General features: G+C 38.5%; 2 protein-coding genes across 3 annotated transcripts in view; one reads left to right on the forward strand and one right to left on the reverse strand.

Moving 5' to 3' along the window:
* The first annotated feature begins 8,039 nt into the window (after positions 1-8,039).
* LOC128686621 (uncharacterized) lies at positions 8,040-52,645 on the forward strand. 2 transcript variants are annotated; one of them, XM_070084282.1, is made up of 10 exons: positions 8,040-8,153; positions 21,487-21,667; positions 22,727-22,866; positions 30,971-31,116; positions 31,932-32,552; positions 40,839-41,739; positions 43,579-43,760; positions 47,249-47,392; positions 50,530-50,691; positions 51,168-52,645. In XM_070084282.1, the coding sequence occupies exons 2-10, from the start codon at positions 21,510-21,512 to the stop codon at positions 51,396-51,398; spliced, it is 2,685 nt and encodes an 894-aa protein (XP_069940383.1). In that variant the 5' UTR covers positions 8,040-8,153; positions 21,487-21,509; the 3' UTR covers positions 51,399-52,645. The 2 variants fall into 2 exon arrangements, with proteins under 2 accessions (XP_069940383.1, XP_069940384.1); XM_070084283.1 differs by lacking the exon at positions 8,040-8,153 and adding an exon at positions 8,262-8,401 and having other exon boundaries at positions 51,168-51,543.
* An 11,521-nt stretch (positions 52,646-64,166) lies between these two features.
* The window catches only part of LOC128686619 (uncharacterized), a gene marked incomplete at its 5' end in the record, with an annotated part of 113,103 nt that continues 105,180 nt past the window's right edge, over positions 64,167-72,089 (reverse strand). Inside the window, 3 exon segments of the mRNA XM_070084280.1 lie at positions 64,167-64,850; positions 65,095-65,238; positions 66,495-66,625. Coding sequence (XP_069940381.1) covers positions 64,734-64,850; positions 65,095-65,238; positions 66,495-66,625 — 392 coding nt within the window.

Consider the following 72,089-nt stretch of genomic DNA (forward strand, 5'->3'; position numbering starts at 1 on the left):
ACGCAACCCGACGTACGAACCACAGACAGGCTGGTCAGGCACTGACTTCAGGTGGCTGTCCAGTGCTTTCTTGAAGACAGCCAGGGGTCTATTGGTAATCCCCCTTGTGTATGCTGGGAGGCAGTTGAACAGTCTTGGGCCTCTGACACTTACTGTGTTGTCTCTTATCGTGCTAGTGGCACCCCTGCTTTTCATTGTATCGTCTGTAGAGTCTTTTGATTTCATGGGGAGTGATTTTAGTGTGCAAGTTTGGTACTTATCCCTCTAGGATTTTCCAAGTGTATATAATCATGTATCTCTCCTGCCTGCATTCTAGGGAGTAGAGGTTTAGGAACTTCAAGCATTCCCAGTAATTGAGGTGTTTTATCGCAGTTATGTGTGCCATGAAGGTTCTGTATACACTTTCTAGGTCAGCAATTTCACCTGCCTTGAAAGGTGCTGGTAGTGTGCAGCAATATTCCAGTCTAAATAGAACAAGTGACCTGGGCTTGGCATCCCTAGTTTTGAAGGTTCTCATTACCCATCCTGTTATTTTTCTAGCAGATGCGACTGATACAATGTTATGGTCTTTGAAGGTGAGGACCCAAATGGAAATAAATCACTGTCTCAATTTTTTGGGATATCCTGGGTTCTTTACACATATGCTGCTTATGGAAAATTAAAATTACCTGGATGAATCTCATTAGATACATACTAGTAATTTTATAAAAGTAACAAAGATAATTATTCTTTATCAAGGTTACAAAGCCATGTACGAATTTTAGGACATCCTAGGTCGCAAAAAATGTCCTCCTTCGATACCTACTCCACTCAAATCTCCATAAGTTACTCTGGACCCATATTAATTTCAAATGAAATATACATCACCAGGAATTCTGGTACAACATTAATATAAATATGTGGACTGTATGTTAAATTTAATAAATGACTACATATACACTGAAGGAGAATTTATAATAATAACACTCACCAATTTGTCTGGAGATTACTTGGTGTGTGATACACAAATCCCTGCCTAAAATATGAAGAAAATACTGGCCAGAATTTCAACATAAATATAGACATCACTCAACTGGGGTAATTTTATCCTGTTTCCATCTAATTACGGAGTCCTGTCCAGTCGCCTAATTCTCACGTTCTGCAGGACTGCAAATCCAACAATTTCGGCTCCTACTGGAGAGGTTTTAAACACAATTTAACCTCTAGGGCGACGAAAATTCTTCTGATTTCCATTAACTTTCTCTTGCCCAGTTCAAAAAACAATGGCGACCCCCCCTTCCCCCAACGACGCTCACCACTCTCGCTGGTTCTTTATTTATTTACAAATTAATTTTTATTAACTGCAATATATTCCATCAATTTACATACAAAATACGCTTTATTTTCGGAAAATATACAGTATTTTCCAGACTGCTATGTATGATAATCTATGTAACTGTATTTGTGTGTACCTGAATAAACTTACTTGCTAATCACTCCCAGGACTTTTACATTAATATTTCGCTCTATTGTGTGCTTGGAATTTGTTTTACACTCCAATATTGGTTTAATGGGAGTAGTAATATCTGGGCCTCTGACACTTACTGTGTTGTCTCTTATCGTGCTAGTGGCACCCCTGCTTTTTGTTGTATCGTCTGTAGAGTCTTTTGATTTCATGGGGAGTGATTTTAGTGTGCAAGTTTGGTACTTATCCCTCTAGGATTTTCCAAGTGTATATAATCATGTATCTCTCCTGCCTGCATTCTAGGGAGTAGAGGTTTAGGAACTTCAAGCATACAAAATCAGGAACGTGACAGTAAGCTGTCCAATATACAAAAAGAGTTAGAAACAGAAATACAAATAGCTAGAGCTTCATTTAAGGTTATTAATATAATATTCAAGAGGTTGCTAGTAGAATTGCAGTAAATCAACCATTCAAATCATTATGAAGCTGTGTGTAGTCTGTGGTCAGTCAAACAAACGGGCTTCCACATGGATAAATTGTCATTTTTGTGGAAATTGGTGTCACGCCCCTTGTGCAGATATCCCAGAACTAGCTACAAGCAGTATTAAAACAGAGAAGTGTTTCTGTGTATGCCCAAATGAGGAAAATCTGTGGACTAAAATCACAAGGGTATTAAAAGAGGACAACATCAAAGCTGCTTTCATAGAAAACCTGGAAGCTTTCTACAACAGATGGGAACATAAAAAGTCTGGGCTGAATGGTACTGCCCTTGATACTGGCCATGTAGTCACAAACTTTAAGGCTGGAGGTGATGTCCTGGGAGACAGTAATAGTAAAGCTGGAGGTGCTGTCCTGGGAGACAGTAATGGTGAAGCTGGAGGTGCTGTCCTGGGAGACAGAAATGGTGAAGCTGGAGATACTGTCCTGGGAGACAGTAATGGTGAAGCTGGAGATTTTGTCCAGGTAGTCGGGAATTATACGCAGGAAGGAATACATATAAATGACCTCATAGGGAACAGGAGCCATAGTAGGGAAACAAGTGTAGTCAAAGATAAGATAAAACCAATATTGCAAACTAGAAATACCGCAGGAAATAGCAAACAAGAGGACTCCAATAGCAATAGTGAGGATAAATTACCAAAAACAACTGGTGGGAGCTCCATTGTTGGTGCTAGGGAGGATAGAAGTAAGACAGGGAAACATGCACCAACAGGGAATACAGTCACAGAAACCCAAGGCAAGCGGAAACCAAGCCTGTGCACATACTATGCACTTGGTATCTGCTGGCATGGGAAATCTGGAAAAACAGATGGGACGTGCAACTATGACCACCCTAGAAAATGCCATGCCCATATGACAACAGGAAAATGCAAACTCCCTTCCTGTAAGCTTTTTCACCCTGAAATGTGTACCTCTTCAGTACAGGAAAGACTGTGCTATAACTTAAATTGCCAGGCATACCATCTAAAGGGGACAAAAAGATACAAAACATCCAGGCCATGGGAAAACCTGGGTAGCCACAGCCACTCAAGAGGGAGAGGTTTTTTAGTGCCAGGAAGGAAAAAAAACTGGCAGGAAATGGCAGAAATCGTACACCAAATCCAGTCATTCCTGGAGTGGAACCACAGTCGACGGCCTCCACTCCAAACCAACAGATACAGATACTAATGCCGGAAAAAAAATCCCCCCCAGTACCAACAATACCACCAGTCCGATAACATTCTTCTTTGCAAATATACAGGGTCTAAAGCCAGCAACAAACAACAAAATACCTTTCATCCGTGGACTGCTTGCAGAGGCAAAGGCAATGTTCGCGGCTTTCACTGAGACCCACATAAAGGATCACTTGGACAATGAAATATGGATCCCAGGTTACAACCTATACAGATGTGACAGAGTGAACAGGCAAAAGGGGGGGGTTGGCCTGTACATTGCAGAGTCACTTGTTTGCACAGAACTGCTTAATGCCTCAAATGACGTAGTGGAAGTTTTAGCAGTAAAGGTCGAGAACCAAAACCTAGTCATTGTGGTAGTCTACAAGCCTCCGGATGCAACATCCCAGCAATTCCAGGAACAGCTGTTAAAAATTGACCACTGTCTGGAAAATCTTCCAGCTCCTGCACCCAACATCTTTCTCCTGGGGGATTTCAACTTAAGGCACCTAAAATGGAGGAATATAGCAAATAATATTGTTGCAGTAATAACACCAGGAGGCAGCTCTGATGAAAACTCACACTCACACGAGCTTTTAAATCTCTGCACAAAATTCAATTTAAACCAGCAAATAATAGAGCCTACTAGACTGGAGAATACACTAGACCTCATATTCACTAACAATGATGATCTGATAAGAAATGTCACCATATCAAAAACAATATACTCAGATCACAACATAATTGAGGTTCAGACATGTATGCGAGGAGCCCCAGACCGACAAAATGAGACTAGTCACGAGGGAGCATTCACCAAATTCAACTTCAATAACAAAAACATAAAGTGGGACCAAGTAAACCAAGTCCTAACCGATATAAGCTGGGAAGATATACTAAGCAACACAGACCCAAACTTATGCCTAGAACAGATTAACTCGGTGGCACTCGATGTATGCACAAGGCTTATTCCTCTAAGAAAAAGGAGGAGTAGATGTAAAATAGAAAGAGACAGGCGCTCCCTTTATAGGCGACGGAAAAGAATAACAGAGCGGCTAAAAGAGGTCAATATATCTGAAATGCGCAGGGAGACACTGGTCAGAGAAATAGCAAGCATCGAACTTAAGCTAAAAGAATCCTTTAGGAGTCAGGAATCGCGGGAAGAACTAAAAGCTATAAATGAAATCGAAAGAAACCCAAAGTATTTCTTCTCCTATGCCAAATCAAAATCGAGAACAACGCCCAGTATTGGGCCCCTACTTAAACAAGATGGGTCCTACACAGATGACAGCAAGGAAATGAGTGAGCTACTCAAGTCCCAATATGACTCAGTTTTTAGCAAGCCGCTAACCAGACTGAGAGTCGAAGATCAAAATGAATTTTTTATGAGAGAGCCACAAAATTTGATTAACACAAGCCTATCCGATGTTATCCTGACGCCAAATGACTTCGAACAGGCGATAAATGACATGCCCATGCACTCTGCCCCAGGGCCAGACTCATGGAACTCTGTGTTCATCAAGAACTGCAAGAAGCCCCTATCACGAGCATTTTCCATCCTATGGAGAGGGAGCATGGACACGGGGGTCGTCCCTCAGTTACTAAAAACAACAGACATAGCCCCACTCCACAAAGGGGGCAGTAAAGCAACAGCAAAGAACTACAGACCAATAGCACTAACATCCCATATCATAAAAATCTTTGAAAGGGTCCTAAGAAGCAAGATCACCACCCATCTAGAAACCCATCAGTTACACAACCCAGGGCAACATGGGTTTAGAACAGGTCGCTCCTGTCTGTCTCAACTACTGGATCACTACGACAAGGTCCTAAATGCACTAGAAGACAAAAAGAATGCAGATGTAATATATACAGACTTTGCAAAAGCCTTCGACAAGTGTGACCATGGCGTAATAGCGCACAAAATGCGTGCTAAAGGAATAACAGGAAAAGTCGGTCGATGGATCTATAATTTCCTCACTAACAGAACACAGAGAGTAGTCGTCAACAGAGTAAAGTCCGAGGCAGCTACGGTGAAAAGCTCTGTTCCACAAGGCACAGTACTAGCTCCCATCTTGTTCCTCATCCTCATATCCGACACAGACAAGGATGTCAGCCACAGCACCGTGTCTTCCTTTGCAGATGACACCCGAATCTGCATGACAGTGTCTTCCATTGCAGACACTGCAAGGCTCCAGGCGGACATCAACCAAATCTTTCAGTGGGCTGCAGAAAACAATATGAAGTTCAACGATGAGAAATTTCAATTACTCAGATATGGTAAACATGAGGAAATTAAATCTTCATCAGAGTACAAAACAAATTCTGGCCACGAAATAGAGCGAAACACCAACGTCAAAGACCTGGGAGTGATTATGTCGGAGGATCTCACCTTCAAGGACCATAACATTGTATCAATCGCATCTGCTAGAAAAATGACAGGATGGATAATGAGAACCTTCAAAACTAGGGAGGCCAAGCCCATGATGACACTCTTCAGGTCACTTGTTCTATCTAGGCTGGAATATTGCTGCACTCTAACAGCACCTTTCAAGGCAGGTGAAATTGCCGACCTAGAAAATGTACAGAGAACTTTCACAGCGCGCATAACGGAGATAAAACACCTCAATTACTGGGAGCGCTTGAGGTTTCTAAACCTGTATTCCCTGGAACGCAGGAGGGAGAGATACATGATTATATACACCTGGAAAATCCTAGAGGGACTAGTACCGAACTTGCACACGAAAATCACTCACTACGAAAGCAAAAGACTTGGCAGACGATGCACCATCCCCCCAATGAAAAGCAGGGGTGTCACTAGCACGTTAAGAGACCATACAATAAGTGTCAGGGGCCCGAGACTGTTCAACTGCCTCCCAGCACACATAAGGGGGATTACCAACAGACCCCTGGCAGTCTTCAAGCTGGCACTGGACAAGCACCTAAAGTCAGTTCCTGATCAGCCGGGCTGTGGCTCGTACGTTGGTTTGCGTGCAGCCAGCAGCAACAGCCTGGTTGATCAGGCGCTGATCCACCAGGAGGCCTGGTCACAGACCGGGCCGCGGGGGCGTTGACCCCCGAAACTCTCTCCAGGTAAACTCCAGGATATCTCCTTCAAGGATCACAACAGTGCCACTCTCATATCTGCGAGGAAACTGATAGGATGGATAACGAGAACATTCAAGACAAGATATGCCAAGCCAATGATGATCCTTTTTAAATCACTTGTTCTCTCTAGGCTGGAATACTGCTGTACATTAACATTTCCATTCAAGGCAGGTGAAATTGCAGAGCTAGAGAATGTACAGAGAACCTTTATTTCACATATAAGTTTCATCAAACACCTTGATACCTGGGGACGCTTGAAAGCACTTGATTTGTACTCACTGGAGCACAGGCGAGAGAGATACATCATAATATACACCTGGAAGATTCTGAGGGACTGGTTCCTAATCTTCACACAAAAATCACTCCGTACGAAAGCAAAAGACTTGGCAGGCGATGCAACATACCCCAAGTGAAAAGTAGGGGCGTCACTGGTACACTAAGAGAAAACACAATAAGTGTCATGGGCCCAAGATTGTTCAACAGTCTCCCACCAGCCATTAAGGGAATTACCAATATACCCCTGGTTGTCTTCAAGAGGGAGCTGGACAGATACCTAAAGTCGGTGTCGGATCAGCCGGGCTGTGGTTCGTACGTTAGACTACGTGCGGCCAGCGGTAACAGCCTGGTTGATCAGGCCCTGATCCACCAGAAGGTCTGGTCATGGACTGGGCCGCGGGGGCGTTGATCCCTGGAATACCCTCCAGGTAGATGTCACTGTCTAATTTACCGTCGCTATAATAACAATAATGCTCTATTTCTACAATTACATGACACAATTAGTTAAGTTTATTTAGGCACAGGTACACATAAGTACAATTATTTTCATAGTGCAAATTACCTAAGATAACCTAATTATGTCAGTGACTTCCACTGAGATCCTTGGTACAGACCTAGCTGACATTGGCATACCATATAGAAAGCCCCTGGTTATGCAGAATTTCTGGCAAGTTAGGTTAATCTTGTCCCTCAAGATGCGACCCACAACATGTACCTATTTACTGCTAGGTGAACAGAGACAGCAGTTAGTTTAGTTTAATATGTTTATTATGCACCCCATACCCATCCTGTGGGCGGTAGTCAAAAGATTACAGAGGTACATAATTGGTCCAGGGACTGGACTCCAAAGTACAGCAGGTGTAAGGAAACTTGTCCAACGTTTCACCCAAAAGTAAACTATTTGAACGGATATATACCGTCATTCTAGCAGCACGTTCACTTACAGGCTAAGTGACGGTGTCCAATAAACTCTCCCCTAGGGGCAAAATCTAAAAAAATAATAATAATGATAAATTCAGGTTTATCAGTTTAATATCTTTATTATGCACCCCATACCCACCCCGTAGGCGGTAGTCAAAGGAATACAGAGGTACATAATGGGTCCAGGGACTGGACCCCAAAGTTTTGATAGCTGAACAAGGTACAAAGGTAATAAACTCACAAGTTACAAAGGTAATGAATCATGTAAGTAAGTTTACTTATCATACTCGCAATATCTGTTATCTCCTCAGTATTATGACGTCATTTATTCGGCATTCTTGTAATAGACATCACAATAATTTGTGGGTAGCTGAAAAAAATAAAATTATTCATGTTTCACAGCCTTTCCAAGCAGCAATATTATTATCTTATATTTTGAGAGCGGATATTAAAACCCTTTAGATCCTCTTTCTTACTAGTGGTTATATCATTTATATATTTATGATTTCTAGCAGGATGCATTATTGAATATATGCAGTGTTGCTACATTTTCCTTTTCTTCATCTAAATATTATAAAAAGACAAATAAACAACACTAAAGAGTTCTCTGCACAACAAATAATATATTGTTACAGAGAGAAAGAGAGAGTAATATGAGAGTGTGGCAGCGCTGGTGGCACCAACAAGGCGCACACTCAGTCCTCTGTCTCGCCTGTTTAAATCTCTGCCCCTCACTACCAAACTTGTTAACACAGGTGAACACTCCCAGTTTTATCTGACTCATTTTATAGGTGGTAGTTGATGAGCAGTATTTGGAGAGTGTATAAGTGGAGGCGATTTAATGAGTTGTGGTGATGACTGAGTTGTCTCAGCTGATAGTGACAGGTGGCTGGCTCCTCTGCCCATTAATATACATCTTAGCCAGTTACAAATATTGTTTCACATTTTCAACAGCTCGCTCAGCTTTCCATAGCATTCCTCGACCATCTTGATCAGCGGCAGAGTGAGTGACAACTTTGATTTAGTGCAATAATGACTTACAGATGTCGTAGTTGCTGACCCAGATATCCCAGTGGCTGATGGAATTACAACGATCCCTTTCAACAATAAACCTGATTTTTTCCCATTTCCTAGGTGTTTTATAACTCCTATTAAATATTAAACAATATCGACTTAGTTATACTAAATATAATGGATTTATTGACAGGGTAGAAAAAAAATTCACTTAATATTGAGTTTAGGGGCTTGAGCCCCTTGATGCTGGTGAGGGGCTCTTGATTTAAGGAATTGGATCTGTGCTCCAGTTCCCTGAATGCCTTCCAGCCACCCTCCACAGGTGCTGTATAATCCTTTGGGTTTAGTGCTCCCCCATGATATAATAATTAGGGGCTTGAGTTTTTTTTATTATATTCTCCAATATTAAGTGGGTATTGCAGTTGAGAGGGTTATACTTGGGCCTAACTACATCCTCTTGATCGACTACATCCATTTATCCCCTCAAGGAAGATTCCTTGATGTTGGTGAGGGGCTCTTGATTTAGGGAATTGGATCTGTGCTCCAGTTCCCCGAATTAAGCCTGAATGCTTTTCACATCCCCCCCCCCCCAGGTGCTGTATAATCCTCCGGGTTTAGCGCATCCCCCTTGATTATAATAATAATAATACATCCATTTATTTACTGTGTGAATGAAAACTGTAGTCTTGTGTGTCATCTAATCTTACATGTCCTTTTATAACTTTAAATGTGACTGTGAGTTCTTCTTTAAGTCAGCTTGCCTTGGTGGATGACTGCCATGAAATTAAGAAATAAAAAGTGGTCTCCTCCCATCTATTGATAAAAAAATGTCTATATGAAAAACAATTCAGACAGTATAACAAAAGAACTAACTAAACGATAAACCTCAATACTTACTAATCTAATACCAAAGTCCAAACAAATGTATTATGTAAACAGATTTAATGAAATAAAAGTTGATGCGAAAAAGATCTGGAAAACTCTCACTGAAATTTTGTGCCCTAAAATAAACTGGAAACCGAGATTAACTTAGCAAAACCAGGTGAACCACACATACAGCCTATAGACACTGCCAACAAGCTTAATGTCTTTTCTACTATAGAATCAGAACTAGAAAGCAAATACTCAGCCACAAGACTACCTCACTGGTAATTGTATACATACTCTATATATAGCACCAACAAATCCTACTGAAGTGTCACTAATAATTAAATCATTAAAAAACAAGGCAGGAGACCTAAATAACTTGCTACCAATCATGTATAAAAAAGCAGCTCATGTGCTGTCCCCCATTATTGCAATACTATTTAACAAAAATGTTGAATCTTCAACAATCCCATCCATACTCAAGACAGCAAGGGTCACCCCGACTCTCAAAGGAGGTGTTCCTACAGAATTAAATAACTACAGACCAATATCTAACTTGCCTTTGCTCTCTAAAATCTTTGAAAAAATAATACATAAATCTATTCCTACCTCCTATCCCATAACATGCTGAACCCCTGTCAGTTTGGGTTTATGCTGAAAACATGAATGATGCAGTTATTCAGCTGCTTGAATTACTATATACAGCAATTGAAAAAAATGAATATCCTCTGGAGCTCTTCATAGACCTCCCCTCAAGGAAGGTTCCTTGATGTTGGTGAGGGGCTCTTGATTTAGGGAATTGGATCTGTGCTCCAGTTCCCCGAATTAAGCCTGAATGCCTTCCACATATCCCCCCCCCCAGGTGCTGTATAATCCTCCGGGTTTAGCGCTTCCCCCTTGATTATAATAATAATAATCTTCATAGACCTACGGAAAGCATTTGATACAGTAGACTACAATATCTTGCACCAAAAACTGGAGCATTATGGGGTCAGAGGACACTCGGTTACCTAAAAATCTTAACCTTGGTGGTAGACACCAGTATGTATACACAAATGGCATGACCTCCAATACTCAGCCTGTAGTTGTTGGAGTGCCAGAGGGAAGTGTCCTAGGTCCTCTACTCTTTCTTATTTACATCAGTGACCTCCCAAATGCATCACGACTCCTTAAACCATTCTATTCGCAGGTGACACCACTTAAGTCTTCTCCCACCCAAACCAGGCTATACTTAGTAACACTATAAAATTTCAAACTGGATGACAACCTACAAACTTACTCTCAGTATGGACAAAACCTACTTTGTGTTTTTTGGAAACAGAGCATTAAATATCCAGCTAAACATATTGATGAATGGTTCACCCATTACAAGACATACTGAGGACAAATTTCTAGGTCTCCACTTTGACTGTGATCTTAAATTTCAGACCCACATCCAGCATATAACTAAGAAAGTTTCCAAAACAGTAGGTATCCTTTCCAAGATACGATACTATCAAATCAAAGTTTATTCAAATTCAAATTCAAATTCAAAGTTTATTCTCTATAAGGATTACAATGCTGAGTTTACAGAAATTTGGTTATTGTGTGGTTTACATGTAGTAAAATAGTGATTACAGAGTGTACCACTAGAACGTTTAGCATGGCTAGGCATTTTGGGCAGACTTAGTTTTATTCTTAATTGTAAAATATTACAAATTATGAGGTAAGTTGGTATTATGGCTAAGTGACTAAATATTAGTTTGTGAGTTTAGCAATGTGAATGCTTTTGTTTTGGCACAGTACATAGTTTCAGTATTGGAGTATCACAGGATTCATTATTTTAATATTGAGATTAATATTTCTGTTTATGGTTAAATGAGTCAGTGAGTGTAAGTGTGAACCACCAGGTGGTATTCGTGTAGTTAGTTGACAGGGTGTATCAGGGAGATAAGATGTTTTCTAATGGTAGTTTTGAAGGTGATGAATGTGTCTGCAGTTCTAGAGTTCTCGGGTAGGGTATTCCAGATTTTAGGGCCTTTGACATACATTGAATTTTTGTAAAGGTTTAGTCGGACACGGGGAATGTCGTAAAGATGTTTGTGTCTGGTGTTATGCCTGTGGGTTCTGTCACAACTATCAAGAAAGCGTTTTAGGTCAAGGTTGATATTAGAGTTTAAGGCCGTGTAGATGTAGATTGCACAGTAGTAAGTGTGGATGTACTGAACAGGGAGTAAGTTTAGGTCTATGAAGAGTGGGGGGGTGTGTTGCCAGGGATGGGATTTAGTGATTATTCTTACTGCAGCTTTTTGTTGGGTTATTATTGGCTTTAGGTGTGTTGCTGCAGTTGATCCCCAAGCACAAATAGCATAGGTGAGGTATGGATAAATAAGTGAGTGGTATAGTGTGAGAAGGGCATTTTGCGGCACGTAGTATCGTATCTTGGAGAGGATCCCAACCGTTTTGGATACTTTTTTGGTTATATGCTGGATATGGGTGCTGAAATTCAGGTTGTTGTCAAGGTATAAGCCTAGGAATTTGCCCCATTATTTCTGGTAATTAGAGTGTTGTCAATCTTAATGTTAATTTGTGCATCTCCTGCTCTGCTACCAAACATAATATATAGTAGGTTTTGTCAGTGTTAAGCGTAAGTTTATTGGCTGTCATCCAAGTCGATATTTTGATCAGCTCCTCATTCACAGTGGTGTTGAGGGTGGCAAGATTAGGGTGAGAGATGACATAAGTCGTGTCGTCAGCAAAGAGAATGGGTTTCAGGTGTTGGGATACGTTTGGAAGGTCATTGATGTATATGAGGAAGAGCAGGGGACCAAGGACACTTCCCTGCGGAACTCCAGTATCAAGTGGCCGTGTTGCTGATGCTGTGTCTTTAATGGTGACATACTGGTACCTATTAGTGCCTATAAGTGCCCTTAATACATATATACGTGTGGTGCATATAGTGTACGTTACTATTATATTGTACATTATTATTTTTATTATTTTTCATCACTAGCTAATGAAATACCTCCAATACTCTATACTTCTTTCTTACTGCTATTAATTGCTCATAATTTTAAATTACAAGTCAAATCTTACTCCAAATTAATAATATTCATTATTCTTACCTGTCCATTTAATTTTGTTTATCACTACTTGTTTTTTTAGTCACTTTTTATTGTGTATGCAATTAGTGTATATTCCAATTACTTTTTTGCAAGTACCAAAACTATCTTTTGCTAGCTAGTACCAACTACCTCATTTTTTTTACTTTTATTGTGCAATAAACTGCTCAATTTATTTAATATTACAAATCAGATCTTACTCCTAAACCAATATTATTTCATAGTGACCACCTGTCCATTTAACTTTGTTTACCATTACTTAATTTTAGTCCCTTATATATTTTCTCCTTTATTTTAGCTTTATATAACTACCCTAGTTTATACATTCACAATTGTTAAAATAATCAAGGTGCTATTCTCAGGTGCTAAAGTAGAATAAGTTCACAATTTTGCCATTATATTCCAAAGCTCATTTATTTGATTACCACTTTATTGTTCACCACAACTTACATTAGTCCCTTTTATATTATTATTTTATACCATAATACTAACTTTAAAGAATTACCTTTATAGTACTACCTACTATCATATTCCCAAGCTCCATTATTTGATTATCACTTTATTTGTATTAGTCCCTTTTATATTGTCTCCTTTATTTTAGCTTAAAAAAAAACAAAAAAACTACCTTAGCTCATTATTTTGCATTTGTTAAATAATTCAGGTGCTATTTTTTAGCTTAAGACTATTTACTTTGTTTTATACTTAATTCTAACTATAGATTCACTACAAATCTTATGATTACAAGCATTGATCCTGATACCAACCTCTTATTTAATGACTTAAATGAATCAAACAGTTACTGTAATTACTACACTGCAGAACAATCAAAGGCACTTCTCAGTGCCAACAACAACATAACTATCTTTAACTACAATATCAGATCTTTAAGCAAGCATTACGATGACCTCATAGCATTACTAAATTCCTTACATGACAATATGTCCATCATTACACTAACTGAAACCTGGCTAAAGCCTGATAGTACAGATGTCTATGCCATTCCTGGTTACACAGCCATACACAACTGTAGGCCAGACCAACAAGGGGGTGGCACAGCCATATACTACTCATACCAACTAGAATGTATCACTAATACTTGCACAAGGGATGAACATGGGGAATATATAATAGCCAAATTCAAATCCAAATACCTACAAAAACCTCTCACATTGATAAACATTTACAGAGTTCCACAGTCAAACATTAGCCAATTTAGTCAAAACCTAGGAAGTATGATAACTGATGCACGCATGAACAAAGATCACTTACTACTCTCAGGTGACTTCATTATAAATCTCCTGCAAGACCAGGACCCACACGTTACTGAATTCACAAACACAATGAGTAACTGTATGTTGCTACCAACAGTAACAAAACCTACAAGAGTTACAGAGACTAGTGTTTCCCTACTTGACCACATCTGGACCAACACCATATCCCCTTTAAAATCAGGCATAATTACAGATAATACCACAGACCACTACCCTACTTTTCTCATAACAACTCTTGGTAAATTACCCCAAGACACTACTAAAGTCACCTTCAGACTTCACAATGAGGCAGCCATTAATAACTTCACAACAGCAGTAGCAAACATTGACTGGCACACTGAGCTAGAAATCTATACAGATATTGACGAATGTATTAATAATTTTCTAAAAAAGACCCAATACCTCTATAACAAGCACTGCCCCCAAAAAACTAAACAGATGACAGCTAAGAGACTGAACAGTCCCTGGTTAACACCCAGCATTCTCAAATCCATAAATACAAAACACCAATATGAAAAACAGTACAGAATGGGTCACATAACCAGAGACCAAACAAAACGTTACTCGTCAATCCTAACCAGCCTGATAAGAAGGGCAAAAAAATTGTATTATGAGAACAGATTATCCAACTTACGAGGTGATATAAAAAAGACCTGGAAAACCCTATCAGAAATTCTAGGAACAAAAAAGATATCACGAAATAGCGAAATAAAATTAGCAAAATCAGATGAACCCCAACTCCCACCAACAGAAACAGCAAACAGACTCAATGACTTCTTCTCCACTATAGGACAAAACCTTGCCAATAAAATCCCAAGCTCAGATACCCCACCAAATGACTACCTCACTGGCAAATACCCGAACACACTGTTCCTAGCTCCGACTAACCCATACGAAGTCTCCCTTATTATCAACACGCTAAAAAACAAGGCAGGAGATTTAAATACCTTACCACCCTTTATATACAAAAAAGTGTCACAAGTGCTATCACCAATCATTGCAACACTCTTTAACAAATCCATTGAATCCTCCACCTTCCCTACAGTACTCAAAATAGCAAGGGTCACCCCGATCCACAAAGGAGGAGACCAAACAGAGTTGAATAACTATAGGCCAATATCCAACTTACACCCTCTCTCAAAAATCTTCGAAAAATTAATTCATAAACGAATCTACTCCTACCTTATCTCCCAAAACATACTCAACCCCTGCCAATTTGGATTCAGGCCAAATAAAAATACTAATGATGCTATTATACACATGCTAGAACATATATACACTGCAATAGAGAAAAAAGAAGTCCCACTGGGGATCTTCATTGACTTACGTAAAGCTTTTGATACAGTTAACCATGACTTGCTCCACGTAAAATTGTCACACTATGGTATAAGAGGGCACTCCCTCAACTACCTCAAGTCATACCTCAGCAACAGAAGCCAATATGTGTATGCAAATGGGGCAAACTCTTCTGCTCAACCAATTACAGTTGGTGTCCCACAGGGAAGTGTCCTTGGCCCTCTTCTCTTTCTCCTATACATAAATGACCTACCAAATGCTTCGCAATTACTCAAACCCACACTATTTGCAGATGACACTACATACGTCTTCTCCCACCCGAGCCCAGTCACGCTAGCCAATACTGTAAATACCGAATTACAGAAAATATCTACCTGGATGAGGACCAACAAACTTACACTAAACATTGACAAAACCTACTTCATTCAGTTTGGTAACAGAGCTACAGATGTCCCTCTTAACATAATGATAAACGGATCACCTATCACAAAGCTAACAGAGGGAAAATTCTTAGGAATCCACCTTGATAATAGACTCAAATTTCATACACATATACAACAAATTTCTAAGAAAATTTCCAAGACTGTAGGCATACTATCGAAGATACGGTACTATGCTCCACAGTCAGCCCTCCTGGCCCTATATCACTCTCTTATTTACCCCTATCTCACCTATGGAATTTGTGCATGGGGCTCAACAACAAGTAACCATCTCAGACCACTAATTACCCAACAAAAGGCTGCAGTTAGAATGATAACAAATTCTCACTATAGGCAGCACACTCCACCAATATTCAATACACTAAACCTATTCACCATACAAAACATTCATACTTATTACTGCACCTATTACATACATAGAACACTTAACTCTGATATTAACCCTCCCCTCAAACATCTCCTTGCCAACCTCAACAGAACACATGACCATAACACAAGGCACAGATCACTCTTTGATGTTCCTCGTGTCCATCTCACACTATGCAAAAACTCAATGCACATAAAAGGCCCTAAAATCTGGAACTCATTACCTGTAAATATAAAAGAAACACTACCTGTTTATAAATTCAAGTCTCTTCTCAAAGATCACTTACTCACCCAAAACCAAATAAATACTGAATAACTGAACCTTATAAATTGTATATCTTAAATGTTTCTCACAATTATATCACATAAATGTTAAACCTAAAACCCAATCTAACTTTATTATTTTTTAAATACACTACCTAACAGAATACTCCATTCTACTGAATGTACAACAATGCATACAACCATATGATCTGTCTTTGTAATACTCACTTGTGCTTTATAGTAATCTATTTACATTAAAGTTTTATCACTGATGTCATCATTGCTTAGTTCATCTTAAGTTAATTTTAAGCCAGCCCGTAATGCTATGCATAGTATAAGTGGCTTTGGCATGCTGCTCTTATCTGTATTTTTTGTACCTCTGTATGTGTGCACAAATTTTTAAATAAATAAATAAATAAATAAATAAATTAGTAATGTAAGATTTGAAATAAGCAAGCGCATGGCCTCTTATACCGTAATGATCAAGTTTGTGGAGTAGGATGTCGTGGTCTACTGTGTCAAAAGCTTTTCTTAGGTCAATAAAAATTCCTAGTGGATATTCCTTATTTTCCAATGCTGTGTAAAGCAGATCTAGCATTTTTATGATTGCATCATTAGTGCTTTTATTTTTCCTGAATCCAAATTGGCAGGGGTTGAGTATGTTTTGAGCCGTTATAAATGAATACAGTCTCCTGTGCACGAGTTTCTCAAAGATTTTGGATAGCAATGGTAAGTTAGATATTGGCCTATAGTTGTTTAAGTCTGTAGGGTCACCACCTTTGTGTATTGGTGTAACCCTTGCCATCTTGAGTAGTTTCGGGAAGGTGCTAGTCTCTAGTGACTTGTTAAAGAGTAATGAAATAGCATGCGAAAGGACATGGGCCGCTCGCTTGTACAGTAATGGTGGGACATGAGACAGATTCCCCGAGTTATTTTTAAGTGACTTTATAATCTCGGTGACTTCCGTGGGGTCAGTTGGTGCAAGATAGAAGGAATTAGGGAAATTCCCATCTAGGTAGTCCCCGGCATGGGCATTGGTATGTGGGATTTTACTGGCGAGATTAGATCCTATGGTTGAGAAGAAGTCGTTTATCTTGTTAGCTGTGTCAGTGGGATGTAGTGGTGTTTCATTAAGTTTAGTTAGGACAATATTCTTGGTTTTTCTCAGTTTGTGGGTCCCTAGAATCTGAGAGAGTGTTTTCCAGGTCTTTTTTATATCTCCTCTAGTGTCTGTGAATCTACTGGAGTAGTATAGTTGTTTGGCTTTCTTTATTACTTTGGCGAGAGCTGATGAATAGTGTTTAAGAATATCTTTGTGTATTAAGCCTTGTCTATATTGCTTTTCATATTGGTGTTTCTTGTCAATGGATTTCAGAATGGTGCTGGTTAGCCATGGGCAACCAAGCCGTTTGTTTGTGATCTGTTTTGTTTTTATAGGACAATGTTTGTTGTATAGTCTAAGTAATTTGTTAAGAAAAATGTCTGTCCAGTCATCAATACCATTGGCCTTGGAGAATTCTGTAGGCCAGTCAACAGTCTCTAGGTCAGCTGTGAACTTCCTTACTGAGGCCTCGTCATGGAGTCTAAATGAGACTTTGTTATATTCAAGTGGTGGTTTACTAATGTTTGTCAGGAGGAAGGTAGGGTAGTGGTCTGTAGTGCTATCTGTGATTATCCCTGATTTAAGGGGGGCTAGTATATTGGTCCATATGTGGTCTATTATGGTTGCACTTGTCTCAGTGAGCCTGGTTGGTTTAGTTATTGTTGGTATGAGAAGTGTGTTGTTCATATTGTTGATGAAATCAGTTACAGGCTGATCATCTAGTAAGCCAAGGTTGATGTTGAAGTCTCCAGCTAAGAGAAGGTGGTGCTTATTCATTTGTCTGTTTGTTATTAGTGACTTTAATTTCTCACTGAAATTTGGGATGTTTGTGTGAGGTATCCAGTAAATGGCACCGATTGCTATAGGCGTCTTAAGGTTTTTTACAGTAAAATTAGCAAAAATGTATTCCCCATATTCATCACTAAAGCAAGTGGTGCTAATACAAGATAATTGGTTAGAGTAATAGATTGCAATACCACCCCCAACTTGGTTTGGTCTGCAGTTGTGAATTGCATATTCTCTATAAGGATTACAATGCGGGGTTTACAGATTTTGGTTGTTGTGTGGTTTACATGTAATAAAATAAGTGTACTAATTACAGAGGGGGCCACTAGAACACCTAGCATGGCTAGGCATTTTGGGCAAACTTAGATTAATTCTTAACCCTAAATTATTACATATTGTGGAGTAAGTTGACTAAATACTAAGTGACTAAATACTAGTTTGTGAGTTTGTGGTTTAAGGTTTGAGGATCAGAGCATAAGATGTATGTTGTGTCATCAACTGGGCGACACAACATGCTGGGTGGCCCTTGCTAAGTCATTGCTATAGAGGAGGAAGAGAGGATCCAAGATGCTGCCTTGAGGGATACCTATTTTCATTGAAAGAGTAGCTGATGAAGTTCTATTATTGTTTACATGTTATCTGTTGCTCATGTTGGAAAGATGGTATATATAATAGTGTAGTTTTGTGTGTGCCATCTAAGTCTAGTGCTCAGTTTGTAATGAAAAATAGTGGTTACAAATATAAAAAGCCTTATGCAAAACAATAAAAAGACCATCTAATAGGATGCTTTTTTCTTTCCAAGTTTTGTTTAAGCTGTTGTTGATTGCATCAGTGCTTGGGTCTGAATCCAAATTGGCAGTGAGTAAACACATTATGTTTAATTTGATAGGTGTACAGACAAGACTGGCTTATAATTATTGTCGTTTGAGCACCACCTTTGTGGATGGCTGTTATCCTGGCTATTTTGTGGTACTGTATTGTAATTTGGAAAGATTTGCTTTTCCACCAGTTTCTTGAAAATAATTGATAGTACAGTGGTACCTCAAGTTATGAACTTAATTTATTCCAGAAGGCTGTTCGAGTGCTGATACCAAACGAATTTGTTCCCATAAGGAATAATGTAAATTAGATTAGTCCATTTCAGACCCCCAAAAATGCACTTAAAAAAGCTCTTACAAAAATACACTTGCATAATTGTTCAAGTTGGGAGCTGTTCGAAACTCGGGTACCACTATATTGTAGCTGCAGGTAATACTTGTAAAATATGGGGGATATTTCTTCTGTGATACTGGCTGAATTTTTAAGTGAATTTATTATTGAAGCTATTTCAAAAGGTTGTGGTAGAAGTCAAGTAGGGAGAGTTTTGCTAATTGTTGACTAAATTCATTCTGATGTCATTACATATAGGCCTCAGGAATATTGGTAGCAAGATATGTTCCTCATGTGGAGAAGTAGTTAAGCTTGTTGACAGTACAGTATCAGTAGTTTGAGAGTGAGGCTTCATTTGCCTTGGAGAAGATTTTCTTTTTCTTTTGCAATTTTGACTACAATTTGGGGAGTTTTCCCCAGGTACAGTATTTTATCTCTTGTGGAATTGTTTCTAATTATACTTTTGAATGTTGTAGGGTGGTACTTTACTAATTCTGCAGATAAAAGGCCTAGCCAATTCTTTTATTCATAATCATGTTTTTTATCAGTTGATCTGAGCAAGACTTTTGGGACTAATGGAGTGTATGGCATTTTAATTATTTGCTTAAATTTTTGTGGGCAGTGACATATGAAATATTGATAGATAAGGTGTATGATAGAGCAAGCAGAGTAGAAGTCAGTACCTGATAGTGGATTATTTTCTTTTTTTTTTCTTTTTTGTTGCAATGTGGTGAATTTTAGTTTACTGTTCAGGTATCAGCTTAGAATTTAATCTTCATTTTTTCTTAGTAAATTGTTTATCATTTTGATCTTAATTTGTTTGGATGCTTTATTACAGAACAACAAGTCCTTTCTTGTTTATGCAAGTTTGTTGGCTGTCATCCATTTGTGGATGTGTTTTAATTTGTTATTTATTGTTTCATTTAAGGCACCAGGGTCAGGATTTGAGAAGACAAAAGTAGTACAGTTTCGAAAAAATTAGTAGGAGTGACCTCTGAATCTACACGCCTTCAGTTTAAAGTACAGTGGAACCTCGGCTTATGAGTTTAATCCATTGTGTGACCTTGCTCATATCCCGATTTGCTCATGTGTTGAGTCAATTCTCCTCATTTAAATTAATTGAAATGGCAGTAATCCATTCTAGAGGAATTCCAGGCACAACAGTGGTACCTCGAGTTTCGAACAATTCCCAACTCGAACAGTTATGTAACTGTATTTTTGTAGGTGCCTTTTTAAGTGTATTTTTGTGGGTCTGAAATGGACTAATCTAATTTACATTATTCCTTATGGGAACAGATTTGTTTGGAATCGTCACTCAAACAGCCTTCTGGAATGAATTAAGTTCGTAACTGAAGGTACCACCGTACTTCAATATTTCGCTAATATCAACTGTATGGCTTATTTATCTACTGACTTGACTTACTGACTTGACTGAATTACTTACTGACTTGACTGAATTACTTACTGACTTGACTGAATGACTTATTGACTGACTTACTGACTGACTTACTGACTGACTTATTAACTGACTTACTGACTGACTGAATGACTGACTGACTGACTGAATGACTGACTGAATGACTTGACTGGCTTACTGAATGACTTAAAATTAGACTTTTTCACATATGAAGACCCTGAAATTGTGTCTAGAGCAGCTGATGCCTTACTGTCAGTTGTATAATGTACTGCAGGGTAAAATGGAATAGAAATCCATTACAGAATTTATGCACACTCCAGTACAACCATTGACTTCAGTACCAGGACCTCTACCATCCACCTCAGCCCAGTAGGACCACAGCATAACTCTCCATTCTCTTCACAGTCATAGACAAACACCAACACCCACAATTTAAAGCAAGAAATACTATTATTTCTCTTGCAGTTATAGTCTTAAGCAGTAAAAACAACATAATACATCACGACAATGAACTACAATTATATATTCACTTTTATTTTTGTAAGATCTGGAGGTCTAAAAAAAAGTTGTTTGAGGGGGAAGCTCACATCACTTGTATCCAGAAACAAAAAATGGACCGAGCGACTGATCGTATCCTGAAAAACTCGTATGGTGAATAACTCGTAAGCCGAGGTTCCACTGTAGTTGCAGTCAGTGGTGTGCATATCCTTCCTTAGGTCATGGGTGTAGTGTTCCATTCATGAAGAATTTAAGAGTAACCTGTGTTTAGTGCATTTCCTGAGAGTTTCTTCTGTATCTCATTTCATTAATTTCTTTATCTCTGGTGGCAGTTATGCCAGTACATATTAGACATTATTCTCTCATCTTATTGTTAATTAAAACTTAGTGCAATACTTAAACTTTATGATTCATATTTATTCCTTCCTAAGTATTGGAATTCTCATTTGCTTTTTGTAATATTTTATATACCTTTTATGTACAGTACTGTATTACACATATATTGTTTACTTCACAGACAAAATAGATATAACCACGACCATGTCAGAGGAAGTCGGGAGTGTGCGTCCAAACCCATATATCTTTGACATAGAAAATCGAAGGAAAAGAAAACCACGACTAGCACATGATTTAGGTGCTGGAGCCAAGTGTAATAAATGTGGAGATAAATGTCCAGGATTTGAGCTTCACTTTTGGAGGTTAGTGACAGATGTTTTAATGTCATAATCTCTTTCTTACTGATAAATAGTATTAAGTCTGCTAAGTACACTTAACCCGTAAACGGTCCAAACGTATATATACGTTTTTACCGCTAGTGCCCCAAACGTATATACATGTATATGTTTTATGTGTCCTACATTTAACATTGCCACGATAAGCCTGAGTCACCTAGACATGTGAGAATGGGTGTGAGCACTCATTGTGCACCATATTAAAATAATTGGGGATGCCTGGGTGCCATATGCTCTTTTTTCCTATTAAAAAACAACAATGTTTTTTTTTTCTCAAAAAAGTTGGGGCAGTACGGTAGTGAACGTATATATACGTTTGGACTGTTTATCGGGCTAATACATATTGATACCATGCTGTTTTTATTTTAATAGTAATAAAGATAATGATAAACATTTTTAAACAAGAGCTTGGATAGATGATTCATTACATAAATTATTGATATAGTTTTTAATGTCATGAAGACATGTATATACAGTGGACCCCCGCTTAACGATCACCTCCAAATGCGACCAATTATGTAAGTGTATTTATGTAAGTGCGTTTGTACGTGTATGTTTGGGGGTCTGAAATGGACTAATCTACTTCACAATATTCCTTATGGGAAAAAATTCAGTCAGTACTGGCACCTGAACATAATACTGGAATGAAAAAAGTTCGTTAACCGGGGGTCCACTGTATTGTGCAAGGCTATATAAAAAAATAAGAATAAGGTTGGAAGTCACCTGATGTTAGGCTTTGAAGCAGAAGTTAAGTAACCATCTAAGCGAGATTGGCTTTCCATTTTGATAGAGCAAATATTGTATAAACACGCTGATGTTTCATAAACTTAACTTATAAATTTTATAGTGAATTAAGAAAAAATGTTTCAAGCTTCCCTCTTCCAATTTTGATAAGTTAATTATTGTTATAAAAGAATTTTTTCTGTTGCATTAGGTGTAGTTGATTAAAAACTTCACACGATTACTTCACTATTATCTCATTATTCTGTTTAAATTTATAGTTTCATACTGTACTTTTATATGTAGAAAAATCTGCATGAACTGTCGATGTGGGAAAGATGACCATGAAGTAGAGGATGATGACGAGGACATTGGACGGATAGTCATTGGCAAGTTATTTGACCGACCGCCACGCACTAGGAAGGAAGAACTGGAGTACTGCCATGGTGAGATTTTGGTACTGTAATACTATTATTAGAAATTAATTTTGTTTAACCCTTAAACTGTCCAAACGTACATCTATGTTCGCATGTGTAGCGCTCTGAATGTAGATCTACATTCGTGTGTGTAGCGCTCCGAACGTAGATCTACATCTTTTTACATGCTGTCTTATGGAGAAAATCAAGGTTGGAGCGGTACGCACACAAATGTAGATCTACGTTTGGATAGTTTAAGGGTTAAAGGTAGAAAGTTGAAAGTGAACATAGATAAGAGTAAGGTAGACACATATTCAACAGTTAGGTATCTTTATTTCGAAATGTTTCGCCTACACAGTAGGCTTCTTCAGTTGAGTACAGAAAAGTTGATAGAAGAGACGTGAAGACGATGTAACCTAACTGTTGCATGTGTGTCTTACCTAACAACCTGTCGGTATTTTATACCATTTTAATATTCATTCATAGATAAGAGTAAGGTGATGAGGGCATCAGACAATTTAGATAAAGAAAATTTGGATATCACATTGGAGGGAGGGAGTATGGAAGAAGTGAATGTGTTTAGATATTTGGGAGTTGACTTGTCAGCAAATGGGTTTATGAAGGATGACGTTAACCATAGAATTGATGAAGGAAAGAAGGTGAGTGGTGCATTGAGGTATTTGTGGAGACAAAAAACGTTGTCCATGGAGGCAAAGAAAGGAATGTACAGTGAAAACTCGTTTTTCATAATTAATCTGTTCCAAGAAGTATGACTATTTTTGAAATTGACGATTTTCAAATCCATTTTCCCCATAACAAATAATGTAAATACAATTAATCCATTCCAGACACCCAGAAGTATTAAAACAAAAAAATTTTTTACATTCTAAGTTTATTCTCTATGAGGATTACAATGCTGAGTTTACAGAATTTGGTTATTGTGTGGTTTACATGTAGTAAAATAATTACAGAGTGTACCACTAGAACACCTAGCATGGCTAGGCATTTCGAGCAGACTTAGTTTAATTCTTAATTTTAAAATATTACAAATTATGAGGTAAGTTGGTATTATGGCTAAGTGACTAAATACTAGTTTGTGAGTTTAGCAATGTGAATGCTTTTGTTTTGGCACAGTACATAGTTTCAGTATTGGAGTATCACAGGATTCATTATTTTAAGATTGAGATTAATATTTCTGTTTATGGTCAAATAGGTGAGTGAGTGTAAGTGTGAACCACCAGGTGTTATTCGTGTACTTACATGAAATATAGATGTAGTACATACACAATACAATGGGACATGATGAATGAAACATTAACAGCATAACACTTACCTTTATTGGCGATTTTTCTTAGTGTATGGAAGACTGGAGGAGGGGAGAGATTGGATTAATTTACTGTTTGGAAGGGGAATCCCCTTCCATCAACACCTCAGGTACCAAGTCCTTTTCTGGGGTTACTTCTCTTCTCTGTTTCTTAATGCCACTAGGACCAGCTTGAGAGTCACTGGAGTCCTGTCTCGCAAAAAAAGTGTCCAGAGAGCTCTGTTTCTGGCGTCTCTTTAAAACTTCATTAAAATGGGCCAAGACTTTGTCACTTTACAAGTTGCTGATATGGCTTGCAACAGCATTGTCAGGGTGATGTTTCTTCATAAATCTTTCCATCCTACCCCACATTTCAAAAGTCTCCTTAATTTTTGAAGAAGGCAACTTCTTCCATCTCTCTTCCTCCTCATCTGCAGCAATATTCTGAGCTGCAGTCTGTTATTGTTCCAGCTGAAGCTCTTGCAGCTCCTCAGTGGTTAGCTCTTCGTTGTAGTTCTCCACCAACTTTTCCACATCCTCCAAACTCACATCCAATCCATGGAACTCCCCAATGCCATAGTAGATTCTACAGCTGCCGTAGGCTCGTCAGGGTCAGTCCCAAACCCTTCAAAATCCTTCTTGTGGACATAATCTGGCCACAATTTTCTCCAAGCAGAGTTCAAAATCCTGGTAGTCACTCCCTCCCAAGCCTAACCTATAAGGCTTATGCATTGGAGGATACCGAAGTGATCTTTCCAAAACTCTTAGGGTCAAGTGAGTGTCTGAGGTCACATTAAAGCACCTTTGAAACATTGCTTTGGTGTAGAGTTTTTTAAAGTTTGAAATGATCTGCTGGTCCATGGGCTGAAGGAGAGGAGTGGCATTAGGGGGCAAGAACTTTGCTGTGATGAACCCATACTCCTCCAGAATTAGGTCATCCAAGTTTGGAGGATCAGCAGGCGCATTGTTCATTAGCAGGAGGCACTTGAGATCCAATTTTTTTTCCAGGAGGTGATTCTTCATACTGGGGACAAACACTTCATTGAACCACTGGACGAAAATTTCCCTTGTGACCCATGCCTTATTATTAGCTTTCCAAAACACACACAATTTACTCTTCATAACATTGTTTTTCTTGAACGCTCTGGGATTTTCAGAATGGTACACTAGTAACGGCTTCACTTTGAAATCCCCACTAGCATTACTACAAAACATGAGTGTCAGCCTGTCTTTCATTGGCTTGTGTCCTGGCAGTCCCTTTTCCTCCTGAATAATGTAGGTCCTCTTTGGCATTTTCTTCCAAAAGAGGCCTGTTTCATCACAATTGAACATTTGTTCAGGTTTTAATTGTTCAGTCTGTATGTACTCCTTGAATTCACTTATGAATTATGTAGCTGCAATTTTGTCCGAACTAGCAGCCTTGCCATGTCTTATCACACTGTGTATGCCACTATGGTTCTTAAATCTCTCAAACCAGCCTTTGCTGGCCTTAAATTCACAAATATCAGTACTCGTTGCAGGCAATTTCTTTGAGATCGTCATGCAACTGCCTAGCCTTTTCACAAATAAGCGACTGCATAAGACTATCTCCTGCTAATTGTTTCTCGTTTATCCACACCAATAATAACTTCTCAACATCTTCGAGTACCGGTGATCTCATTTTTGTCAGCATATTTGCCCCCTTTGCAACAACAGCTTTCTTGATTTCCTTTTTCTTGGCCACAATATAAGCTATGGTTGTATGGGGTTTCTTATACATCCAGCCCAGTTTGGCCACACATACACCACTCTCATATTGTTCAATGACGTTTTTCTTGTATTCAATCGTATTTCTCACCTTCTTTACCAAAGGCCTCGCACTAGGAGCTTTCTTTGGAGCCATGGTAGCTTATTTAGCAGTTGCAAGCACTGAAATGAATGGAATATTATGAAATATTTCATATGAACAAGTGAGAGGACCGTCGCTCACTGGTAAACAGTGCCACACTGGCTGGGAAGGGAGGGCGAAGTGGCTTGGAGCCATGTGTACGCGTCCAGGACGAACAACTATTTGCGAGTCAAGCTACGATTCACGAGTATGTTTTTACGAAAACATTACGATTTTCGAAAATTATGACTTTCAAGCCTTACGATTATCAAGGGTCCACTGGACGAGAGTATAGTATGGATGTGAATCATGGGTTGTACATGCTGCAACAAGGAGGAGGCTGGAGGCAGTGATGTTGTGTCTAAGGGCAATGTGTCATGTAAATATTATGCAAAGAATTTGTAGTGTGGAAATTAGAAGGAGGTGTGGAGTTAGTAAAAGTATTAGTCAGAGGGCTGAAGAAGGGTTGTTGAGGTGGTTTGATCATTTAGAGAGAATGGAACAAAATAGAATGACTTGGAGAGCATATAAATCTGTAGGGAAAGGGAGGCGGGGTAAGGGTCATCCTTGAAAAAGGTTGGAGGTTTTGTGGGCGAGGGGCTTAGACTTACAGCAGGCGTGCATGTGAGTGTTAGGTAGGAGTGAATAGACAAATGGTTTTGGGACCTGACGAGCTGTTGGAGTGTGAGCAGGGTAATATTTTGTGAAGGGATTCAGGGAAACCGGTTAGCTGGGCTTGAGTCCTGGAAGTGGGAAGTACAATGCCAGCACTTTAAAGGAAGGATTTGGGATATTGCATCAAAACTGTCATATCTGAGCTCCTCTGCAAAGATGGTGATTATGAGTGGTGGTGAAAGTGTTGAATGATGAAATTTTTTTTCTTTTTGGGTCACCCTGCCTCGGTGGGAAACGGCTGACTTGTTAAAAAAAAAAATAGTCATTAAAGCATATGATTTAACTTTTTAACAGTAGGCTAAATGATAACTTTTTTTGGGGGGGGGAATGAAACAATTAGTTAAAAATATTTAATTTTGAAATACACTGATTGAAAGATTTGCATACCATTGTGTTGTTACAAGGAAATGTTATTTTGTCATCAGCGTTATCAGGTATCATACACTTTAATTTATCAAATGTTGATTAAAGCATAGTATGTTTACAGATCTTTCAACAAACTGGCCATATCCCACTGAAGCAGGGTGGCCCAAAAAGAAAAACAAAAGTTTCTCTTTTTAAACTTTATTAATGTATACAGAAGGGGTTACTAGCCCCTTACTTCCAGCATTTTAGTTGCCTCTTACGACACGCATGGCTTTTGGAGGAAAAATTCCGTTCTACTTCCCCATGGAGATAAGAGGAAATAAACAAGAAAAAGAACTAGTGAGAAAATCAAAGAAAATCCAGAATGGCATGTATATATATGCTTGTACATGCATGTGTAGTGTGACCTAAGTGTAAGTAGAAGTAGTAAGATGTACCTGAAATCTTGCATGTTTATGAGACAGAAAAAAGACACCACCAATCCTACCATCACGTAAAACAAGTACAGGCTTTCATTTTACACTCGCTTGGCAGGACGGTAGTACCTCCCTGGGTGGTTGCTGTCTACCAACCTGCTACCTATATGTTTACAGATATCCTTGTCTTATGGTCTTCAGTTCAAGTTTTGACAGTACTGTATTTCATTGTTTCTAAGTAAATTTTGTTCTCACACTTGAGGGTCTGGGATCAATCCCCAACACTGGTGAAACATTGGGCATTGTTTGCTTACTCGTGCTGCCCCTGTTCACCTAGCAGTAATGAGATACCTGGGTGTTATCCTCAGGTTATGCAGGGCATTTCAAGCAATCTAAGTTGTTTGAAATGCAACTGGCAAGTTATTTGACACAGTTCAAGCAACCTAAGTTGCTTGAAATGCCCTGTATGACCAGGGCTTTCTATATAGTGTGCCAATGATGTCAGTCATGTCTGTAATAGTTGTATCAATCACTTGTAGAAATAAAGATGAAATGATCAAATGTCTAGGAACAACACTGCTATATTTATTATTATTTTTTATTTTTTTTTATTAACACACTTGCCGATTCCCACCAAGGCAGGGTGGCCCGAAAAAGAAAAACTTTCATCATCATTCACTCCATCACTGTCTTGCCAGAAGGGTGCTTTACACTACAGTTTTTAAACTGCAACATTAACACCCCTCCTTCAGAGTGCAGGCACTGTACTTCCCATCTCCAGGACTCAAGTCTGGCCTGCCAGTTTCCCTGAATCCCTTCATAAATGTTACTTTGCTCACACTCCAACAGCACGTCAAGTATTAAAAACCATTTGTCTCCATTCACTCCTATCAAACATGCTCATGCATGCCTGCTGGAAGTCCAAGCCCCTCACACACAAAACCTCCTTTACCCCCTCCCTCCAACCTTTCCTAGGCCAACCCTACCCCGCCTTCCTTCCACTACAGACTGATACACTCTTGAAGTCATTCTGTTTCGCTCCATTCTCTCTACATGTCTGAACCACCTCAACAACCCTTCCTCAGCCCTCTGGACAACAGTTTTGGTAATCCCGCACCTCCTCCTAACTTCCAAACTACTAATTCTCTGCATTATATTCACACCACACATTGCCCTCAGACATGACATCTCCACTGCCTCTAGCCTTCTCCTCACTGCAACATTCATCACCCATGCTTGTTCACTTCTCAGCCATTAGTGGCCAGATAGCGGTATATTTTCATATGGTTTTTATGATTGTATTCTCATTTTTTTTATCTCATTTGATAGAATGGAAGATATATTACAGAAGTAGATGTGATTTTGATTGGTTTCACGACAAAAAGTACCTTGAAATTGAGCTCAAAGTAGCGGAAATGTTAAATTTTTGCCGATGTTCAGTGAACTTTGTGTAAGTCAAGTTTGTTAATTTTATTAAGTGTACTCTAACCTAACCACTCTGTAATCCAGCAAACTCGGTAATCCAGCACATTACAGGTCCCAGTGATGCTGGATTTTGTGATGGCAGACCTGTGTTAGAACAGTAGGATTGTGAAGCAAATAGATGTTTGTTCATTTTTGTGTAACATTTTGTAAATAATATGCTGTTGATACTTTTAGTGTGACTTTTGTGTTGTATGCAATGGCTAACTATAAGGATATTGGGCATGACATGAATGTCAACCTGCAGAACTTGAAAAATGTTAAAAATTAAAAACTCCCCCAAAAAGTGAGAAAGTGTAAATGAAGTAATAGACAGTGTATGGCAATCTCCAGTGTTGCCATAATGGGGTCAGTGACCTTCAAATTGATGCATTTATATTTCAGTAAGTATTGATGGAAGTTTTGTTTACATTGTTTTGTAACGCATAGAAAGATACTTTTTTCATGTAAAAAAAAAAAATCACAACACTGACAGCACTTTTAATTTCAGAGGTTGAGACAGTGAGAGGGTTAAAGTGGCTTAGACTTGTCATTAATTTCAAGCAGCATATAATGTATTGGCATTAAGTGCAATAATAAATTTTAATAGCAACTTTTGCTAGTTGAGTATGTAAGAAAAATTTAAAACACCACAAGACACCTTTTGAATAAGTGATTTTTTTTGGGGGGAGGGGGTTAAAAGAAAGCCAATTTGCATATAAAGAAAGTATGTGTCATAATTTTAGCAGTATTTAAATATAATTTCAATTTACACAGATAACCTGCACATAGGAGAGAGGAGCTTATGATGCTGTTTCACTATGACTTGGACCATTTACAGTCATCTGGTTTACACCTCTCCTCCCACTATAGATGCCCCTGATGTTTACTCTACTTCATGTTCCTCTTGTCCTCTACAATACTTTGGGAAGACTGGTCGCTCTCTGATAGACTCAGTGAACACAAAAATTGTGTTAGGAATGCTGACACCATTAATGCTCTTTTCTGTCATATTAGGGATCACAGTCATCCTGTTGACTGATCCTCTGCTAAAACTGTGTACCCTATTTTCTAGCTTTCACACTTGCCATCTTGTTGAAGCAACCCTTATACACAACTTTCCTTGTATGAATCTTAGTCCTGGCTTTGTATGTGTAGTTGTCTTCGTTTCTCATTACATTGTCAGATGCTTCAAATTTCAGAATACTTAAGACTTAACCTGAGCCTTTCCTCTCCTCCTTTCCTAGTTTTTCCTTTTTCTTTGCTTTCCTTTCTTCAGCTTATTGTGTTCTGTTAGTTGCCCCCCTTCCCCTTTTGCATTTTGGTTATACCCCTTGCAGGCCCTTGGCTCTTCTGCAGTACTCCTTTTTCTTGCCCTTAGACTGATGCCACTTCTACTAAGTCTCCCCACCCCCTGATTCCTCTACTATTGCTACTACCTTTACTCTTGCCTCCCTTCACTCCCTTTTTTTTCTCTCTTTTGCCACTTAACTACTCTCCTTACTTTCTACTATCACTATTTCTACTACTTCCACTACCTACCTACCTGCCACTACTTACTCTTCTCTCTCTCTCTCTTGTTCCTGTCCTCTTTCCTGCTCACGTATGCATACTGTCTACCTCACGCTTTTCTGTCAATGTGACTGTAAATGGTCCAAGCCAGACAAAAACATCGTCATAAGCCCCTCTCTCCTATGTGCAAATTATTTGTGTATTGTCCCAGTCACGTATTGTGCATTTTTGTTCTTCATAATTTTAATTTATTTAGTCAGTGTTGTTTGTCTTGGGGCTATTCTATACAGAGTGCTTGTGAGAACTTGACCACAGTACAGTATTCAGTGTATCATGACTTGCATTCATATAATGCAAAACCTGTTAGGCTCTCAGTGGTCAAGTAAAGCCTTTTGCAGTGTTCTTGATGTTTTGTTTCCCTATAAACTAATTAAAAATGTTGACCAGTAAGAAATATTGTTATATTTAGCATATTGGGTATAAAAATTTATTATTTTTCTTTTATGTACAGTGTCCTGGTTATTTTACTTTCAGGAAATCATTTGGATATTGTTAATGAAGAAACTGGTAAAACAGAGAAACTTAAATTTGACTGGGTTCCTCCAAATGTTGAAAAGAGTCTTGCTGCACGTTACATGGCACTTCTGCCTCCTGAAAAGAGACCACTTGCTGGCTCGCAGGTATGACAGCTTGCTTTCTCAAAGTTTTTGCCTTTCTTACATTTTTCTTAGTTTACATTTTTCCATTTCTATTGGTTTTAACTAAATGACAAGAAAAACAGTATTAAACAAACCAGCGATATCCCACTGAGGCAGGGTGACCTAAAAAGAAAAACAAAAGTTTTCCTTTTACATTTAGTAATTTATACAGAAGGGGTTACTAGCCCCTTGCTCCTGGCATTTTAGTTGCCTCCTACAACATGCATGGCTTACAGAGGAAGAATTCAATAATAATAATAATAATAATAAATAGAAAATAATCTAAACATGCAGTCTCAGATTCCACAATCTCCCTCCAAGTTGACTGTGAACCATTTTCTTGTCTTCTGTTACTTCCTCTGAACTTTTTCTTTTATATACGTATCTCTTAATATTTTTTTTATATTTCACATTTTTTTTTTTTAACAAGGCAATCATCTTTGACCAAGGCAGGGTGACCTAAAAAAGAAGCGCTTCATAAAGTTTTTCTTTTTACATTTGTAATTTATACAGGACAAGGGGTTATTGGCTCTTTGCTCCAAGCATTTTAGTCGCCTCTTGTGACATGCATGGCTTACAGAAGAAGAATTCTCCTCCACCTCCCTATGGAGACCTCTTCATATATACATGCTAAAAGGCTGCAATTTGCTTCTTACCTATTGATATCATGGGTATGGTACTAAATAAAATGTTTAATAAATGTTGTATACATACATAAATATTAGGTCATTTTATATCAATACTAGTTTTACATAAAAAATGCATACCAAGAAAATAATTGAAATTATTCTTTACAGGCAGCCAAAGAGCGTCGTAGACAATTGGAGCAGCAACTTCCTCTGTATGATATGGATGAAGCTCAGAGATGTGACAATATGCCAGCTGAGGAGCTGCAGTGCTTCCATGCTTACCTTGAACGCATTAGAACCCAAATAGCTGGTCAAGGTTTGGTTCAAGAAATTCCTGGTGCTCCAGTTAAATCAGTGGCACACCCTTGGCATACTCAACAGTCAGCCAAAAATGCTGTACAAGGCTCTGGGAAAGATGCAGAGAACAATGAAAATATAGGTTATTATCCAGAATCCACTGGAAACAGTTCATTGTATGGAGTTGCCCCAAAAGATCATATTATTCGGAACAAAAACTTGCCCCATGTGGATGACCATACTTATAGTCAGCCTGTTAGATGTGCTGGAATGCAGCCTGATAACAGGTCTAGCTTACGTGATCAGTTTATGGGGGCGATGATTGGAGATTATGGTAGCACTGTCAGTTTCACAGGAGGGTCTATAGCTAACAGTGAAAAGTATGCTGTTGCACCTCAGACTTCCAAACTTATAAGAGGTTTGAGTACTGACCAACCTTTGGATAACATTTCAGCTGATTTATCTAACCTGAATATCAATAGAAATCAGACGGTGAGTTGCAGTCACATGTTAATTACTGTTGTGTGTTTTTGTTAAGATTGAGATATTCAGATATTCAAGTTTTTTCATTTTAGGGCATAATTAGGGAAGCAATACCTCCTTAACTCTTTCAACTCTGACATATTTAAATTGGAATTCATATCCAGAGTTTACTACTTATACCACTGTTGCACTTGCTTATTATCCTTACTGGTTGGTTCCATTAAGTTTCCAGCAAGTCACATCCTCAAACAGTCTAGCTTTATCTATCTTCCAAGAGGGATGCCTTGATGCTGGTGAAGGGCTCTAGATCAGAAGAATTAGAGCTATGCTTCACTTTCTCAGATCAAACCTGATTACTGCTCGTCTGGGAAGTGTATGACTTGTAGTTTTAGCCCTTCCTTATAAATATGTAATTGATCTATCTCATCAGTAATATCAGGTAACTTGTAGGTTTTGAATGTGTTTTGTTTTTGAGCCTTAGTTTTACAAGAACTGAAATTGAGTTTTTTAAAGTCTGTCCTTATAGTTAAGGTCTCCATCGTTTGGAAGTAATGTGGTGACAAATCTTAGAACCTTTGAAAGTTCTCTTACAGGTGTGAGATGAGAATTGTACATTGGTGCTACATATTAAGTATGAGCCTCTCATATATGGTATATTTTTTGTTCTGAAGTTTCCCTATTTATGTAAGCCTTTCTTCCTGTATTCAATTCAAGTTTATTCTCTATAAGGGTTACAATGTGGGGTTTACAGGTTTTGGGTATTGTGTGGTTTACATGTTAGAAAATACTAATTACAGAGGGGGCCACTAGGACACCTAGCCTGGCTAGGCATTTCGAGCAGACTTAGATTAATTCTTAACATTAAATCCTTACAGATTATGGTATTAAGGCTAAGTGACTACATCATAATTTGTGAGTTTACCAATGTGAATGCTTTTGTTTTGGCACAATACAAAGTGTCTATATTGGAGTATCATAGGCAAACTTATGACTAGTTAGGATTTATTATTTTAAGATTAAGATTAGTATTTCTGGGTTTATAGTCAGTGGGTGAGTGAGTGTAATTGTGAACCACCAGGTGGTTATCATGTAGTTAGTTGTCGGGGTGGATCAGGGAGATAAGATGTTTTCTAACTGTAGTTTTGAAAGTGATGAATGTGTCTGCAGTTCTAGAGTTTTCAGGTAGGGAGTTCCAGATTTTAGGTCCTTTGAAATACATAGAATTTTTGTAAAGGTTTACTAAAACACGGGGAATGTCATAGAGATGTTTGTGTCTGGTGTTATGCCTGTGGATCCTGTCACTACTATCAAGAAAGAATTTTAGGTCAAGGTTAATATTGGAATTTAAGGTCCTGTAGATATAGATTGCACAGTAGTAAATGTGGATGTTCTGAACAGGGAGTAAGTTTAGATCTATGAAGAGTGCGGGGGTGTGTTGCCAGGGATGGGATTTAGTGATTATTCTTACTGCGGCTTTTTGTTGGGTTATTATTGGCTTTAGGTGTGTTGCTGCAGTTGAACCCCAAGCACAGATAGCATAGGTGAGGTATGGATATATAAGTGAATGGTATAGTGTGAGAAGTGCAGTTTGCGGCACGTAGTATCGTATCTTGGAGAGGATCCCCACCGTTTTGGATACTTTTTTTGTTATGTGTTGGATATGGGTGCTGAAATTTAGGTTGTTGTCGAGGTATAGGCCAAGAAATTTGCCCTCATTATGTCTGGCAATTAGAGTGTTGTCGATCTTAGTGTTAAGTTGCGCAACACCTGCTCTGCTACCAAACATAAAATAGTAGGTTTTGCCAGTGTTAAGTGTAAGTTTATTGGCTGTCATCCAAGTCGATATTTTGAGCAGCTCCTCGTTAACAATGGTGTTGAGGGTGGCAAGATTAGGGTGGGAGATGACATAAGTCGTGTCGTCAGCAAAGAGAATGGGTTTCAGGTGTTGGGATATGTTTGGAAGATCATTGATGTAAATGAGGAAGAGCAGGGGTCCAAGGACACTTCCCTGCGGAACTCCAGTATCAAGTGGCCGTATTGATGAGGCTGTGTCTTTAATGGTGACATACTGATACCTATTAGAAAGGTAGGATTTAAAATATGCAAGCGCATGGCCTCTTATACCATAGTGGTCAAGTTTGTGGAGTAGGATGCCGTGGTCTACTGTGTCAAACGCTTTTCTTAGGTCAATAAAAATTCCTAGCGGATATTCCTTATTTTCCAATGCTGTGTAAAGCAGGTCTAGCATTTTTATAATTGCATCATTAGTGCTTTTATTTTTCCTGAATCCAAATTGGCAGGGGTTGAGTATGTTTTGTGACATCATAAATGAATATAGTCTCCTGTGCACGAGTTTCTCGAAGATTTTGGATAGCAATGGTAAGTGTGATATTGGCCTATAGTTGTTTACGTCTGTAGGGTCACCACCTTTATGGATTGGTGTAACCCTTGCTGTCTTGAGTAGTGTTGGGAAAGTGTTAGTTTCTAGTGACTTGTTAAAAAGTAATGTAATAGCATGCGAAAGGACATGGTCCGCTCGCTTGTACAATAATGGTGGGATGTGAGACAGATTCCCCGAGTTATTTTTAAGTGACTTTATGATCGTGGTGACTTCCGTGGGCTCAGTTGGTACAAGATAGAAGGAATTTGGGAAATTCCCATCTAGGTAGTCCCCGGCATGGGCATTGGTACATGGGATTTTACTGGCGAGATTAGATCCTATGTTTGAGAAGAAGTCGTTTATCTTGTTAGCTGTATCAGTGGGATGCAGTGGTGTTTCATGAGGTTTAGTTAGAACAATATTCTTGTTTTTTTTTCAGTTTGTGGGTCCCCAGAATCTGGGAAAGTGTTTTCCAGGTCTTTTTTATATCTCCTCTTGTGTCAGTGAATCTGCTGGAGTAGTACAGTTGTTTGGCTTTCTTTATTAATTTGGTGAGAACTGTTGAATATTGTTTAAGAATATCTTTGTGTATTAAGCCCTGTCTATATTGCTTTTCATATTGGTGTTTCTTATCAATGGATTTCAGAATGCTGCTGGTTAGCCATGGGCAACCAAGCCGTTTATTCGTGATCTGTTTCGTTTTTATAGGACAATGTTTGTTGTATAGTCTAAGTATTTTGTTAAGAAAAATGTCTGTCCAATCATCAATACCATTGGCATTGGAGAATTCTGTAGGCCAGTCAACAGTCTCTAGGTCTGCTGTGAAATTCCTTATTGAGGCCTCGTCATGGAGTCTAAATGAAACTTTGTTGTATTCGAGTGGTGGCTTACTAATGTTTGTTAAGAGGAAGGTTGGGTAGTGGTCAGTAGTGCTGTCTGTGATTATCCCTGATTTAAGGGGGGCTAGTATATTGGTCCATATGTGGTCTATTATGGTTGCACTTGTCTCAGTCAGCCTGGTTGGTTTAGTTATTGTTGGTATGAGGAGTGTGTTGTTCATATTGTTGATGAAATCAGTTACAGTCTGATCATCTGGTAGGCCAAGGTTGATATTGAAGTCTCCAGCTAAGAGAAGGTGGTGCTTGTTCATTTGTCTGTTTGTTATTAGTGACTTTAGATTCTCACTGAAGTTTGGGATGTTTGTGTGGGGTATCCGGTATATGGCACCGATTGTTATAGGCGTCTTGAGGTTTTTTACAGTAAAATTAGCAAAAATGTATTCCCCATATTCATCACTAAAGCAATTAGTGCTAATACAAGATAGTTGGTTAGAGTAATAGATTGCAGTACCACCCCAACTTGGTATGGTCTGCAGTTGTGGATTGCTGTGTATCCTGGTAGTGGGTAGATATCAATTGTGTCCTGCTTAAGCCAGGTCTCAGTAAGAATAATGCAGGAGAAGGGTGTCTTTAGTGACTCAAGGAGTGCCAGGAGGTCATCATAGTGTTTGCTTAAGGACCTGATGTTGTAGTTAAGAACTGATAGACTTTGAGCAGTGTTCAGGATAGTGCTGGCTTGTGATGCTGTGTAATAAAGGCAGTTACTTTCCAATAAGTTTTGATTGTGTGTTAGATTATGGAGGTTTAGATCAGGGTCAACGTGATCATTCATCTTTTAGGTTTAAATAGTGGTTGTTTATATCCTGTATTATGTGGCGAGTTCTAATACTGATTTCTGTAGTGGTGGGAGGTTTGGATAAGTATACCGCTAAAGCACTTTGGTCATATAGAGTATAGTCACTAATAAACATAATGAAATTGATATTGTCAATGTGTTGTGCTAGAATGAGCTAAAGTACAACTAGGTATAAACTAATACTATAAAAAACAAAAACAAATTACAAGTGGCACCAGACTCACTCTTGTAATTGCACTAAGGTCTAATATAATGAATTTAGTGTTGTCTATGTATTGAGCTAGAATGAGCTAAAGTACAACTAGGTATAAACTTATAATATAAAAATACAAATTAAAATGGTACTTGCAATTGCACTAGGGTCTGATATAGGTTGTTAACAAGATCAAGAGTATAACTAGATTTAAATTGACAAAATAAAATTCACAAATTAAAGTACCAAAAGAATAATAAGTAAAAAATAACAATGGCAATGACTTGGTTATAATATGATAGTAAGATGGTAGACAGGTACACAGGTACAAAGGATAATATAAAGGTTGGAGTTGAATATACAAACTTGAAAATTTGGCAACAAAATGTTATGAAAAGTATAAAATAATGATTAATTTACAAAAGTAAAATTGACTGGTAGTAAATATGGTGTTTAATAAAATTTTAGTAAGTAATAATGATTACAAAAAAAGATTAATTAGCAAAAAAAAAAAGTGAAAAAGTAATGTTTATTTCAAGTATTAAATTTTAAGAACAGTTATTTGGGTTCAGTATTGCACTGGTAGTTATACTAGAGGTTATTTGGCAGTATAAGGTATTTAAGAGTACTCTAAGATAGTAAATGTGGTATTAAAACAGGTTATGGTAATTAGACAAGTAATGGTAATTAAATGTCAAAAATGTTAAGAGTAAATTGTACTGATAGTAAAAATGGTAATTAATTATTAATTTTAGTAAGTAATATCAATTAATAGGATATGTTGTGGATATATGTGGAGGGATGTGTTGTGTATCTTTATATGTATATGCTTCTAAACTGTTGTATTCTGGGCACCTCTGCAAAAGCAGTGATAATGTGTGCGTGTGGTGAAAGTGTTGAATGATGATGAAAGTATTTTCTTTTTGGGGATTTTCTTTCTTTTTTGGGTCACCCTGCCTCGGTGGGAGACGACCGACTTGTTGAAAAAAAAAAAAAAAAAAAATATGAGGTAGTAATATGGACAGAGAAAGTATCAATTCAGCTAATATTTAAGCAAACAATAGTAAATAAGAAAATTACATAAGGTGACTTATGCTTACTAGTAAAATCACTTAATGAGGTAGTTGATTATTTAATTACTAAGAGATTGTACTATGAAATTTGAACAATAATGGAGCAAAACATACACTACACTATGTAGGCTTTTAGGTTGGACATTGTTTAGTTATTTTCTGTAAGATTAGCATCCCTGAGAAATCGTGATAGATAATTCTCGTTCGTGATTGTGTACAGTTGACCTACATTTGTTTTCCTAACTAGAATTTTCCCATCCCGTGTGAAGCATTGGTGTATTGTGTCATTATTCTCCCGCTTAAGTTTTCTGACTATACAGGAGGTTCTAACGTTTTTTGGTAAGACACTCGTTTATGTATACCTCTTTCTTTACTTTAATAGATGCAATTATTAAGTCTTTTTTCCTGTCATGTGAGTGGAATCTAAGCATAACACTTTTTCTACCATGGGATCCTAGTAACCTGGCTTCCTTTATTTCTGACTCTGGTACTGTAACTTTTGTTTGGTCCTTTATGATCTGGAGAGTAATTTCTTTACTGTTCATTTGGTTCATATCACTGGGAAAAAGTGGACTATAACTATTACTGCGTCCGATAGTTTATCTTGCTCAGTTTTATCTTCTTGGAGAGCAAAGTAGTCACTGAACTAGTTATCTAAGTTGTTCTTCCATTGGTACATTAGTTATCTTCCTATTAGTTGGTAAGGCATAACAGGAACAGACACTTTAATCTGATACTATCAAATCTGGATAATCTTTAAAACTTGAAATTTAAAAAAATCACTTAAAATTAAGTAAAATAAAATTGGATGAAATTTCTCCAAAACAAAGACAAGTAAGGTGTCACTGATCAGTTTGACTTAGCACTGAATTGCAGCTTAGGTCTTTGTGCCTATTCTCTTACTCTAATGTGGAACATATTTATGTTTTTTCAATCTGTTTATTTTCTGCTCTCTTTTCATTCATTCCTTTTTTATATCTGCATTAGTGCCTACATGTATAGTACATGCATTTCTCTCCAGTGCATCTGTCTTATCTATCTTGTGTTTTCATGCCATTATTTTATGTATTTTAATACAGTAATCCTTTTGAGTTACGATAATTTTGAGGTGTGATTTATCCTCATAGGGGAATTTAATTTTGAGTTGTGATGAAAATTTTGAGATACGACATGTGTACAACTGTGCAGGTACTCTTGGTTTGATTAATATCGTTATCTGCTCATGCACTGAGGTCTGGGAATTGATCCCGGCATGGGAGAAATGTTGGACATGTTTTCTTACACCTGCCCTTTTTCATCTAGCAGTAAGTAGGTATCTGGATGGTAGATGATTGTTGTGGGTCGTATCCTGGGGAACAAGATTAATTTAAGTTTCCCGAAATGTTCTGCATAACCAGGGGCTTTCTGTATACAGTAGGCACTCCACATTCGTGAGGGTTAGAGGATCAAGAACCTTGCGAATCTTGAAAATTCGCCAGTGTATTGTGTGCAAATATAATGTAGGGAAATATAATAATACTGTACTGTAACGTTCGCAAATGTTTTGATGCGCAATTTTTTTTTTTTTTTTTTTTTCCCAACAAGTTGGCCGTTTCCCACCGAGGCAGGGTGACCCAAAAAAAGAAAGAAAATCCCCAAAAAGAAATACTTTCATCATCATTCAACACTTTCACCACATCCACACATTATCACTGTTTTTGCAGAGGTGCTCAGAATACAACAGCTTAGAAGCATATACGTATAAAGATACACAACATATCCCTCCAAACTGCCAATATCCCAAACCCCTCCTTTAAAGTGCAGGCATTGTAGGGAAATATAATAATAACATTTACTTTGCCTAACAATACTGCTTCGTTAACCTATTGAATCACCAACAATCATAAAACTCATGAAAACATTGTAAAATATTGTATATTTTAATTATATTGTATATTTTTATTGGGTGACTGGGCATTTGCGAATGTTCGAAGCTTGTGAGAGTGGAACTCACAAAAGTGGAGGGCTAGCTGTACAGTAGTATGCCAGTGGTGTCAGCTAGGTCTGTAATAGATATATCATGTACTTGTAGAAATGAAGATTATTGTTATTATTTATTTTTTATTGTCATTGTCAGTGTACGTGGGTGGTCCCTAGTGAACCAGTGATGTGGTAGCTCTTCTCTTGGACAGCGTTTGAGCCAATAGGTGTAGGGATGTGTGAGTATGGCTTAACAGCCAATCAGCAATGGGGTCGAATATGTCTATGGTAGCATCTCGGCTAATAGAAGTGCTTGTACTACAGTTTGTTTTCTCTTCATTTTGAAGCTATCACGTGTGTTGCCTGCACCACCTCTGGCTTATTTACCCTTCATAACTGCATTTGTTATAATTACTCACTGTTTTGTGTTACTAAGTCATCATGGCCCCTAAAGTACACAGTAAGTAGGCAACCTCTCTGAAGATCAGGCAATAAATTGTGAAAAAAAAAAAAAATGGAGTTAGAAATAGTACATTGGTGCATGAGTATGGCTTTCCACAATCAGCCATCACTACTTTTATCAAGCAAAAAGAAATAAAGAATATTAAAGTGGTTGATGAATCTTACATAGTAAAAGAATTTGGAGCAATTATTATTTGGATGGAAAGACTTGTTATTCTGGATAAGAGAGAAACAGATAAAGGGAGATAGTGCCAGCAAGTTATATCTGAGCATGCAACCCCAAGCTACAGTAAAAGTTGCACGTCTGGGGTCTTGGAGTGAATTTCCATATAACCATGTATTTTGAGTTTTGGGTTACAATAGTTTTGAGATATGCATCTGGAACAGATTAATATCCTAAGTAAGGGACCACTAAAAATAAAGATTTTAAATAATTTACTCTTTACTTGAGTTTTTTGAGAATGCAGTGTACACTTCAGTTAATATAAATAATAACATGCCATAAATATAAAAAATTTCCATTCTTTTCACAGACAGGAGCTGCAAGACAAGGTGCTGTATTTGGTTCTGATAATATTCCAGGTCAACAATATATGGAACAGGATCAGCAAAGTGATATCCCTAGTCAGTACAATAATAATATTCAAGGCAATCAGGCTCTCACTCCAGGTCAGCAAGGTTATAGAACTGGTCAGCAAGACTATATGCCAAATCAGGAAAGAATGAAAAAGGGACACCTTCCTCTCCAGAAAGGCTATATGCCTAATATTGAGGGGTATAAAAATATTTCAGATCAGCAGGTTTACACGCCTATTAAAGAGAACACTATTCATGGTTATCATATGGGTGCATCAGAACCAGGCCAGTATGGCCTTGTACCAGGTCAGGAAACATGTGTGTTAGATAAACAGAGCCTCACACCAGGTCATATGCCTGGTACACAAGGACTTGTACCAGGTCAGGAGGGCTATATGCATGGTAAGCAAGGTGTGATAGGCCAAGAAGCCTATGTGCCTGATATTCAGGGCTTTGCTCCAGGTCAGGAAAGCTGTGTGTCGGATAAACCAGGTCTCACATCTAGTCCAGTAGGTCATGTACCTGGTAAGCAGGGCCTTGTGCCAGGTCAGGATGGGTATGTGCCAGGCCAGCAGGGACTGAATCCACCTCAGGAGGGTAGTATGTTTGCTAAACAGCAGTTATATACTCTTACTAAAGAGAGTATTCCTGTCTACCAAATTGGTGCATCAGAGCCAACAAATCAGGTTTTTGGCCAAGAAACTGGCATCCCACACATGGGCAGTATTGGAAGTATTCAGGGTGTTACTCCCAACCAAGGCAGGGTACCACAGCAACTGATGAATGCCAAAAATGGGAATATCACTTCTGTAGAAGCTGTGCAGGCTCCTTATGGAGCTCGTTTGGACACTATGGCAGGTGAGTCTCACAATTCGTAAATATTGAATGTATAAAATGCATTGTAGCTGGTAAAGTCATTTTTCATGAAATAAGTAGATTTATCTACTTTTAATTAAAATGAAATGGTTGCATAATGTACATAGTAATATTTTTACATAGCCCATATTGCTCTTGGTGGCCTGGTGGCTAAAGCTCCCGCTTCACACACGGAGGGCCCGGGTTCGATTCCCGGCGGGTGAAAACATTTCGACACATTTCCTTACACCTGTTGTCCTGTTCACCTAGCAGCAAATAGGTACCTGGGTGTTAGTCGACTGGTGTGGGTCGCATCCTGGGGGACAAGATTAAGGACCCCAATGGAAATAAGTTAGACAGTCCTCGATGACGCACTGACTTTCTTGGGTTATCCTGGGTGGCTAACCCTCCGGGGTTAAAAATCCGAACGAAATCTTATCTTATCTTAACACTGGTATTTTAATATATTCAAGGTACATATGAAAAAATAAAGCTTGAATCTGGTAGCTGACTTATGATTGAGTTGAGATGGATTTTGTGTAGATTCCTAGAAAGTCCCATATGTGAGATCTGGATAAAGGAGCAAGAAGTATAGGGTTTGTAGCTTATTATGGGTACATAATAAAAAAACCATACCACGAGCGGGATTTGAACCCACGGTCAGAGAGTCTCAAAACTCCCAACCAAGGCAGGGTACCACAGCAACTGATGAATGCCAAAAATGGGAATATCATAATAGCAAATTTTTGGAAACTGTACCTTTTGATTTTTATATTTCCTAACCACATGATCCTTTTGGGTTTAGAACTTGAATTTATTATGACATCCATCTACAGTGGCCTCAGGGTGAGGAGAAAGCATATAGTTCATGTAGATTAACTGCATTTTGCTATGTATTTTCTTGTCTTTAATTATTAACTTGATCCACTGATTAACTTATGTGTGAAGATAATTCCCTGTTCTCTATCCCACACTGCAGTTTGATGTTGCAACTTTGATGTGTCAAGTTGGATCTCTAAAAGGAATAGATAGGGTTTAAATTTTACAACTTGCTCAGTTTTTTCAATGTCTGTGAGATTAGCCCTCTCATGTCTCATTGGAAATGTCTGTGTGTAGCCAATGTGCATTGGTACTGATGGTTTTTCTGAGTTACAATAATCTTCATAAGTTTCTCATTCAAAATAATCAGATTAATTGTATTTGTAAGTACATGCATTTTTATTTAGCTTTTGTGTCCTGTACATAGAATACAAATACTCATTTTTACAATGGTCTTGAGGGAACACCTTTGTTATGGACATGTAAAAAGCACACCCTGTAGATTTAGTCTAGGATAACTCAATAAAGTCGAACATTGTAACTTGGTTGAATTCCACTGTTAATGTCCTCAAATTGCAGTAAATATGACAGAAGGCATCTTTCTGCCAGTTCCATATCATGTTTCCTGGTACAGGTGTTGTCTTGCAACAAAATCCACTTATGTACATGGGCTATTGAGACAGTGATATATTGGATGTACTGCATGAACCTGCCTGGGTCAACATTCTTTTTTTGTAGGCATGAAAAAGTTTTAAGCAACCCAGTTTAGCCAAAGCTTAGACTGGTGGTGCATGGCAAATTTGAAGGCACAGCAAATTTTGTGTTTATGTTCATTGGGCAGAATTAGTTATGAAAGTTTGGCAGAAGAGCCAGAGTTAAGTAAATAAGTTAACAGATATTTTCTCCACTTTATATTGTACCATCAAGGTTATATCTTGCTCACCTAATAATGGTGTACAGTATTATTAGTAATAGAGTATTTTATTTTTAAAAATAGCTACTTTAATTTTTGTTTTCTTTAAGGTGGGATGTCCTTAGCACCTGGGACTGATGTTACAGTGCTCTTTCCTGGTGAGAGCCAAGTTCTTGGTTCTAATAAAAACAGTATTGCAGTTCAGAAAAGTAAACTGTCCTGCCAGTACTGCAGTCTTCCCATGAATGTTGGTGATGTGGCCATTTTCTGTGAGAGGGCAGGATTAGACAAGGTATGCGTCACCTGAAGTGTTTTACGTGTGCCGTATATATTTTCTATATCAAAACACCCGTCACATTTACAACAAACAAGAAATTCTATGAACAGCTTTGAGAAATGTGCTGTGATGTCTTATGTATAATGTATAAAATAACTTGTGTGTCTGTCAAAAGTATGTGCATGGAGAGAGATTGGGATTACCTGTTTGTTGTTACAGGGCAGAGCTTTGCCCTGGGTAAAGTTTCCTATAGTATTAGTGTTTACTTCTTTCTTCTGAATCCAACTTTATTTTTTGAAGACACGTGTTCTATTGTCCTTTCTCTAATACATACTTTGATTGTGCCAAGATATCTTTTGTGTGATAGACACATGCAACACTTAAAAATAACAGTAACAACAACAATAACAAGTTTATTTTAGCATGATACATGTTTGTACAAAGGAGTGTAACAGTTTGGTGAACATGCCAAAAGCCCCTTTATATGCAGAGCATTTTGGGCATACTTAAAACTAACTTAAGATTAATAAGGCAATAACAGTGCAGTAATTTTACATATGGTCATCAGATGAGTTACAGTGAATACAAGAAAATTGAATATTCAACTAGTTCACATATGACTTTAGTAAGTTCACTAGAGAATAATTACAGCTTTTATATAGTTTTTAAAAAATGCAGTATTACAGTTTAGCACAATTTAAAATAATGAAGTTGAAAGAATTTTAAGTTTGAAGTAATGAGTAAATGGTTGAACAATCATCACGCTCAATATACAGTAATGAATTGAAACAATTTTAAGTTTGAAGTAAATGATCAAATTATTGAGAAGTTTTTTTTTGAGTAACTTTTGAGTAACTGGTAGGTATTAAGTAAAGTGTTTGTCTAGTTAATTTTGGGTGATGAGGTGATTTCTAAGGGCCTTAAATTGATCCACAGGCAGGGGCCCTTGAGTGTGTTCTGGCAATGAATTCCAGATCTTCGGGCCCTTTATGTGCATAGCATTTTTGCATAGGGACAGCTGGACACATGATATATTTGAAGAGTGATTTGTGTTTTGAATTATGCACGTGTGTTCTGTTGTAGTTATCAAGGAGGAGTTTGAGAGGAGGGTTAATATTTGAGTATAATGTTGTGTGTGTGTAGTAGGCACAATAATAAGTGTGGATGTTTTGTATATTAAACAAGTTAATGCTCTTGAAAAGTGGTGGAGTGTGTTGTCTAGTGCAGGAGTTGGTAATCAATCCCACTGCAACTTTTTGTTGGGTTATTAAAGGTTTATTGTAATTTGCTGTGGTTGAGCCCCATGCACAAATACCATAGGTAAGGTAAGGGTAAATGAGAGATTGGTAAAGAGCAAGAAGAAGCAGTTGGGGTAAATAGTACAGAATCTTTGAAAGGATACCTACTGTTTTGGAGACTTCCTTGGATATTTTCTGTATGTGGGTCTGGAATTTGAGACTGCAGTCAAGGTGGAGACCTAGAAATTTGCCCTGTGTGTGTCTTAAAATGGGTAAACCATTTATCAGTATGTTTAGCTGTACATTTGAGGCTCTGTTTCTAAATAGCATGAAGTAGGTTTTGTCTATATTGAAAGTAAGATTGTTGGTAATCATCCACGTAGATATTTTTGGTAGATTGTCATTTACAGTGTCTGTTAGTATTGTTGGGTTTGGGTGAGAGAAGACACAAGTAGTGTCATCTGCAAATAAAACAGGTTTAAGGAGTTTAGATGCATTTGGGAGATCATTAATGTAAATGAGAAAGAGGAGAAGTGGGCCAAGGACACTACCCAGTGAGACTCTAATAAGAACAGGTTGTGTAGTGGAGTTAGCTCCATTTGTGTATACATACTGGTTTCTGTTGCTAAGATAAGATTTTAAGTAATCGAGAGAGTTTCCTCTGACCTCGTAATGTTCGAGTTTTAGGTGAAAATAAATGGTATAAAATACTGACACAATGGAAACATAAACACATATGCCGTTTAATGTGATCCTTTATTGACAACGTTTTGCCCACACAGTGGGCTTTATATTGTTATTTATATTGTTTATTATGTCATATTAGATGAAGTGAGATAGATAAATAAGCCGTAGTTTTGATATTAGCGAAATTATTGAGTACAGAATTCCACTGGACCGGATTAATTGCATTTCAATTAATTTAAATGAGATAAATTGACTCTGCAAACGAGCAAATCCAGTTGCGAGCAAGGTCATGGAACGGATTATACTCACAAGTAGAGGTTCCACTGTGTATCAAATAAATTTTCCTCATTGAAATTAACTGAAATGCCATTAATCCTTTCTAGCCCCCAATAAACCACCCCAGTTTTTTTGTTATGGGTTTTTAAATAAGAAAAATGTATTTATAAATAAGAAATGATTTTTGCCTTTTTTGCCCAGTCCCAGCAATGTTTTAAAAATATTAGGGTATTGGAGGGATATGTTGTGTATCTTTATAGGTATATGCTTCTAGACTGTTGTGTTCTGAGCACCTCTGCAAAAACAGTGATTATGTGTGAGTGAGGTGAAAGTGTTGAATGATGATGAAAGTATTTTCTTTTTGGGGATTTTCTTTCTTTTTTGGGTCACCCTGCCTCGGTGGGAGACGGCCAACTTGTTAAAAAAAAAAAAAAAAGTTTGTCCAGATATGGCCAAGTAAAGAGGCATTTGTTTATGCATTTATGTTGAGGTCACCTGTAAGTATCAGGTAGTGTTTATTCATCTGTGTCAGTTATCATGTTTCTTAGGTTTTTCACTAAATGAGTAAATATTGGAGTGAGGTAGTCTGTAGATTGCTCCAACTGTTAAAAGTTTTTTTTTTAACGTTTTTTGGATTTAAATTTTTCAAATGTATATTCACCATGTTCATCCCTAGTGCAAGTAGATTTTATACATTCAAGTTCATCAGAGTAGTACATAGCTGTGCCACCTCCTAATTGATCTGACATTTATTAGAAGTTTTGCTCAAAGGGGGCTTTTAGAAATCCAGTGCAGAGTACAGAAGAAATGCAGAGCATATAGTACACAGAAGTCAGGTGAATCAAGGGGGTCAAGTGTGGTAAGAAAATAATGAGTGCCATCACTGCCAAAATTTAGGTTTGTATATGGATTGATTCCTTAATGTTACATCTGTTTGTGGTAATATTTAGCTGTTGTCTCTGCATCTGTAAGTTAGACTCAGCCCCATAAAGTATGTAACATATGCTTCATAGGTCTGACTTCCACAAAACCTGCATCTTTCTCCAGTGTTTGACTCTGGCACTTATTCATTCTGGCTTCGTAATGCCTCGTTTGAAAGCTTGTATAAAGTATCTTAGCTGTTTCCTGAAGATGTCAGCAGTAAGATAGTTGTGAGTACAAGAATGAGAGATCTAGAGTGTATCTTCATTGCTTAGTAAATTTATAAGTTAGTTGTGAGTACGAGAATGAGAGATCTAGTGTGTGTCTTCATTGCTTAGTAAATTTATAAGTTGCACTTTTAAGGCACACTTATGCTTACAGTGTTGGCACCCAGCCTGCTTCTGCTGCTACACATGCAAAGAACTGTTGGCTGACCTTATCTATTTCTACAAAGATGGCAAGGTGTTTTGTGGACGGCACTTCACAGATGCTGCTGATATGCCTAGGTGCAAATCCTGTGATGAGGTATGCTACAAAACTCTTAAAATGTTTAAATAGTAATTCTCTGATATCTATATAAAAAAATTAAGGCACTTCATCTCCCACTGAGGCAGCATGACCCAAAAAAGGAGTGAGTGGAAGCAAGTGATAAAAATCACTTGCCTCTACTCACTCCTACCTAACACGTCACTCATGCCTGCTGAGTGTCCAAGCCCCTCACATACAAGAGCTCCTTTACCCTCTCCCTCCAACCTTTCCTAGGGTGACCCATACCCAGCCTTCACTCCACTACAGATTTATACACCCTCCAAAAAAGCAGCTGTGACAACTCCCACCTTATATTAGATTCTATACATTTTAATTGCACACCTCTCCCCAACATCCTGTTACTCACTTCTCTTACAACCCCATACATAAACATGTTAAACTACCTTGGTGACATCATGCATCCGTGTCTAAGGCCTACTTTCACAGGAAAATAATCTCCCTTTCTTCTACATACCCTAACCTTAGCCTATACTCCTAAACTGCTTTCAGTAACCTACCACTTATTACATACACTTGCAGCATCTCCTACATTGCTTTCCTATCCATCCTATAATTTTTTTTTTTAACAAACCGGCCGCATCCCACTGAGGCAGGGTGGCCCAAAGAGAAAAACAAAAGTTTTGCTTTTTAAATTTAGTAATTTATAGAGAAGGGGTTACTACCCCCTTGTCCCCAGCATTTTAGTCACCTCTTACAACACGCATGGCTTACGGAGGAAGAATTCTATTCTGCTTCCCCATGGAAATAAGAGGAAATAAACAAGAACAAGAACTAGAAAGAAAATAGCAGAAAACCCAAAGGGGTGTGTATATATGTATATGCTTGTACATGTATGTGTAGTGTGACCTAAGTGTACGTAGAAGTAGCAAGACTTACCTGAAATCTTGCATGTTTAAGAGACAGAAAAAAGACACCAGCAGTCCTACCATCATGTAAAACAATTACAGGTTTCCGTTTTACACTCACTTAGCAGGACGGTAGTACCTCCCTGGGCGGTTGCTGTCTACCAACCTACTACCTAGAATCCTATCATATTCCTTTCCTAAATTGATAAATGCAGTGAAAAACTTATTTACCTTTGTCTAAATATTGTTTACTTGTGTGCTTTAATGTATACACTTAGTCTACACATTCCCTACTCTTCCTGAAGCCTCCCTGTTCATCTGCAATAATACTGCCTGTCTTACCCTTAATTAACCCTTTCACTGTAAAGACCCTTCCCTCCCCTCAAAAAAAAAAAATCATTGCCTACACTCCCAAAATTAACCCTTTCACTTTCCAGACCCCTGAAATTAACCCATTCACTGTTCAGGCCCCTGAAATTAACCCGTTCACTGTCCAGGCCCCCAAAATTAACATTGTCCTCAGTGTCCACTTTAAAAAAAAAAATTTAATTCTGAAATAGTAGGAAATCCTTTTCTGAAGGTAATGACACCAAGAGTACTAAACTTGATGGAAAACTTATGAAATTATGTAGGCACAAAGTCAGTGGTGTGTGGGTCATTTAAGCATTGGTGATTTTGCCAACTTTGAGTCCTATTTTAGGCTAATTCCATTGCTCAGTTTGACCAAATTCTTACATATTTGGCTAGTATGCCTTCTGTCCTGTTAGTTGAACACAAGAAACTGCCTTACAGTTTAAAATAAATGTTGTAGACATTCCTATCACTAAAACAAAATTTTCCGTTCATTAATCATGTCCCAAGGCCTCTCCTATATTACACTTGCCATCTATTTTGAATTCTTAATCACACAGAAATAGAAGATTTACTCTACTTCTCGGATAGTAAAATATAATCAGGAATGATTGGTCATGATTTACGGGGTCCCAATAATTGAATCAGACCTATTAACCCTTTCAGGGTCCGTCCCGTAGATCTACGGCTTTACGGTGAGTGTCCAAACCGTAGATCTACGCCATGAGCTCAGCTCACTCTGATAAACTGTGAGTGGTACATTTGGGCCTAGATATGAGAGAATACATCTATGTGGTATGTGTGCACCACATAAAACAGATCCTGCAGCACACTGTGTATAATGAGAGAAAAAACTGAAATCATGATTTTTCGATTAAAACAGCAACTTTGCAGTGTTTTTTTGTATGTTTTTTATAGCTTTATTTGCGATTTCTTGGTCTCATTTGATAGAATGGAAGACATATTACAGAAATAGAGATGATTTTGATTGGTTTTATCACTGGAAATGGCTTGAAACTGAGCTCAAAGTAGCGGAAATGTTAAATTTTTGCCGATATTCAAGAGTAAACAAACGACCTCACACGTCTAATACATGTCAGCTGGTGGGTCTAATATACATTCACAAATATGCTGATGATATTTATACAATTATTACGGTATTGCATAACAGTAAATCTTCTATTTTTTGGTGTGAATAAAAATTCATTATGTGAATAAAAAATCAAAATGGAATTTATTTGTAAAGCCTCAAAACATAACTAATGAACAGAGGAAATGTTAGTTTAGTGCCAGGAATGCCTACATTGTTTATTCTGGACCCTATTTTGAAATTGGAATATTTTGAACTTTGTGTTAAATTGGCCAAATTAACAATTTCTGATCACTTTATTTTGTAGTTGAAACAGTTGACTTGGTGATTTCTTGTGCTCAATCGATAGAATAGAAGTAATACTAGTGAAATAGCTAAGAATTTGGTTGATTGGAATAATGTAATTGGCCTAAAATGGGAGTCAAAGTTGGCAAAATCGCCGATTCGTAAATATCGCCGACACATCAAAATTCGCGAGAGCATAATTTCGTCAATTTTCCACTAAATTTCGTACTTTTTGTTTTATTACCTTCACAAAAAGATTCTCTACGATTTCATAAGAAAAAATAACAAATTTTTTTTTTGAAAATTCTTGGACACTGGTGCGTGACTCCAGATTTGGGCCTTGGACCCTGAAAGGGTTAAAGACCCATAAAACAGACTCAAGAGGGCTTACCTGTCTTCAGAAAAATCATCAAAAATCAAATGTTTGTTCTACTTGAGCCTAGTTTCTTTGTAATTAAAATCTACTTTAAGTTTTTGTTCCCAACCTACCTTAGCCCTAAAGTACTAAAATACTAAAAACTACTAATTTGTGTTCTTTACAGCTAATATTTGGGAATTCATGGACTCGAGCAGATGGTTTTGATTGGCACATTCATCATTTCTGCTGCAACGTTTGTGATACACCAATGGCAGGACAGCGATATGTACCAGACAAAGATGGCTATCCATATTGCCTTCCATGCTATATGGCTTGTTTAGCTAAGGTTGTATATCATATTCAATATTTAGGTTTTTATATTTTTCATTAATGATGGGATACATTTAATTTATTTCTGTTGACATGCAGAGCTGTAAGAATAAGACCACTTATGACATTTAGCACTGTCACTCTTCAAAGGTAGGGGAGGTTGCCTTGATGCTAGTGAAGGGCTCTTGATTCAAAGAATTCGAGTTACTTAACCCTTACTGGGATTGAACCTGATTAGCCCTCATTCCCTAATTGTTGTATGACATGGTTTTAGCACTTCCTCATGAATTTCAGTAATAATACAGTAATAATCTAGCATTGTAATAGTTAATTCTGGATGGAGCTATAAGGTTATTTCAGTATATGCACTCAAAACAAATTTAAGTGGTCTTAACTTCTCTGCATATTTGTTTACATTTACTTCATTAGATAAGTCATTTAGTTGTTTTAGTCTAGCTGTTACTACATTGAGTTCTTTACCATTTTCTTTAGATGTGCGAGACATGTGAGGAGAAAATACCACCAGAGGAAAACCGTTGTGGCCATCGAGGTTACTTTTATCATGCAAACCCCCAGTGCTTCCGATGTTATTCTTGTAAAGACCCTCTCCTTGGTAAGCGATTCAAGATGTCTAAGAACTGGCTCTTCTGCTCTAATGAGTGCATTCAGGCAGCTGCAGAAGATTTAGCTGTCAATCCCAATCCTAAAGAAAAGCCACAGTGAGCCACAGAAAGAAAATGTAAACACATTATTATAATGTCAGTATAAATTTTATTCTAATTTTAGCCATTCTTGGATGTATATATGGTAAGGTGTATGAAAGTTGACTTGAAGCTGGATTACATTTGCACCAAATGAAGTGAATCAGCATTGCAGTAAAATAATCACAAGTGAAAGATTAGTGTCTTATGGATTTAAATAGTGAAGCAGCTGTGTGCTTGCACTTTACTGCAGTGTACAGTATAGCAGATTACTTTATTTGGGTTGTCAAATAAGAACAAATGAATGTCATTGACAGTCCTGGTACGTATTGGTAAAAGTATGGGCTGACGTTAAGGGCAAAATGTATCGTGATTAATTTTATTGGGCATAAAGGGGCAAAAAGCAACCACATTGCTCCAATGAAATAAATGAACAAGTCTTCCTTGACTAAATGTTTTTGCATGGATTATTTTTACTGTAGTATTTGAGTCTTCCTAGTATTTTTTTTTTTTGAGAGTGATAATTTAAAACATGCTAAGTACAGAGTATTTTAATTTGCCAAATTTATAATTGTTTTTAGTTGTTGTACAGGCTGTGAATATTATACATTGACTTTCATATTTAATGATTAGCTCACTTGTACTTAAGGACAGCTCAAGCATTACTGCAGCTTCAATCATTGGGTACTGTAAAGAATGATTGAACAATATGATGTCAAAGTTTAGAGTACTAAGCTTCATACTTCTCATGCAGTGTTGCTTGTCTATAAAAGTTTGTCATTAAAATAGAATGAGCACCTAAATTGTCAGTAATTAAGATTATAGTACTCATGAACTGATTCTTAGTGTTAGTCACTATTTTTAAGTAGTGAATAATATGTATTTGCCATGAAAGTATATTTTTTTTCTCTTGATACCATAGTCCCAATGTATATTTCTGGATTTTTCTCCTTATAAGCTATTTACTGAATGACCCTGACATGTTTAGAATTTTTCATAGATTTTTATTTACTTCATATGCTGTATGGTTCCTGCTTTTCATTTTATATTTTATATTTAAGACTCCGTGATTAATCTAAAACTTGTAAAAATTTGAAAGAAAAAGGGATTATTACAGAATAGAGAATTCAGTTATACACTTAAGCATCTAATAGCACCTTAATTATTTTAACAAGTGAGTTTATGAATTACAGTAGATATTTACAGCTAAAATAAAGGAGCTAATGTATATAGTAATAAAAGATTGTATTAAAAGCAAAATCAGTAGCACCTGAGGTAGTCAATAGCACCTGGAGTATTTTAATGGCAAAATAGTGAACTTATTACACTTTAGCCCCTGAGAATAGCACTTTGATTATTTTAACAATTGTGAATATATGAACTAAGGTAGTTATATAAAGCTAAAATAAAGGAGAAAATATATAAGGGACTATATTAAGTAATGGTAAACAAAATTCAGTGGACAGATAGTCACTATGATATAACATAATGGCAAAATAGTGAACTTATTACATTTTAGCACCTGATGTAGTTGAAGTTCTGACAAAAATCGAGAACCAAAACTTAGTCATTGTACTTGTATATAAGCCATTGGATGCAACTTCCCAACAGTTCAAAGAACTGTCAAAAATTGACTCCTATCTGAATAACTTTCCAGCCTCATCCCCAAACATCTTGCTGCTTGGTGACTTCAATCCAAGACACACAAAATGGAAGAATATAGCAAATAATGTTGTAGCAGAAATAATCCCGAGGTAGCTCAGATGAAAGGTCACACACACAGGAGCTGCTGAATTTCTGCAACACACACACCATAAGTCAGCAAATAGTGGAGCCAACAAGACTGTTATGGAAAACTGGAGGAAATAATAACTAGGACTGAGTATACTACAAACTCTAATCACACAATAGAGCGGAAAAGTAATGTGAAGGACCTGGGTGTGGTAATGTCCGAAGACCTCACCTTCAAGGACCACAACAATGCCACTATCACATCTGCGAGGAAACTGATAGGATGGATAATGAGAACATTCAAGACTAGAGATGCTAAGCCAATGATAATCCTATTTAAATCGCTTATTCTTTCTGGGCTGGAATACTACTGGAATACTGCGTCTGGAGCCGCAGCCGCAGCAAGCAGCAACAAGGCTGCTCTTATATCTTGCCATCCCCTGGGCCTATCCGAACTCCAGTGATGGCCAAATTGCAAGTACTGCTGCAACAACATGCAAGGAACCTATAGTGACATAAAAACTGACGGTGACGACAACGAAATGGACTAAATGTGACAAAAGAGGGACCGGCATTCAAGTACCAGACCTGCTGCCAGACGTGAACCAGACATGAGACGTTTTCCACTACAATGAAATAACTGACCTCCATATCAACTGCACCAGTGTTCAACGGGAAGACAACATGGCAGAAAACCTGATCAACAAAACTCCAAGGAAATGACAGGTCTGTAGGACTTTTTCCTCAGTGCCAAACGAGGGAAAGAATTGAGCATTTAAACATGGCTGACCGACATCCAAACACCAGCTACTGCCAGACGTACAACTAGCGAAGCGAAATTCTCATCTTTACTGACGTTCATCTGTTGACAGTAGCATCATATCTGTACCATCATCATATCACCTGTACCAGTGCTAATGAGAGGGAAACACAGGAGACATCGTCAAATCAGCAGTACAAAACTCCAAGGTTATAGGACGGTTATCCCTCAGTGCCAGTCGTGGGAAAGAAGTGAATAGGTAAACAGTCAAGGTTAATGTTTTAGTAGCTGGCCTATATTCAGCTGACCAGTGTACAGTGAGAGAATCATAGCAGAAAACGCCAAATGTATCTATAAACTCAAGGAAAGTCAGGTTGTAGGTGGCGTTTACTTCCCTCAGTGTTTTAAAAATGGCCGAGTCAGCAGACCAGGTCAGGCAGTCAACAACACCACACAACCCCCGATAAATGGAATTGAAGGGGATTTAGAAAGATAAAACCATTGATTAAACCTTTCTGGTCTACCAGAATGGAAAGGAGTTAGAAGTTAATAGGTGAAGCCGGACTGTGAAGTGAGGTGGGAAGGGGAGTGTGTAATAAGGGGTTAACTGAAAGGGGTTTGTGAATTAAGGGAAAAGTGAGCAGTGAAGAGGGTTTTGAAGAAGAAAATTTACAAGTAATTCAGTGGTGATTGCTAAAGCAGATACTAAGTGTACTAGGTGACTGGAAAAGAGAAATAAATATTATTGTATATGAGTAAAAGAGCGAAGAGTGAAAATGGCAGGCATTAGGGGGGTACAGGCTGCCATAATTATATTTATCTTTCTTCTTCAATTCCATGAAGAAAGAAATCAGTCATGGGAGCTGGAAAAGGTGAATGGAGTAACAGCGCCCTGGACAGTAAAAGCCCAACAGTTGCCATCCTACCAGAAAAGTAAATGTCACTATCGCCGCAAGGTATGGCAACACCGCATACCCAAACAAAAACAGTGGCACACAGCTCTTATTGTAGCACTCTTAAGTGGTGATATCCAAATTAATCCAGGACCTCAAACTATTGTGCAGAGGCAAAACAGACAGATAAATGACAGTGATAATGACAGTCTAGTAGCTAGGAATGATAACCTTAACTCCATATGTAATGCATACAGAGGTCAATGTGAGACAATACAGCCATTATTATCTCAAACACCACCAAACAGGTGCATACACTGTACTAAAGTATGCATGAAAAACAGAAAAGGCACCTTATGTAAAATGTGTAAGGGGTGGGTGCATGATGGATGTATGTACAATTATAGCAACGGTGCCAGAATTCATTTTGTGTGTAACAAATGCACTTTGGCACAGTTACCCTTTAGCAATGATGACATTGATTTACCTAATTTTAATACAAATGACCCATTGCCATATATTGATGATTACAATTGTTTTATGAAAACAGGCCTTCACTTTATTCATGTCAACGCAAGATCACTTCTTCCTAAATTGTCAGAGATTAAGATTCTAGCTAACAAAATTAGGGCGGCAGTTATAACCATCTCTGAATCCTGGTTGGATGATACGGTGACTGATGACAAGGTCAAAATAGAAGGTTACAATATAAAACGCTAAGATAGGAATAGAAAAGGTGGTGGGGTACGTGCCTACATTAAAAATGACATAGCTTACTACCCAAGACCTGATTTAAATAACAATAAACTGGAGATTCTATGGTTTGGAGTGCTGCTTCCCAAGACCAAACCCATCTTAGTAGGAACTAGTTACCGCCCTCCTACCCAGGACCAGTTCTTAGAAGACTTTTCCAGAGTATTGTCTGGACTTGAAAACAGTTGCGAGACAGTAATACTGGGTGACTTCAAAACCTGTTTTCAGCAGCAAAATAACAGGCTGTGCAAAAGGTATAAGCAAATTCTAGGTTTAAATAGTTACACTCAACTAATTAATACACCAACCCGGATCACACAGTTCTCAGCCACCCTAATTGACCACATACTTTGTAACCGCGCTGAGACCATTAGTCAGTCAGGCGTCATTACCACAGGTCTTGGTGATCATTTCATCATTTACTGCAGGAAAATCACTAGGGATAGGATAGGCCTACACAGGACAATAAAAATGAGGTCAACAGTAAAGAAACACTGGTAAATAGGCTACACAATTGTGACTGGACATAGATAATAAGTTGCATGGACGTAAACGATGCCTGGGAAAAATTCAAAACAGTGTTCGGTACCATCCTTGATAATATTGCACCAGTTAAAGAGGTTAGGATTAAATGAAGAACTGAACCCTGGATGACTACTGAGATATTAGATAATGTGAAATTCAGAGACCAGCTGCTAAAAAGATTTAAAGCAAACAGACATGATATTGCAGCACTAAATGAATTCCAAAGGGTGAGGAACAGAGTACAGAGACTTATAAAAGGAGCAAAGGCAAAGCACTATTGCTCAAAATTGAAGAGTATAAGCATAGCCCCAGAAAGCTCTGGCAACAATTAAAACAGTTGGGGTATAGCCATAAGCCAGTAGATAGGTCTAACATAGTACTCACTATCAATAATGAGGTATGCCACGAAACATCTAAGGTGGCAAATTGCTTTAATTCCTACTACACATCTGTTGCATCAACACTAGTAAGTAAGCTACCAGCTGCATCAAATACCTTTAACACAGACTCTGATAAGTTTCAATTTTTTTTTTTTTTTCTCAACAAGTCGGCCATCTCCCACCGAGGCAGGGTGACCCAAAAAAGAAAGAAAATCCCCAAAAAGAAAATACTTTCATCATCATTCAACACTTTCACCACACTCACACATTATCACTGTTTTTGCAGAGGTGCTCAGAATACAACAGTTTAGAAGCATATACGTATAAAGATACACAACATATCCCTCCAAACTGCCAATATCCCAAACCCCTCCTTTAAAGTGCAGGCATTATACTTCCCATTTCCAGGACTCAAGTCCGACTATATGAAAATAACTGCTTTCCCTGAATCCCTTCACTAAATATTACCCTGCTCACACTCCAACAGATCGTCAGGTCCCAAATACCATTCATCTCCATTCACTCCTATCTAACATGCTCACGCACGCTTGCTGGAAGTCCAAGCCCCTCGCCCACAAAACCTCCTTTACCCCCTCTCTCCAACTCTTTTAAGGACAACCCCTACCCTGCCTTCCTTCCCCTATAGATTTATATGCTTTCCATGTCATTCTACTTTGATCCATTCTCTCTAAATGACCAAACTGCCTCAACAACCTCTCTTCTGCCCTCTGACTAATACTTTTATTAACTCCACACCTTTTCCTAATTTCCACACTCCGAATTTTCTGCATAATATTTACACCACACATTGCCCTTAGACAGGACATCTCCACTGCCTCCAACCGTCTCCTTGCTTCTGCATTTACTACCCAAGCTTCACACCCATATAAGAGTGTTGGTACTACTATACATTCATACATTCCCTTCTTTGCCTCCATAGATAACGTTTTTTGACTCCACATATACCTCAACGCACCACTCACCTTTTTTCCCTCATCAATTCTATGATTAACCTCATCCTTCATAAATCCATCCGCCGACACGTCAACTCCCAAGTATCTGAAAACATTCACTTCTTTCATACTCCTCCTCCCCAATTTGATATCCAATTTTTCTTTATCTAAATCATTTGATACCCTCATCACCTTACTCTTTTTCTATGTTCACTTTCAACTTTTTACCTTTACACACATTCCCAAACTCATCCACTAACCTTTGCAATTTTTCTTTAGAATCTCCCATAAGCACAGTATCATCAGCAAAAAGTAACTGTGTCAATTCCCATTTTGATTTTAATTCCCCATAATTTAATCCCACCCCTCTCCCGAACACCCTAGCATTTACTTCTTTTACAACCCCATCTATAAATATATTAAACAATCATGGTGACATTACACATCCCTGTCTAAGACCTACTTTTACCAGGAAGTAGTCTCCCTCTCTTCTACACACCCTAACCTGAGCCTCACTATCCTCATAAAAACTCTTTACAACATTTAGTAACTTACCATCTATTCCATATACTACTTGCAACATCTGCCACATTGCTCCTCTATCCACTCTATCATATGCCTTTTCTAAATCCATAAATGCAATAAAAACTTCCCTACCTTTATCTAAATACTGTTCACATATATGCTTCAATGTAAACACTTGATTTACACATCCCCTACCCACTCTGAAACCTCCTTGCTCATCCGCAATCCGACATTCTGTCTAACCTCTAATTCTTTCAATTATAACCCTACTGTACACTTTTCCTGGTATACTCAGTAAACTTATTCCTCTATAATATTTACAATCTCTTTTGTCCCCTTTCCCTTTATATAAAGGGACTATACATGCTCTCTGCCAATCCCTAGGTACCTTCCCCTCTTTCATACATTTATTAAACAAAAGTACCAACCACTCCAGCACTATATCCCCCCCTGCTTTTAACATTTCTGTCATGATCCCATCAGTTCTAGCTGCTTTACCCCCTTTCATTCTACGTAATGCCTCACGTACCTCCCCCACACTTACATTCTGCTCTTCTTCACTCCTAAAAGATGGTATACCTCCCTGACCAGTGCATGAAATTACCGCCTCCCTTTCTTCCTTAACATTTAAAAGTTCCTCAAAATATTCTCGCCATCTACCTAATATCTCCATCTCCCCATCTACTAACTCCCCTACTCTGTTTTTAACTGACAAATCCATACTTTCCCTAGGCTTTCTTAACTTATTTAACTCCAAAATTTTTTCTTATTTTCATTAAAATTTTTTGACAGTGCCTCTCCCACTCTATCATCTGCTCTCCTTTTGCACTCTCTCACCACTCTCTTCACCTTTCTTTTACTCTCCATATACTCTGCTCTTCTTATAACACTTCTGCTTTGTAAAAACCTCTCATAAGCTACCTTTTTCTCTTTTATCACACCCTTTACTTCATCATTCCACCAATCACTCCTCTTTCCTCCTGCCCCCACCCTCTTATAACCACAAACTTCTGCCCACATTCTAATACTGCATTTTTAAAACTATTCCAACCCTCTTCAACCCCCCTACTACTCATCTTTGCACTAGCCCACCTTTCTGCCAATAGTCGCTTATGTCTCGCCCAAACTTCCTCCTCCCTTAATTTATACACTTTCACCTCCCTCTTACTTGTTGTTGCCACCTTCCTCTTTTCCCATCTATCTCTTACTCTAACTGTAGCTACAACTAAATAATGATCCAATATATCGGTTGCCCCTCTATAAACATGTACATCCTGGAGCCTACCCATCAACCTTTTATCCACCAATACATAATCTAACAAACTACTTTCATTACATGCTACATCATACCTTGTATATTTATTTATCCTCTTTTTCATAAAATATATATTACTTATTACCAAATCTCTTTCTACACATAGCTCAATTAAAGGCTCCCCATTTACATTTACCCCTGGCACCCCAAATTTACCTACTACTCCCTCTATACCCCTCAGGGAAGGTTCCTTGATGTTGGTGAGGGGCTCTTGATTTAGGGAATTGGATCTGTTCTCCAGTTCCCCAAATTAAGCCTGAATGCCTTCCACATCCCCCCCCCAGGCGCTGTATAATCCTCCGGGTTTAGCGCTTCCCCCTTGATTATAATAATAATACTCCCTCTATAACATTTTTACTCACTTTAGCATTGAAATCCCCAACCACCATTACTCTCACACTTGATTCAAAACTCCCCACACATTCACTCAACATTTCCCAAAATCTCTCTCTCTCCTCTACACTTCTCTCTTCTCCAGGTGCATACACGCTTACTATAACCCACTTTTCACATCCAATCTTTATTTTACTCCACATAATCCTTGAATTAATACATTTGTAGTCCCTCTTTTCCTGCCATAGCTTATCCTTCAACATTATTGCTACTCCTTCTTTAGCTCTAACTCTATTTGAAACCCCTGACCTAATCCCATTTATTCCTCTCCATTGAAACTCTCCCACCCCCTTCAGCTTTGTTTCACTTAAAGCCAAGACATCCAGCTTCTTCTCATTCATAACATCCACAATCATCTCTTTCTTATCATTTGCACAACGTCCACGCACATTCAGACTTCCCACTTTGACAATTTTCTTCTTCTTATTCTTTTTAGTAATCTTTACAGGAAAAGGGGTTACTAGCCCATTGTTCCCGGCATTTTAGTTGACTTTTACAACACGCATGGCTTACGGAGGAAAGATTATTATTCCACTTCCCCATGGATATAAAAGGAAAAGTAATAAGACCAAGAACTATTAAGATAAAATCAAAGAAAACTCAGATGAGTGTGTATAAATAAACGTGTACGTTTCAAACATACTATACCAATAAAGGGGTAACCCCAAACAGTTGTCAACTAGTAAGTGTATCTCATGACTTTATTCAAAAAACTAAGCAGGTTAAACCCGACTAAGAGCACAGGCCCTGATAACATCCCGTCTAAGTTCCTAAAAGATGGTGCTTCTGAACTGTCAATCCCTATTGCTCACATAAATCTATCAATCACCACTAATACCGTACCGGAGGGGTTCAAGGAGGCCAGAGTTACTCCTATCTTCAAGAAAAATAGTAGGTCTGATGTCAGCAACTATAGGCCCGTTAGTACAGTGCACCCTCGACCAGCGGTGGCATCGATTAACGATAAATCTGACTAGCGATACATTTTATCGCAAAAATTTTGCCTCGATTAGCGCTAAAAAACTCGACCAACACTATTCCTTCCGTCTGAGACGCGTCCACTTCTGGCCAGTGTTTACAAGGCAGCCAGCCACCGCGGTCGCTTCCAAGCATACAATCGGAACATTTCATATTATCACAGCCTTTTTAGTGATTGCACCTGCAAAATAAGTTACCATGGGCCCCAAGAAAGCTTCTAGTGCCAACCCTACAGCAAAAAGGGTGAGAATTACTATGGATATGAAGAAAGAGATCATTGCTAAGTATGAAAGTGGAGTGCATGTCTCCGAGCTGGCCAGGCTGTACACAAAACCCCAATCAACCAAGAAAACGGCAATCAAGGAAGCTGTTCTTGCCAAAGGTGCAACTATGTTTTCGAAACTGAGATCGCAAGTGATAGAAGATGTTGAGAGACTGTTATTGGTATGGATAAACGAAAAACAGATAGCAGGAGATAGCATCTCTCAAGCGATCATATGTGAAAAGGCTAGGAAGTTGCATGACGATTTAATTAGAAAAATGCCAGCAACTAGTGATGTGAGTGAATTTAAGGCCAGCAAAGGTTGGTTTGAGAGATTTAAGAATCGAAGTGGCATACATAGTGTGATAAGGCATGGTGAGGCTGCCAGCTTGGACCAAAAAGCAGCTGAAAAATATGTGCAGGAATTCAAGGAGTACATAGACAGTGAAGGACTGAAACCTGAACAAGTGTTTAATGGTGACACTGACAATGTTGTGAAACACGTTAGGAATGTCATAAAGGAACGGGAGGTACAGGCCTCTATGGGCAGATATGTTGTGCGACAGAGGTCCAGTGACTCTCAAGCTGGTCCTAGTGGCATTAAAAGAAGGGAAGTAACCCCGAAAAAGGACTTGCCACCTCAAGTCCTAATGGAAGGGGATTCCCCTTCTAAACGCTAAGACCATCAACACACACCCCTCTTCCCATCCCATCAATCATCACCAGATCTTCAATAAAGGTAAGTGTCATGTAACTGTGCATGTCTTCTTCAGTTTGTGTGTATTAAAATTAATATTTCATGTGTTAAAATTTTTTTTTTTCAATACTTTTGGGTGTCTTGCGCGGATTAATTTGATTTCCATTATTTCTTATGGGGAAAATTAACTTGACTAACGATTATTTTGACTAACGATGAGCTCTCAGGAACGGATTAATAGCGTTAGTCGAGGGTCCACTGTATACTCAGTATATTATCCAAAATTCTAGAGAGGGCGGTGTACTCTCAAGTAGTTAAGTACCTTAATGACAACAACATTCTCCATAGCTATCAATCAGGCTTTAGAAGATCTTACTCAACCGACACCTCCCAAATTAATCTGATGGATTACATGAGAACTGACATGTCAAAGGGGAACCTCATAGGTATGGTAACCTTAGACCTGCAGAAGGCCTTCGATACTGTCAACCACAATATATTATGTAAGAAACTTCAAGCTATCGGTATAGGTTCTGTAGACTGGTTTAAGTCCTACCTTAGCAACAGGAGACAAATTGTCAAAATCAATATACGGAATCAGAACCCCTGCCGATAGCATGTGGAGTTCCCCAAGGTAGTATTCTGGGTCCCTTATTATTCTTATGTCATGTCAGTGACATGCCTATCAGTGTCAAGTGCAAACTCCTACTATATGCAGATGACAGTGCCCTGTTAGTGTCAGGTAAAGACCCACAAGATATAGCTAATGTTTTAACACTGGAAATGGAGTCCTGCAGCAAATGGTTAGTAGACAACAAACTATCATTACACCTCAGGAAAACTGAAGCCATTCTCTTTGGCACGAAACATAAACTGAGAAGGGTAAATAATTTTAATGTCCATTGTAATGGGGAGCCCATCACTTTGGTTTCATCAGTAAAATATCTGGGAATCCCCTTTGACCCATGCATGTCAGGAGAATTGATAGGGAACAGTGTAGTAAAGAAAGCGAATGCCAGACTGAAGTTCCTGTATAGACAAGCACAGTGTCTATCTACTGAGGCTCGCAGGACCCTATATCTAGCCCTTATACAATGCCATATGGATTACGCTTGCTCTTCGTGGTACTCTGCCTTGACAAAAAACTGAAAGATATACTGCAAATCACCCAGAACAAAATCGTTAGATTCATCCTGGGGCTGGGACCAAGAGAACGTGTAGGCCAGGATGAATTACAGCAGTTGGATATGCTGAATGTTGAAGACAGAGTAAAACAACTGAAGCTAAATCATGTTTATAAAATTGCTCACAGTGTCCAGAATATCTTGCTGCCAATTTTGTCAAGGTTGGGAACCAAAGCAATCATAGTACTAGGGGGAGAGAGCACAACTTTGTAGTATCCACAGTCATTGGCCAGGCTTCAAACACCTTTTATTGTACAGCAATAAAGGAATGGAACAGACTACCTTGCACATGTCAAAGCCAGTCATAGCATGAACCAGTTCAAGAAGAGTGCCAAAAGGTGTCTGATGAATGTAGCTACAGAAAGGGAGGGGAATGATTTTCTATTTTTTAGCTAACATACGTGTAAATTTGACCTTATTCCTAGTAAGGCAGGTGAAATTGCAGAGCTAGAGAGTGTACAGAGAACCTTTACTGCACGTATAAGTTCCATCAAACACCTTAACTACTGGGAGCGCCTGGAAGCACTTGACTTGTACTCACTAGAGCGCAGGCGAGAGAGATATATCATAATCTACACCTGGAAGATTCTGGAGGGACTGGTCCCTAATATGCACACAGCAATCACTCCATACGAAAGCAAAAGACTTGGCAGGCGATGCAACATACCCCCAGTGAAAAGTAGGGGCGTCACTGGTACACTAAGAGAAAACGCAATAAGTGTCCGATGCCCAAGACTGTTCAACAGCCTCCCACCAGCAATAAGGGGCATTACGGGAAGACCCCTGGTTGTCTTCAAGAGGGAGCTGGACAGACACCTAAAGACGGTGCCAGATCAGCCGGGCTGTAGTTCGTACGTTGGACTGCGTGCGGCCAGCAATAACAGCCTCGTTGGTCAGGCCCTGATCAACCGGGAGGCATGGTCGTGGACCGGGCCGCGGGGGCGTTGATCCCCGTAATGCCCTCCAGGTAGACTCCAGGTATATACAGAGCATTTCGGGCAAACTTAAAATTAACTTAAGATTAATAAGGCAATAACAGTACATATGGTCATTAGATGAGCTACAAAGAATACAAGAGAATTGAGTATTCTATTAGGTCATGCTATATGGCCTTAATAAGTCTTGTAGAGATCGTTCAAGGATGGAACAATCGCCTCTGCATATAGGCTCTCGACAGAAGAGTGAAAAGCACCTAGACATAAACATAATCCTTGATGATGGATAGGATCAAGTTTAGAGAGTTGCGGGAGAGACTGCAGAATATATCTGGTACACATGAGGTGGACCACATCTAAATAAAAAATGTATTTTTTTTTTTAAATTTATTCACAGCACAACCACAGTAAAGAGGACAAAAAAAGAGGCATACTACATTAATCATTATTATTATTCATGTTAATGTTGAAAATTAATGAAAGAAAAAGAAACTACTAAAACAAGGATTATTAAATATACTTAATAATTAAAAAAAATCTTCGATTGCAACTGTAAATCTTAACACTATATAATGTATAAGCTTTTATTATTTATGAAACGATATATATAAATATATATATATAAAATTTTGCAGCTGTGTGCAAAACCAATCATGTTCGCATCTTGAAATGTTACTTAAAAGCCCAATAAAAAATTTCGAAAAATCTTCATGCTGGAATAACAGCTAGTAATTAATATAAAGATGTTACTAGGATAAAAAGCAAATATGTTACAAAGTAGATACAATATTTACTGCTCTGAATATGAGGAAATTGTAAAAATATATTGAAAAATCTGATAATATACATAAAGTTGTTGTATGGTGCTTGTGGGTTTAGCGCTTAAGTTTTGATTGTAAAAATATATACAAAGTCATACTATTTAGGATAAATGAGAACTCTAGCAGTGAACCATCCACTGGAAGATGAGTTCTTCGTGTACAGTGGCATGTATGTTGGCATCTTTAGAGAACTGGTAAATTACTAATAGTGAAAGTAACTTAATTTTTCTTTTTCTTAAAGCAACAGTGTTACTACGTGTTGGCAGTTTTCAGATGATGGTCATACAAGTTACACGCCAGGTACCACATTTCTGTTAAGAAGCTTTGGTGGTCCTCATCACTGACTGGTATTAACTTCTTGGTGTTATCCTGCAAGGTGAAATATTTATGAGAGAGCAAAACATTCATTACTTAATAATCTAAACTTTGACAAATTATTGTTAATGACTTGGAAAACCTACATCTTCAAAGAACTTATTCTGAAAGATTTATACTGTAAGTGAGGAAAATACTAAAGATTTGCATACAATTATGATCCATGACACTTAAAATGAAGCAATGGCTTTGTTATTGTTGTAACTAAACTAATTAGTTTACTGAAAAATTTACTCACACTAAAAAGTAGATCAGTTTTTGAAAAATAATTATAAAAGAGTCTAAAGAAAGACTCTGGTTTTCCAAAGTTTTCTGCAGCCATCAGCAGCAGATGACGCATGTCTTCCTTCCTCACACTACTCTCAGACTGACGTGTCACAATCTGTCAGAATATTACAAAAGCAATATGTAGGAGTGTATATCAAAAATGGTTATAATTATAACCATAATTTTTAATGGGCTCTACTGGTAAGCCAGTGGAAGGCCTCGATCAGATGACCAAAAGCTGGTGTTGGGTCATGACATGACTAAGACCTGCATCAGGAAACACTTGTCGAGTTTCCTGACAAACCTTACCTAACCTAACCTGTATCAATATAAGTATGAATGAATGTGTGTGTGTTTGTATGTGTAGGGGCATCTGAACTGTGGTATTACAGAACTGCATCCTGCTCTCCCTTGTGGGTTTAGCACTTAGTTTTGTTTATAATAATACAATGGAAATAAGTCACTCTGACTTTTTTTGGGTTATTCTAGGTTCTCTACACATATGCTGCTATGTAACTGTATTTTTGTATACCTGAATAAACTTACTTACTCTGATTTACATTTCTAGGGAATGATTATAATCATTTCTTAATTACTATGTGAAAGCAATAATTTACAGTTAAGACAATTATTATACTTTACTAAAACATTTTCTTCAATGGAGTGCCTCAATGAAGAACTCTTGATCCACAGAGTTGGAGCTAAATTCTCCTTCCATGGATTAAATCTCGTTACCTCCCATTCTCTAGTGTTGTATGATCCATGCACATTTGGTGCTTTCCTTGAGAATGATATAAATAAATACATTGGAACCTCGGTACTCGAACAGCTCCCTATTCGAGCAGTTCGGTATTCGAACTCTTTGTTTGATAAAAAAAAATCCCTCGTTAGTTGACCGTTTGCTCAGCACTCAACCAAACACGACCTGCCAGAACTTCACTGTAAACTATTTCGTGTTTCTTCGCATTTTTTTTTTTATATTGTATATACAAGTCACCATGGGGCCTACGATGATTAGTGATAACAGCCAACCAAAGAGAATATTAGTTGGGAAAAATTCGTTCAGTACTTGAACAGATTGGCATTCAACAGCCTTCCGGAACTAATTAAGTTTGAGTATTGAGGTTCCACTGTATATGTGGACAGAGAGACGTACAGTTCATGAGATTCATTAACGAGAAACATTTCGACAAGAGTGGTTTCTTCACTCCTGAAGAAGCCACTCGTGGTGAAACATTTTCCATAATTCAAGTCCTGAACTGTGCACGAGTCTCAGTATCAACAGTTACTTATTATCACTTTACTACTAACATTTAAGATGTTATATGTTTTGGTAACTATACAGGCATTTAGATAACTATGATAACTGACCACGTTAGCTGGTACTCGTCCCAGGTTGCACTCCTTCACATTATAACTGGTCAGAGGGAACACTCCATGTGCACACAAGAGTTGGAAGTTCTCGGCTCTCAGGTACGAAGTTCCTCTATCACTGATAATATCTGGAAAAAGTGTATAGCAGCAATGAAAGGTTGATAAAAACTGTGGGTTCTACCCTTCAAGGAGGATTGTCTTGCCTTAATAATAATAATAATAATATCTTTATTTCTACAAGTACATATATAAGGTAAACAGGCCTAGCTGACATCAATGACATATTACTATACAGAAAGCCGCTTGTTATGCAGAGCATTTTGGGCAAATTAGGTCAGTTTTGTCCCAGGATGCGACCCACACCAGTCGACTAACACACTGGTACCTATTTTACTGATGGGAACATAGACAACCAGTGTGAGGAAACACGCCCAATGTTTCTACTCTCGCCGGGAATCGAACCCGGACCCTCGCCGTGTAAAGCGAGAGCTTTAGCCACCAGGCAACGGGGCAAAATCAAATCTAATTACCTATCACACATTCTGTTTCCTAAGGGCTGTATGACCCTTACATACGGGTCTCACGTTAAGTACTATTATTACTAATATTAAAAATAATCTTTATATCTACAAGTACATGATGCAGCTATTACAGACCTAGCTGATATTATTGGCATACTACATGTGGGTCGCATCCTCAGGATGCGACCCACATGGTAGGTAGTAGATTTGCCGGTATAATCGCCCGGCCCAGGCCTTTTCCAAGAGGTGGCCCAGCCTTGGCTCCCTGTCGTGAGAGTGTCTCAGACCAATGTCTGCCATGGGAGGAGGTACAAGTACCTCCTCACCTGTGACCAGCTGTCCCCAGGACTAGCCCCATTCCCCGCCCCACGAGGCTTGGAGGGAGAAGCTAGGCACCTTGGGCTGCCACAAACCCCGCCCACACTGGGCTCGAAAGGTGTGGCAGGTGCATAACAGCAGACGATGTCAGGAGGTGCAAAGGCAGCAAGCACTACAGGATCCTCTTGGAACCACACCCCAGCTTTAGGGATTAAGCCCAAGTGCTGGGGAAGCTCAAGAAAACCTCTTGTTGTGTGTGTTGCTGCTGCTACTTCACCTGTTCGTTACACTCTGTGGTGCAAACCTCACCAGTTGACTAACACCCAGGTACCTGCTTCTTTTATTTTTACACAAATCAATTTTACAGGCTAGGAACTGTTATCTAAAGGCTCAGCCCTATATGAGGTATACTGCCACCATCCCCAGGGGTGGCAATATACCTCACAAGTCGACTAACACCCAGGTACCTACTTACTGCTAGGTGACCTGGAGAGGGTTTCCGGGGTCAATGGCCCGGTCTGTGACCAGGCCTCATAGTGGATCAGGGCCTGATCAACTAGGCTGTAACTGTTGGCCGCATGAAACCCAACTTACGAACCACAGCCCGGCAGGTCAGGTACTGACTTTAGGTGCCAGTTCATCGCCTTCTTGAAGACAGCCAGGGGTCTATTGGTAATTCCCTTTATGTATGCTGTGAGGCAGTTGAACAGTCTTGGGGCCCCTGACACTTATTGTGTTGGCTCTTATCGTGCTAGTGGCACCCCTGCTTTTCATTGGGGGGATGTTGTATCGTCTGCCGAATCTTTTGCTTTCATTGGGAGTTTCTTGTGCGTTCTAGGGAGTACAGGTTGAGGAACTTCAAGCGTTCCCAGTAACTGAGGTGTTTTATCACAGTTGTGTGTGCCATGAAGGTTCTGTATACATTTTTTAGGTCAGCAATTTCACCTGCCTTGAAAGGTGCTGTTAGTATGCAGCAATATTCCAGCCTAGACAGAACAAGCGACCTGAAAAATGTCATCATGGATTTGGCATCCCTAATTTTGAAGGTTCTCACTATCCATCCTGTCATTTTTCTAGCAGATGCGATTGATACAATGTTATGGTCTTTGAAGGCGAGATCCTCTGACATGATCACTCCCAGATCTTTTACATTAGTTCTTCGCTCTATTGTGTAGTTGGAATTTGTTTTATATTCCGATATAGTTTTAATTTCCTCACATTTTCCATATCGTAGTAATTGAAATTTCTCATCATCGAACTTCATATTGTTTTCTGCGGCCCGTTTAAAGATTTGGTTGATGTCTGCAGTGTCTTCAATGGAGGACACTCATGCAAATTCGGGTGCCATCTGCGAAGGAAGACACGGTGCTGAGGCTTACATCCCTGTCTATGTCAGATATGAGGATAAGGAACAGGATGGGAGCGAATACTGTGCCTTGTGGAACAGAATTTTTCACAGTAGCCACCTGAGACTTTACTCTGTTTAGTACTACTCTTTGTGTTCTATTTGTTAGGAAAATATAGACTGGCCTACAGAATTCTCCAATGCCAATGGTATTGACGATTGGACAGACATTTTTCTTAACAAAATACTTAGACTATACAACAAACATTGTTCTATAAAAACGAAACAGATCACAAATAAACGGCTTGGTTGCCCATGGCTAACCAGCAGCATTCTGTAATCCATTGATAAGAAACACCAATATGAAAAGCAATATAGACAGGGCTTAATACACAAAGATATTCTTAAACAAAATTCAACAGTTCTCACCAAATTAATAAAGAAAGCCAAACAACTGTACTACTCCAGCAGATTCACTGACACAAGAGGAGATATAAAAAAGACCTGGAAAACACTTTCCCAGATTCTGGGGACCCACAAACTGAAAAAAAACAAGAATATTGTTCTAACTAAACCTCATGAAACACCACTGCATCCCACTGATACAGCTAACAAGATAAACGACTTCTTCTCAAACATAGGATCTAATCTCGCCAGTAAAATCCCATGTACCAACACCCGTACTGGGGACTACCTAGAAGGGAATTTCCCAAATTCCTTCTATCTTGTACCAACTGAGCCCACGGAAGTCACCGCGATCATAAAGTCACTTAAAAATAACTCAGGGGAATCTGTCTCATGTCCCACCATTATTGTACAAGTGAGCGGCCCATGTCCTTTCGCATGCTATTACATTACTTTTTAACAAGTCACTTGAAACTAGCACTTTCCCGACACTACTCAAGACAGCAAGGGTTACACTAATACATAAAGGTGGTGACCCTACAGACATAAACAACTATAGGCCAATATCAAACTTACCATTGCTATCCAAAATCTTCGAGAAACTCGTGCACAGGAGATTATATTCATTTATAAAGTCACAAAACATACTCAACCCCTGCCAATCTGGATTCAGGAAAAATAAAAGCACTAATGATGCAATTATAAAAATGCTAGACCTGCTTTACAAAGCATTGGAAAATAAGGAATATCCGCTAGGAATTTTTATTGACCTAAGAAAAGCATTTGACAAAGTAGACCATGGCATCCTACTCCACAAACTTGACCACTATGGTATAAGAGGCCATGCTCTTGAATATTTTAAATCCTACCTTTCTAATAGGTATCAGTATGTCACCATTAAAGACACAGCCTCATCAATATGGCTACTTGATACTGGAGTTCTGCAGGAAAGTGTCCTTGGACCCCTGCTCTTCCTCATTTACATCAATGATCTTCCAAACATATCCCAACACCTGAAACCCATTCTCTTTGCTGACGACACGACTTATGTCATCTCCCACCCTAATCTTGCCACCCTCAACACCATTGTTAACGAGGAGCTGCTCAAAATATCGACTTGGATGACAGCCAATAAACTTACACTTAACACTGGCAAAACCTACTACTACTCTCGACAACACTCTAATTGCCAGACATAATGAGGGCAAATTCCTTGGCCTATACCTCGACAACAACCTAAATTTCAGCACCCATATCCAACACATAACAAAAAAAAAGTATCCAAAACAGTGGGGATCCTCTCCAAGATACGATACTACGTACTGCAAACTGCCCTTCTCACACTATACCATTCACTTATATATCCATACCTCACCTATGTGCTTGGGGTTCAACTGCAGCAACACACCTAAAGCCAATAATAACCCAACAAAAAGCCGCAGTAAGAATAATCACTAAATCCCATCCCTGGCAACACCCCCCCCCCACTCTTCATAGATCTAAACTTACTCCCTGTTCAGAACATCCACACTTACTACTGTGCAATCTATATCTATAGGACCTTAAATTCCAATATTAACCTTGACCTAAAACACTTTCTTGATAGTTGTGACAGGATCCACGGGCATAACACCAGACACAAACATCTCTATGACTTTCCCTGTGTTCGACTAAACCTTTACAAAAATTCAATGTATTTCAGAGGACCTAAAATCTGGAACTCCCTACCTGAAAACTCTAGAACTGCAGACACATTCATCACTTTCAAAAGTTAGAAAACATCTTATCTCCCTGATCCACCCCGACAACTAACTACATGATAACCCCCCTCAAGGAAGGTTCCTTGATGTTGGTGAGGGGCTCTTGATTTAGGGAATTGGATCTGTGCTCCAGTTCCCCGAATTAAGCCTGAATGCCTTCCACATCCCCCCCCCAGGCGCTGTATAATCCTCCGGGTTCAGCGCTTTCCCTTGATTATAATAATAATAATACATGATAACCACCTGGTGGTTCAAAATTACACTCACTCACCCAATGACTATAAACCCAGAAATACTAATCTTAATCTTAAAATAATAAATCCTAACTAGTCATAAGTTTGCCTATGTTACTCAAATATAGACACCTTGTATTGTGCCAAAACAAAAGCATTCACATTGCTAAACTCAAAATTATGATGTAGTCACTTAGCCTTAATACTATAATCTGTGTGGAAATTTATTTCGTCCCTAAAGTTCCACAGGACAGATACGGCGTACAAAGGGGTCCCAGCATGGCCGTTATGGAACGGCTGAGCTGGGTGGCCCTTACACCCAACCCCAAACACAAACATTCTCTCCCGGATTGTCGAATGTGGATGAGAGGTACTACTTAATTTATAGATTTACCCTTCAGGGAAGAAGTATGTAGTTTTACTGTTAGTACATTATGAGGATTATTAAGGCAACTGTAGATAATAATAATGTAGACCTAAGACCTTAACATAGGTAGTACTAGGCCGATAATGTAGGCAAACACTAGGTTAAGTTAGCTAGGGAGAACTGGCAGCCCTAGTTTGAATGACGAGGCGCGGGTCTGGAAGAGACCAGCTCGTTCTTCTTTAGACACCAACTGCACAACACGTGCCGTGATCAGCAGACGGCGCCCTCCACGTGTCTTCACATTTGAGACCTGGGGAAATCTGGTAGAGGCACCTCGATGTACCGTAGATGACCTCCTCCGTCAGGCCCATACAGTAAGACAAGACCTCCACTTTATCTTAGATTTCTGGCCAGTGTCTGGGGAAAATTGTGAGTGAGTTGAACTGTGGGCCTTTGTGCAGCTGGCAGTGCATGCCCAGTACGTACCAGTGTCCTTTGTCAGTCTAGAAGCTAGTGTCCGTGTCTGCATAGTTATACTAGGGGATACACACCCCCTTGGATATAGGAATTTCTGAGGTGCAGGCAGGTCACTAATAACGATTGAATATTGCAGGAATTAAGGCTCCCGGTTGCACATGGTTTC

This window comes from Cherax quadricarinatus, chromosome 12 (genome assembly GCF_038502225.1).
Source record: "Cherax quadricarinatus isolate ZL_2023a chromosome 12, ASM3850222v1, whole genome shotgun sequence".
NCBI lineage: Eukaryota > Metazoa > Arthropoda > Malacostraca > Decapoda > Parastacidae > Cherax > Cherax quadricarinatus.

Excerpts from the sequence above, each read along its gene's own strand:
- LOC128686621 (XM_070084282.1), top strand. The coding sequence starts at position 21,510 with ATGTCAGAGGAAGTCGGGAGTGTGCGTCCAAACCCATATATCTTTGAC. Across the intron at positions 31,117-31,931 it reads GACCACTTGCTGGCTCGCAG|GCAGCCAAAGAGCGTCGTAG; the intron begins GTATGACAGCTT and ends TATTCTTTACAG. Across the intron at positions 41,740-43,578 it reads TCGTTTGGACACTATGGCAG|GTGGGATGTCCTTAGCACCT; the intron begins GTGAGTCTCACA and ends GTTTTCTTTAAG.